Source organism: Quercus robur, chromosome 10, assembly GCF_932294415.1.
Source record: "Quercus robur chromosome 10, dhQueRobu3.1, whole genome shotgun sequence".
NCBI classification, from domain to species: domain Eukaryota; kingdom Viridiplantae; phylum Streptophyta; class Magnoliopsida; order Fagales; family Fagaceae; genus Quercus; species Quercus robur.
In genome coordinates, this window is record NC_065543.1 from 11,221,088 (window position 1) to 11,292,540 (window position 71,453).

At 34.4% G+C, this 71,453-nt stretch overlaps 7 protein-coding genes and 1 long non-coding RNA gene across 18 annotated transcripts in view; 7 read left to right on the forward strand and 1 right to left on the reverse strand.

The window, feature by feature from the left end:
* Positions 1–1,507: 1,507 nt before the first annotated feature.
* LOC126702351 (protein FAR1-RELATED SEQUENCE 5) lies at positions 1,508–10,423 on the reverse strand. 4 transcript variants are annotated; one of them, XM_050401044.1, is made up of 4 exons: positions 10,247–10,423; positions 8,968–9,411; positions 2,965–3,182; positions 1,508–1,954 (listed from the first exon to the last, which is right to left on the reverse strand). In XM_050401044.1, exons 2-3 carry the CDS (start codon positions 9,295–9,297, stop codon positions 2,979–2,981), a joined length of 534 nt encoding a protein of 177 aa, XP_050257001.1. In that variant the 5' UTR covers positions 9,298–9,411; positions 10,247–10,423; the 3' UTR covers positions 1,508–1,954; positions 2,965–2,978. The 4 variants fall into 4 exon arrangements, with proteins under 4 accessions (XP_050257001.1, XP_050257002.1, XP_050257000.1 ...); XM_050401045.1 differs by having other exon boundaries at positions 8,968–9,416; XM_050401043.1 differs by having other exon boundaries at positions 8,968–9,441.
* Positions 10,424–14,184: 3,761 nt separating this feature from the next.
* Positions 14,185–16,770, forward strand: LOC126703832 (acetyl-CoA-benzylalcohol acetyltransferase-like). The gene is made up of 2 exons (XM_050402901.1): positions 14,185–14,202; positions 15,454–16,770. The coding sequence occupies exons 1-2, from the start codon at positions 14,185–14,187 to the stop codon at positions 16,768–16,770; spliced, it is 1,335 nt and encodes a 444-aa protein (XP_050258858.1).
* Positions 16,771–17,667: 897 nt separating this feature from the next.
* Positions 17,668–19,166, forward strand: LOC126703511 (acetyl-CoA-benzylalcohol acetyltransferase-like). The gene has a single exon (XM_050402468.1). The coding sequence runs from the start codon at positions 17,797–17,799 to the stop codon at positions 19,108–19,110; it is 1,314 nt and encodes a 437-aa protein (XP_050258425.1). The 5' UTR covers positions 17,668–17,796; the 3' UTR covers positions 19,111–19,166.
* Positions 19,167–24,976: 5,810 nt separating this feature from the next.
* LOC126702877 (uncharacterized) lies at positions 24,977–26,786 on the forward strand. The gene is made up of 2 exons (XR_007647869.1): positions 24,977–25,226; positions 26,414–26,786. It is a non-coding gene; the product is annotated as an uncharacterized LOC126702877 (long non-coding RNA).
* A 5,440-nt stretch (positions 26,787–32,226) lies between these two features.
* LOC126702613 (protein FAR1-RELATED SEQUENCE 5-like) lies at positions 32,227–39,554 on the forward strand. Of its 2 annotated transcripts, none has more exons than XM_050401366.1 (6): positions 32,227–32,314; positions 32,874–33,636; positions 33,753–33,909; positions 34,712–35,109; positions 37,304–37,521; positions 39,243–39,554. In XM_050401366.1, the coding sequence occupies exons 2-5, from the start codon at positions 33,364–33,366 to the stop codon at positions 37,505–37,507; spliced, it is 1,032 nt and encodes a 343-aa protein (XP_050257323.1). In that variant the 5' UTR covers positions 32,227–32,314; positions 32,874–33,363; the 3' UTR covers positions 37,508–37,521; positions 39,243–39,554. The 2 variants fall into 2 exon arrangements, with proteins under 2 accessions (XP_050257323.1, XP_050257324.1); XM_050401367.1 differs by having other exon boundaries at positions 32,263–32,314; positions 33,232–33,636.
* A 3,567-nt stretch (positions 39,555–43,121) lies between these two features.
* On the forward strand, positions 43,122–43,730 carry LOC126703833 (uncharacterized). Its single transcript, XM_050402902.1, has one exon. The coding sequence runs from the start codon at positions 43,122–43,124 to the stop codon at positions 43,728–43,730; it is 609 nt and encodes a 202-aa protein (XP_050258859.1).
* Positions 43,731–55,430: 11,700 nt separating this feature from the next.
* On the forward strand, positions 55,431–66,276 carry LOC126701900 (protein FAR1-RELATED SEQUENCE 5-like). 7 transcript variants are annotated; one of them, XM_050400338.1, is made up of 5 exons: positions 61,107–61,586; positions 62,959–63,505; positions 64,730–64,934; positions 65,692–65,731; positions 65,824–66,276. In XM_050400338.1, exons 2-3 carry the CDS (start codon positions 62,966–62,968, stop codon positions 64,931–64,933), a joined length of 744 nt encoding a protein of 247 aa, XP_050256295.1. In that variant the 5' UTR covers positions 61,107–61,586; positions 62,959–62,965; the 3' UTR covers position 64,934; positions 65,692–65,731; positions 65,824–66,276. The 7 variants fall into 7 exon arrangements, with proteins under 7 accessions (XP_050256297.1, XP_050256298.1, XP_050256296.1 ...); XM_050400337.1 differs by having other exon boundaries at positions 65,692–66,276; XM_050400336.1 differs by lacking the exon at positions 65,692–65,731 and having other exon boundaries at positions 61,108–61,586.
* A 3,358-nt stretch (positions 66,277–69,634) lies between these two features.
* LOC126702671 (protein FAR1-RELATED SEQUENCE 5-like) overlaps positions 69,635–71,453 on the forward strand; it is a 3,761-nt gene continuing 1,942 nt past the window's right edge. Inside the window, exons 1-2 of the mRNA XM_050401481.1 lie at positions 69,635–69,824; positions 71,160–71,453. The exon at positions 71,160–71,453 is cut by the window's right edge and continues 268 nt beyond it. Coding sequence (XP_050257438.1) covers positions 71,164–71,453 — 290 coding nt within the window. The 5' untranslated portion in view covers positions 69,635–69,824; positions 71,160–71,163. The remainder of the gene's footprint in view (positions 69,825–71,159) is intronic.

The window sequence follows — 71,453 nt, forward strand, 5'->3', positions numbered from 1 at the left end:
TTTAATAATTACTCTCTCCTCCTCAGACTTATTACTGTCCTCGGATAAGGCCCAAGGCCCAATACGCTATTTTGGGCCCTAGTCCCTACAACTTCTTCAAAGGACAACTTTTTCATTAGATTATTCCTCATTTAAATACCTTCTAATTTATTTTAGATCTGTTATATTGTCCATTCATTTTTCGTGAATGGCCTTGTCATCTAAGTTGAAATAAATTGCATTGGCAGCCTTCTCATCCATTACTTCTTGTCATTGCCAGTTATCTTCTCATGCTTCTCTTTCCCATGTAGTGCCTCATGGAGGTCTTGTTGGATAATGAGATTCTTCATTTGCCTTTATTAAAGAGAGAAATTGCCATTGCCACAGAACTTTGTCCACCTTGTTCCTTGTTATCGAGATCAAAATCTTAGCCAAGCTCTGATATCGGTGCAACGACGCTCTCAAAATTCAAACAAATAACATTAAAAGAAAACAATAAACAAGTACACACACAAAGTTAAGGTTTGGTTTACTTAGTGTGGTACTTTATTTTTGTGTTTCAAATCTCACCTCTTCTTCCTCCTATGTACCTATCTAAAAAAAATCTACTCCACTCTACCACACATTCAAAACAGATTTTGTTGAATATTCCTTACATTCAATTTTTTATATGGCCTTTGAGTCTTCAGTAGTGATTAAACTAAAATCCATTGATGCTCACTTACACTTGTATTGCATCTCATCAGGCTAGTCAAACTACCAAGAACATAGATAAACACCAATAAAACTGTCATTCATCAGTCTCAATATTTCAGCATTCACAATTAACAAATGAATAATAAATCAATACCTTTATTGAGTTATTACCCCACACACACACACACAAAACCATCTACTGAGTTGTTTCATCAACAAAGTTATATACACACAGAGAGAGAGAGAGAGAGAGAGAGAGATATTTAAATGAAATAAATAAAAAGTATCGAGACTAATATAATTATTTGTAAATAATAGATGAACTAAAGTAACAAAAGTGGAGTTTTTGAACTGATTTAGCTAAAATTGCATTTAACCTGAGTAACAAAAGTGGAGTTTTTGAACTATTTTAGCTAAAATTGCATTCAACCTGATGCTATTGCTTATATGTTAGAATTCCAGTATAACATCCTGATAGTTATCATTACCAATGAGATCCCACTGATCCACTTCTGCGACCATTTTGTGTTCACTTATGCCCGTGCTAGAGGAAAAGGAAAGGATGACCTGGGGGTAGAAAATTTTTCACTTTTGGCACATTAAAATTTCAAATTTATCTCAAAAAAATTCAAATGTAATGAAATTGGAACGAGGGCATTAAATTCATTTCCTTGTGAAAGCTAATCTCCAAGTGATGCATCATTTTTGTTAGCCAAAAAAAGAAATTCATGGCTGTCTTCCACAAACAAATATGTTACATGTGGGCACATTGGTGGTGAGGTCAAGTACACAACTGAAACATGAAAAAGTAAATAAAAAAATAAATAAAAAATAATAATAAAAAACCTGAATTCCAATAGCATATCAAGAGTAAACATGTTACAATTGGTTTAGATTACATAAATCAAAATTATACATTTATAAAATACAACCAAAACACTACTTCAACAAATTGGATTATGAAATAATCCGCAAAAGAAGGGTGGAGAAAAAGAAAGAGGAATTCTATCTAAGCTTTCAGACACCTAGGACCTATGTAATCACAAGTATGCATCACTTACAAAGGTTGAGGAGCTCATCCTCTAGTATTTAAATTTTCCCTCAAACCCAGACACTCTTCTTCCTACTTGCTACACCGTTTAAAAAAAAAAAAAATTAAATATTACAACACACGCCTTTTATAGACATCGATCACCAAATCAATGGAGCTCCATTATCACTTGCATTATATATGACACAAAAAGTCATCTTGGTTTTCTGTTACTGTTTCTTCCTATTGCTGCACTCACATGGAAAATGAATATTAGATAATATCAACTTTATCCTCTATGATCACTTCACATTTTTTGTTCTACTGACACTTAAATTTCATATTGCTGAATGATATTGAAAAGTAATACAACTAAAGCTGTATCATCATACTTCCCAATTGAATGTATAAAACTATCACAATACACCATCATATTATTACACCAAAAATGTTACAACATATTCTTACCAGCATCACTTATCCATAATTTTGACAAAGATCTATTTCATTGATAGATGCTCCAAGTTAATACATCCAAGATTGACATCATTGCAGTACATCATTATTCAAAGAAACTATTCTATTTTGAGCTACTGTGTAATTATGGCACTGGTGCCTTCTCTTAACCACACAAAAGAGCAAAGAATTTGAAAGCTGCCAACATTGTGCAACATAAATATCTACGAAAATGACTTCCCAGATTATGTGAATAGGATTGGGTAAGTGTATTGTGCGGCTCTGTACTAAGTCCCATATCGGGTTTTAATAGGTCAAACTAGACTTTATAAGTGATTAAGAGAAACCCTAATTGCAACTTGACTAGCCCTTTTAGGGTATAATGCATATATGCCTAGTGCTCTACTCGAGTCATAAGATATGGTATCAGAACCAACTTGGTAGTGCCATGTGGCTGGGGGCACCATAATACAACATACGACTCAATGAGAACGTCATGAATTTAAGTGGAAAAGATTGTGATACCCTTAATTATGTGGATTAGATTGGGTAATTGTGTTGTGCAAGTGCGTGCTGAGTTTTACATCGGGTTTTTAATAGGTCGAATGCTATCTAAACAATGATGTGAAGGCTCAATTGTAACTTGACAAGTTCTTTTGGGGGTACAGCATGTGCTACTAATGCTTTCCTTGGGTTGTGATTCTTATACACAGCCAAAGAGATTATATAGGGAACACAAATATGAAAAGAAATGGCATGCATATTACATGCCTAGTTCAAAGTTATGATGCAGAAGTACTTACTCTAAATGCCAAGGCTATCTATGGCGAAGAAGATCTTGCTCTATGGACTCAAATTCTTTAAGATTGTCAACTACATTTTGAACTTTCTTGGATATCTGTTCACTATGCTCTTCAACCATTTTCATGAATGCATTTAGCTGTTCTTGGTATGTTGCACATAACCGTTTCTTATTCCGCAGCTCTGCAGTCAATTCCTGGATTTTTTTATCCTTTTCATCCTACAAAAATAGTGAAGAAAAATCACTTAAATAATCAATAATCAATACCATCACTAGTTTGGTAAAAGCACCCATGCAATACAATCATTTTATTGTCCAATTAAGGTGATTTCCCACTCAAAATTGCCACCTGTAATACTGTATGTATACTAGTATGTAGGTAACTGATATGCATGAATACATTTTTTTTATTAAGTATTCATCAAAATGGATATACGCATTCACACACAAAATGAGTAAATGACACTAAAGCTTTTGTACAATATATACATAAATGTCTGTAAACATTCATAAATGCCCAATGGTGTCAAAAATAAAAACTTAAAGGGATGATATTTAGCCTTCCTAAATAGGAAATCCCTAGGAGATACAGGAACTAAGGGGTGAATACAGAGATTTTAACGCATTCCCCAAATGTAGAAGTGATCTGTCCACTAGTCAAACAGTTCAAAAATTCAGTTCAAGAAGTTAGATGAATTAAAAAATAAATGTTAGTTTTTTATACCTTTTGCCAAGGGTAAGATAGAGGGATCGAACCCCTAACACAAACCCCACAGAGGGGACGGAATGTCATCAGGCATCAGGCAATTGGCAAATAATTATGGACAATATGCATAAAGCATGAGAAAATATCTGACATACATTTTATATATATATTGGTGAGTTTCAGATAGGAAAGAAAGGAGAAAAAAATTAATGTGGCCAACCCAATCTAATCTATTGAAGATCCATAGCTGACCCCATTTTGGGACTAAGACTTTGTTATTGTTGTTGTTGTGAGTTTCACACACCCCCAGTGAATTTTGAAATCATGACCTCACCCTTCATCCATTCTTATGCGAGAATTTGAGCTAGAGGTAACTGGTATATCTGATATCCATATACCACACTTGTTTTAAAGATATTTGGAATGAACTGTTCGCACACAACAAATCTTTCTCCATTTTATCATATATGTAACCAGGGTATCTCTATGCATTTGAGTATCAGACTCAGAAACTTGACCAATTCACACTTCCAACTGTGGTCCAGAAAAGGTATAAAAGTACTGAACAAGTGTGCCCTGTTAGTTTGAGGCTCAACAAGGTTTCTTGCCAGTCCAACACTGAAATGTGAAAGCATTAGTAGTAGTTTTACTAATTTTTCCTTGAAGTTCCCCCTGTATTGTAAAATATGCACAAGTGTGTGATATCCATCAGAATCATCCCAAATCCATATGGGAATGATTCTCTGCTAGGACACTTGTTTTTTTTTTTTTGAAAAGTGATTCTCTGCTAGGACACTTACATTTTGTCCTAGAGAATTACAATACTAGGCAAGTCTCAGGAGAAAGTCTATAATTGCAACAATGCCTCCAAAAAGCAAAATATTCCCTTTTGGTCATCTTTATTGATCATTTCAATGTAGGACATCCTAGAGCTTCGCATGAAAAGAGCTGGATTAGATACAGGAAACCTCTAATACCAAATCTGATGTTGGACATATTCCTAAAAGCAAGATCCTACACAAGTCTTTATAGAACAGCCAGTTGTGGTGCTTGAACAATGACTAGATAACACAAGGCTTCATTACAGAAGCAACTACATAATAGTTCTCACAAACGGCCAGTTGGGTTGCCTGCGCATAATACTACTATCCCCTTGATATTTTTTATAAGTAATAAATAGTTCATTAAAAATGGGTAAAGCTCTGGCACATGGAGAGTATACAAGAGCCCCACCAAAAAGTTAACATCTAAAATTACATAGACCAAGAAAATCAATAAAAGAAGTATACTCTATGTAGGGACACGATTTGCGTTAAACCGCAGTTGGTGTTGGGTTCGCACGTAAATGGGCCCATACAATATCATTTGTAGAGAGTGGGATCGAAAGGCTAAGTCGTGATTGCTCGGCGGTCGTTTTGTTTAGTTGTTCCTGCATGGTTTAGGGGTATTCACCCTTTGAGTCCTTTTTTCCGGAGAGAACGGACTCAAAGGGTGAATACCCCTAAACCATGCAGGAACAACTAAACAAAACGACCGCCGAGCAATCACGACTTAGCCTTTCGATCCCACTCTCTACAAATGATATTGTATGGGCCCATTTACGTGCGAACCCAACACCAACTGCGGTTTAACGCAAATCGTGTCCCTACACTCTAGATTCCCGATATTTCTTAATCATTTTAAGAAAAATCTCAAAAAGAAAAATCACAAATTAAGCACCGAGGTCTTAGGCAAAATGGAATAGCATTCCACACATCAAAATTCTAACATCTCTTAGATACTCCTCCCCAACATGCTAACAACTCCTTCACAGAACTTGGCATTACCAAATGAACTTCAAATAAGGCAAAAGCCAATGACCAAAGTTCTCTTGCTATGGCACAATGTGGAAAAAGATTATTGATTGTCACCCTAGAAGCCTTACACAAACAACATCAATCAACAATAGAAATGTCATGCCTACAAATCTACAGTTAATATTAACCATGAGCTGATGTCCAAAGTCCATATGAAAACTACCTTCCTTGGAGTCTTTGTCTTCCATATTGCTTTCCAACGAAAATACAATCCACAGATTCTCAATGTCCATTGATAAAGTGTGAACCTAAAGAACACTCACTCCTAACCAACCAACGTATCCTGGAAACTTTCTGAACCAGTACTCTAATTAAATCCTAAGGCTCTTTGCTGGAGATTAAGTCTTTCTTCTTACACACTCTTTGAATGAAGTGTGGTTTTTTCTCACTTTTCTTGTTCTTCCTTTTCTTTTTTTCTTGACTGTTGTTCTTTTGATTCTTGATTTGTGCCACCATAGTACATCCCAAATGTACTCGGTTTGGCAATCTTTCTATTTTTAATAATATTCTTACGTTATTTATCAAAAAATAAATAAAAATCCTAAGGCTCTGTCTTGGTGACCAACCAGTTTGACTCAGACCATCTAGTTCAAGAGTACATGGAAAATCATCTCATGGTCCTAACCCTCCATTGCTCATGCTAAAATAGTATTATTAGGCCTCCTTCAGTAATTAGCCCTCATTTGGACCAACACCTTTGCCAACCATGATAACATGGTTATATTTAAGAACTAACGGAGTGCAATGCATTATTTGCCTATAATAAACCACTCTATCCATGCGTAAAGCTAATGAAACCACTGACATGGACTGTTAAATAACTCCAATTAGGATTTCTCATTTTCATGTTTAGGCAAGGCCCAAATGACAAAGGGCCTCCAGTCAGAACAGGATTCCATAGTTGCACAGCGGAAATTCCAAATATATATTTGGGCCAAAACCTTTAGAAACAATTTGCCTTCTTTTAGTATAAAAAAATAAAATAAAAAAACTTTTTTTTTCTAGTAACTAAATTAATCGATATAAAGAACTACGGGGATAAAACATAGTTTGGTTTGCCAAACCATACAATTAAAACAGGAAAATCTAGCGGACTCACCCAAAAATGTTCCAGGGGAACATCCTTCAAGGGCTACTTTCTACCAAAATTTCTCAATAGTCAACCACTCTCCCCTTACCCATAAAATCCTTGTGCCTTTAAAGGAAATTAAAATATTGAGCAAAAAGACTTATGAAATGCAATCTAGCAATTCTTTCTTAGTACACCTTCCATCTTGATAAATAAGAATTTTGGAAGAATAGCTTTTAAATATTCCCCGTAGAAAACTCCAGTAAAGCTTGCTTGTTTATATGGATAACTCCATTTAAAAATCCACAATTGCTGATGGAAAAACAACATTAGATACCCCCCCCAAAAAAAAAAAAAAAAAAAATCAAGATTTGTGGTCAAATTTTTAAGTGGGGGATTTCTTGGAACCTCTCATAGGTTGCTTTAGTTATTATTGAGTCTTAGAATTACGCTTTCTGAGTTAGAAAATTGCTAGTTCAGTTTTAATTAGAGGCCCATGAGTTTTATTTTGTGTTCTGAGTCTTTTCCCTATTTTGTTTAGATGTTCTTGAGTACTTTTTCTTTGCTATTAGTGATCCTGATCTTTCTAACAATAGGTTATTTTTTCTAGGAAAGGGGTAGGAATAACCTATTTAAAGGCTTTAATGTGATCAATAACATTCATATTGAGATTGATTTTTATAAAATTAACAGCTTATCTTAAGCTTTGAGAGTGCAATTGCCTTCTCCTCTCCTACCTAATTGTAATTACTTAGGATAACCTAGGTGTCATTGCTGAGTGTTTTATCTTTCTTTATTTTACATTCTTTCCATTACCAAAACCCGTAAACATCAAATCGTACACAAGAACCCTTCAAGAACTCATCAATAAGTCTAATTTAGGGCTGAATTCCTAAAGATCCTACATCAAAATTGGTATCAAATCCCATCAAAGCTTCTGTCCCACGTCAGTTACTATATCTGCACTCGCTGAAAGTTTTGATTATTAACCTTGCCTAAGGCATTGTTCAAGCATCCACTCCCCCAAACAGTTCTATAGTAATTCACAAGTGCTCAAAGTGCTAAAGTAATCACCTAAAGCAGAGTCCACTAGGTCATGTCTACTATTCAGAATATATACATATATATATATATATATATATATCCAATTCTTTTTTTTTTTTTTGATAGGTAAGCAGAAAACTTTTATAAATGATAGAAAAAAGAGAAATACAAGAAGTTCATGATGATGAAAAAAAAAATGAGCAAACAGAACAATAAACAGAGGGTAATCAGGAAACTAAGCTAAGGGAGGACAAAAACTCAGAGAGAGAAGAACAATCAGTAAAACCCCGACAACGAGACCACTCCAAAAGACTACGATGGCATAAAAGCTTTAACTCATCCAACGTCTTCTCTTTGTCCTAAAAGGATCGACGATTTCGTTCCAACCACACAATCCACATTAAGCACCCTAGAACTAAGTTCCAAATGTCCGAGTTATGTTTTCCATGCCACTGATACCAGCAAGATAGCAAACCTGCCACCGATCCTGGCATAACCCAAAGAATACCAAAGGCTTGAAGCATAAAAGACCATAGGGAATGGCATAACCCAAAGAATACCAAAGGCTTCCAAATGTCCAATTCTTTGTTTCGGTTATATATAAATCATAGAATTTGTTAGCAAATTCATGCAACATACTTTTTGCATAAATGAGAAAGCTGAATATTTTGGGTCTTTAGGTTTTTGGAACTTACGCCAAATGTATTCTTTTTAGTCACATCTTGTCAATCTAGCATAAAAGTACTTTTTTTTTTTTTAGTACATGTATCATTGTATCAAATGAATTATACTTTGAATGGGTTTGCCAGTAATGGCTTTTCACAATGTAGATAATGTATTCTACAAAATCTACATAAGGTTGTTTATCTTGTTTTGGTGAAAATTCAAGCCATAGTAAATGAGCCCCACTTAATTTGGAGCCTTGCAATTATATAACATTCCAAATAAACTCCTCAAAGAATTCCATATTTAACATTCCAAATAAACTCCCCAAAGAATTCCATATCTATTCCAATTGAATACTCTTTGCCTTCTATATGCATATAAGTTTGCGTTCTCTCTCCAAGGCCTATATTTCCATTTAATGCTTCCAATTCTTCTTAAAAATAAGAACACAATAGATATATTGTGGGCTAAAAATTGTATAAGACCAAATATAAAGAATATGATCTAAAACATTAAGGGGACAAAACATAAATAGTCATTATAATGGATGTGGAGAAGTAAATAAACCCAAAGCAAAGATATAGATTTATTGAACAGGTAATGGAGTGACAAAATGGTAAAAATACTGCAGCAAAAAATTATATAAGAGATAAGAAAACTCACCATTGTTTGGCGAGCTTCACGTGGGGACACCACAAGTGGATGATTATGGTCCTTTACAAATTTTGTGATCACCCATTTTCCAGACTTATCATATTTTACATGAATCATTGCCTTACAACCTTCCCTTGTGCTTGGCCGTGGCTTTCTAACTGGCCCAAACTTACCACGAATGCTAACACAGTGGCCCTCCTTATTACATCCAAGCCGGCGAGCAAGAATCTTCCCATCTCTTTCAGAGCGACGGCAAGACATCACTCGCATAACGAATCCTAGCCGCCGTGCATACTCATCATAGAATATCTTGGCAGAATCTTCAGATTCAAATTCCATACCCTCATATGGTTCTAGAACTGTATCTCCTTCATATGCAGCCAACTCAGCTCCAGCAGAACTCTCCACTCTGGCCCCCTCATCAGAATCCACTGCCACACAACATTATTTGCCCTTTGCTTTCAAATATGAAAGTTTCATCATCTTGTAAAATAAGCTAAGTCATTCAAGAACAAAACAAAAGCAGTAGCATTCTAGTTCATCACCAACAAAACTGAGGATAGGATTACAATTTATGAGGTTTCAAATTTTATGCTCCTCATTCTTACAAAACAAGAACAAACAAACGAAACAATACCACAAACAGAAACCCAACCTTTGTTTTAAACCAAGTAGCCATATAATGAGTAACTGGTATTTCTTTTCTTGGGAGCAACCAACCAGAGCATATATAGGGCAAAATTTCATCTCTCTCTTTTCCTTTCAGCATTTAATTGATCAAACAGTTGGTGAGCACAAAAAAACATTGCAGACGCATAAATTTCAAATATCAAGGCAAACATGTATCCCAGCTGATTACTCAGTTGTGGTAACCAACACATCAAAAATCACATAAAAGTAGCAGTAAAAGCAACAAACAAACTATAAAAATAAAAATGAAAATAAATAAAAAAAAAACCCATAAATTTAGCATCTTTAGAACTGTATAAGCAGTAGCAAGCTAACATTTCTTCAATAGCAATACAAAAAATGGGCATAAAGCATGTGAATAATTACTCCCACAAAAAATCCGAACAGCCCAAATAAGCAAAACCCATTAAAATTAAAGCCTTTCACATTACAAATTCACAGTATTTACCAATGAACTTTTGAGTGGGTGATTCAGAGAGAGACAAATGGAGCAGAGAAATGGGAAAAGGAAATTAAGGGGTTGCATCAGATGGAGAAATAAGTAATGGGTATTCTTTGAAATTGTGAAATAGTAGTAGAAAAAGGGTGAGTGACTTACTTGGTTTAAAGAGTGTGAAAGACGAGGATCTTCGTGTGTTGTGAAAAGGGGGGCACAGACAAGAGCCACAGAGAGACAGAGACTGGCTGCCCCGTGAGTTTCCAACTTTGGAAGAGGTTGTTTGTTCAAAAACGAGGTTGGATATATGTTGGGGGGGATTTTCAGATTTTGGGCCTTTTTGTGAGTGGTGGTGCTAGTATGGACTTGGGTCTAAGGACATCTAAGGTTGGATAGCCACTTGTGTGCAGCCACGTGTCAAAATATTTTTCTTTTTTTTTAAATATACCTCAAATTTTATCATAATTCTATCGTGATAGTATCCGACTAATTATCAATTACTTTTATATTGACCTATCACTTGTTCTTAACTATTCATATTCACAGTCAACCACATCAAAGTTATGTCCACAGATCCTGTCGTTACAAATCATTCCCATTTGTCCTTATGTTGTAATTTAATTATCACCAAAAGACTTATACCTCAATTGGTATTTCTTGTTATTTTTTATTTTTTTTATTAAAAAAACTCACATTTCCAATTATCAATTATCAAAATAATCCTTCCATTTTTTTTTTCTTTATATCTAAAACATTTTTCATAATTTTTTTCAAATGTTGAGGTAACAAGTTTATAGAAGATAAAGTGATGTCATTAGCATGTTTATGTGAAAATAAATAATAATACACTGTGAAAAATATTGTAGGAAATATTCCGCATGTAATATTACAGGTTTTTTCCAACTTTGTACTACTTTTTAGTTTTTAGAGCAATGTTGGACGATATCACTTTTGTTAGGACCAATTTTGATACAAAGCATGGTTTAAGAACCTAATTAGAAGATCACCAATTAGAAATAAAACAAGACATTAGGGAATCAAAACCTGAAATAAAATTCTCAAATGAACAAATGGCCCAATAAATAATTGCTTTAAAATTAGAAAAACAAATATTTGCACTAGAAGAATGCATATAACTTCCACATCTTTACATTTATGTTTATGTTGTAATATAAATCAATTTTAATTATAAATATTAAAATGCTCCAACACAATGGAAAGAAATAATAAAAAAGAAAAACAATTGATGTATTAACAGCAAGAAGAAAAATATAAAAGAATTTAAGAACAATTAAAAGATCCCGCATGCCTTTTGGCACATGAAAAAACATATGGTGCAATATACCCACTAAAGCCAGACAAATTCAATTGAATCAGGAATTATTGGAATATTGCAAAAACAAAATCAAAGATTTATTAGACAAAGGATTAATTAGGAAAAGTTTTTTTCATATATATACAAGATAGAAATTCTACTCTATATATCCTAATTTAAGTATATATGTGTGTGAAGTTTCCTCCTGAAAACTTAAACTCTGGCCCTTACCTCCCTACAAGCACTTATAGTTATGGAGTAATCATTGCATCAAGGGTCCATGATGATAATTAGGAAAAGTTAATCACCATGGAGTTGTTCTGCTATTTATGTCCAAAAAAAAATTGAATTAGAAAGTGGTTAGTAATAAACTATAAGCCCCTAAATAAAGCTCTGAAATGGATTAGATGCCACATCTGCAATAGAAAGATTTATTATCAAGATTGCATAAAGCCACAATTTTTTTTTTCCAAATTTGATATGAAGTATGGATTTTGGCAAATTCAAATTGATGAAGATTATAAGTATAAGATTGCCTTTACAATTCCTTTTGGACATTTTAAATGGAATTTTATGCATTTTGGATAAAAAAATGCCCTTAGTGAATTCCAAAATATAATAAATGATATATTTACCCCATTTACAGAATTCTCAATTGCCTACATTGATGGTGTATATTAGTCTTTTTGGAATCAGTTAATCAACAGTGGAAACATTTAAATTCGTTTGTTCAAATCATAAAGAACAATGGGTTAGTTGTATCACCAACTAAAATAAAATTATTCCAAGACAAAATGAGATTCTTAGGACATAATATTTATCAGGGAACAATAACACCAATACAATTCAAAGCTTTTTAGGAAGTTTGAATTATGTATCAGATTGTTATAAGAATTTGGGGGAAATATGTAGACTTTTTTTCAAAGGTTAGAGAAAAATCATCCTCCTTAGTCCAGTCAACATAATGAGATTATTAGAAAACTCAAAAAACATGTCAAATCCCTTCCATTCTTAGGTCTTCCATCCCCATATTCTTCAAAATTGTTGAAACTGATAACTCTAGCTTGGCTATGGAGGTATTCTAAAACAAAAACAAAAACAAATAAAAACAGAATAAAAATTAAAAAAAAAAAAAAAAAAAAAAAAAAAGAGCAAGTATTATGTTTTCATTCAAGTGTCTAGAATGCTGCACAACAAAAACATAGTATAATCAAAAAATAAGTTTTTTCAATTTTTTTTTTTATCTTAAAATTTCAAGATGATCTTTTAAACCAAAAATTTTAGTTTGAGTTTATTGCAAAAGTGCAAAAGATGCTTTATTCAAAGATGTTGAAAATTTAGCTTCAAAACAATTTTTTGCAAGATGCATGGCAAGCAATTTTAAGTTCCTTTGAATTTGAAATTGAATACATAAAAGGAAAATCAAACTATATTCTTAATTTCTTAAACAGAAATTTTACAAGGAAAATAAGCTCTTTAAATAAGTCCTCTTAAAAAAAAGGCTAGCCCCAATAATTTGAAGACTAGCATGGATTCAAGAGTATCAATTTCTTTGAATTATTTTCAGTAAATGCATTGTTATCAGTTCAATTATCTCCGAACAATACATGAGTATCATTTATTTCAAGAATCAAAATCACTTTGTATCAGTTCTACAATTATTCTACATCAAGACAAATTTTTTTCTACAAAAGTATCACACCCATGACACACAAGAACCAACCTTATCTCATCGAATCGGAATTATTCAATTTGGTATCAGCTTTCCAATGGAAAAAGAATCAAAATTATTCAAGATTTTCATTATTTAATATTATAGAAGAATCAAAATTATTCAAGCTTTCTACTACTTGATATCAGCTTTGCAAAAATATCAGTCTTCTTTTTTTCTTTTTTCTTTTTTTTTTATGTGAATGAGAGGATAAGTATTATTGAAGCTTTTTTACTTTTTGAAGTCCCAGCCTCCCAGTATCAAAAACTATTAGAGCATCTCCAATGGTCTATGTAAACCCAAAATTCTCTTTATAATAGAGAGTGAAACCCAAAAAAAGCTCTCCAATGGACTCTCTATTTCTAGATTTTTTTTTTTTTGGCTCATGAACAGTAGCTCATCAAGTCTGATGAGCTACTGTTCACTCTTCAAATGCTTTTTTCTTATTATAATAATTAGGTGTTAAATAAAAAAATGTTGGAAGATGTATAGTTGTTAAAAAAAGAATAAATAATGAATGAAGAAATAATATTTAAATAAGATAGAGAATGAGATAGAGAATCTATTAGAAGTGTATTTGAAAAAGTGAGTAACTAAAAAGTAAAAGTCACTGTTCATTCTCCAAATAGTACAAAAATTTGAAGATTCTGTTGGAGATGCTCTTAAAAACTTTTCACTGTATTAGTATTTGCACATATTAGAAAATTGTCTTCTAACAGTTACTATGCTATATTAGTGCATTTTAGTGCATTATTCATCCATTATCGTGTAGTAACTGTTCACACAAAGAATACGAAATTATTTGTGATAGTTATTGTGTAGCACTGTTTACTACTATTCAGAACTATTTACTTTCATTGAATTATTCCGAATTTAATATTTTTTTTATTGGCTTTTTCACTTTTGTATGCCTCTCTCTCTCTCTCTCTCTCTCTCTCTCTCTCTCTCTATATATATATATATATATATGTGTGTGTGTGTGAAAATTATACATACTCTGGGAGCATTGATCCCTTGTCTCACATGAGGCCGGGGTGAGTCCCACATATAAGGCTCACCCCTCATGTGAGAGAAATGACCAATGCTCTAAGAGTATGTAATAATTAGGGGTGTACAATCAATTCATCAAAACCAACCCCACCTGACCTAAACCAACCCTCCGGATTGGTCGATTTTTAGGGTTGGGTGGGTTGGGTTGGGTTACAAAATTTTTTTTGATAGCAGGTCAGGTTGGGTTCGGGTCATAAAATTCCAAACCCAACCCGACCCGTCCATATATTTAAAATATATTATATAATTAATATTTCTTTTTAAATAACTAGCTCTTCTTCTAATCCTATATAAAAACCAATATTAATTCATATATTAATGTATAACTGAATTGGAATATTAGTTCATATATTAATGTGTATTTTGTTTATCAACTTTGTGACAGTTGTGATATATTTTTTTCTGATCAATTTAATAATAATATTAATAAAAAAATTGTCAAACTCATGGGTTGAATTTTTTTTTAACCCATTATGATGGGTTGGGTCAAAAAATCTCCTTAACCCGACCCATGCACACCCCTAGACTAATAATTTCTCCTATACATATGACATTCGTATTAATGTAGACTAAAAAAAAAAGATTGAATAATTAAGCTCCAAAATCCAAATAGACTTTGGATAAGTTCATAAAAGGCCAAATAAACTCTCTCAGTCCCTTATTAGCCCCCGAAGAACCCTTCCTTGTATAAGAAAAAATAATTTGTATCAAAAAATTATTTTTGTATTATATTCAAGAATTTGAATGCATGCTCGAGTTTAAAGTACTATTCAAGTAAGTTTTTAAGCTTTCAAAAATAGATTTTCATTATCAGTTTTTATATATTGTACCATTATTCTATTCTTGCAGTACACACTTCTTTCTTAATATCGATCCGTATTATTCTCTTCATCCACTCACTCATATTTCATGTCTTGGGTTGTACATGGTATCCGTATTGTTCTCTTCATCCATATATCAAGTTCTAGTTTTTTTTTCTTTGGTGGTGTTTATTAATTATTACACATCCTACAGTCTCACACACACATACTCAAACTGCACATAAATTGTGACTTGAAGGAATTGTGACTTCAAGTCATAACTTATGTGCAGTTTGAGTGTAATAGTTTCTTATTAAAAAAAAAGGGGGTTGGTTATATATAGTTGTAGTTGTTATGCACATGCATTTTGTATTTAAATACTTTTCTCAAAGCTCAGTTTAAGCAAGGAAGTCATTTTACTCATTCTGTTTCTTTCTTTATCTCTATTTCTTTCTTTAGCTCAGTTTAAGAAAAGAACTCTCTCTAAATTGAGGTGAGGATGAAAGTTCAAATCATATCAAGAAAGTTGATAAAACCAGCAACTCCAACTCCACCTCACCTTAAGAGTTTCAAATCATCATCCATAGACCAGCTTGCCCCTGAAGCATATGTGCCATTTATTGTTTACTACGATGCCAATGGGGACAAAAATGAAAATGATGGAAGGAGGAAGCGTTTGCAGAAATCACTTTCAGAAATCTTAACCCTCTATTACCCTTTGGCTGGTAGATATATCAAAGATAAGCAACTAGTTGACTGTAATGATGAGGGGGTGGAATACTTGGAAGCCCAAGTAAGTGGCAAGCTTGCTCAACTTCTCCAAGGAGAACTCAAACCCGAGCTGTTGAATCCTCTTGTTCCGAATGCAATGCCATCTGCAACTACTCCTTTAGCATTTGTTCAAGTCAACATGTTTGATTGCAGTGGCCTAGCCATTGTGCTGCTCTTTGCGCATTTCATAGCCGATGGGATTTCAGCGACTACGTTTTTCAATGCATGGGCTACATCATGCAAATCAGCACGGATCAATGAAGTGATTCACCCAAGATTCGACCTGGCTTCTTTCTTCCCACCAAAAGAGAATGTTGTACCTGCAAAGCCCCCTAAGAATAATCCTGGAGCTCCAATCATCACGAGAAGGTTTGTGTTCAATGGTGCTGCAATAACAAGCCTAAAAGCCATTGCCAAAGGTAGTGCTTGTGATTCTGATCAATTATTAACAAAACGCAAACCTTCACGGGTAATGGTAGTGACAGCATTAATATGGAAGGCTCTCATTGCTGTGGCACAAGCTAAACATGGGCACTTAAGGGCCTCTATTTTGTGTCATTCATTGAACCTGCGCAGAAGGACAGCTCTGCCAATACCAGATAACTCTTTTGGAAATTTCTACATGGTGGCCAATGCTCGGTTTGGTGGAGATAGAGAAAGCGATGTGGAGTTGCATGAATTGGTGGGTTCACTTCATGATTCAATAAGGAATGTGCTTGATGACTGTAAGAAACCACAAAATGGGGATGATTTGATTTCCATGATGACTAACTCCTTGAGAGTGGTTGATGAAGAACTTGAAAGAGGTGAGACCGATATATTTATGTTCACTAGCTGGTGCCGATTCTGTGTGTATGAAGCGGATTTTGGTTGGGGAAAGCCTACTTGGTTGAGCAGTATAGCCGTTCCTATGGAAATGGTTGGTCTGCATGACACCAAAGATGGTGATGGAATTGAGGCATGGATGAGTTTGCACGAAAATGCTATGCTTCTATTTCAGAATTATCCACAGATTAAAGCCTTTACCTCCCAAATCTAGCTGCGTGCTCAATTTAGTGCTTACTTTTAATATGTTCGACTAAGTAAGAATAAATTTCAAGTAATGTTTTTATTACATTCCTTATGGTCTAAATATATGTATGTTAGGTGAGAGAATGGCATAAACATTTCAGTAACTAATTAGTATGAATTTGTGCTCAGTAAGATTTTTCTTATGGTCCGAGTTTAAGCATGTTGGAATTTGGATTCTCTTAGGGTATATAACTCTGGAAGATTGACCTTAATTATTTGGTTATCTTTTTTTAACAATGACGGCTTGTCTGGTTCAAATATAAATATATTGCATTTAATTTATTTCATTATGAGTTAAGTCCTTTTGAATATGAACCACTATTAGTTTTTTTAAAACATTCTCTCTCTATATATGTTAAAACTATCTTCTTCATCTTCTCTTGATACACCGAATTTTTTACACCCAGACCTTTGTATTTATGGGGGTTAGTGAGATGCATGATTGTGAGTGAAAAAATCTTTTTTCATTTTTTTTTTTGGTGCCAGCATTGCTCAAAAGAAATCATTTCACCCAGTATGTTACACACACGGTGTGTTTTTACCCACCGTGTGTAACACACTGGAGCTTTTTTCCAAAAGAAAACTACTTTTAGTCTTTCCACTCAACGCAAAACACAAGCCAAAGGACTAGTCCACCGAATTTTTCACACCCGGACCTTTGTATTTATGGGGGCCTAGTGAGATGCATGATTGTGAGTGAAAAAATCTTTTTTCTTTCTTTTTTTTTTTTTTTTTTTTTTTTTTTTGGTGCCAGCACTGCTCAAAAGAAATTATTTCACCCAGTGTGTTACACACATAGTGTGTTTTTACCCACCGTGTGTAACACACTGGAGCTTTTTTCCAAAAGAAAACTACTTTTAGTCTTTCCACTCGACGCAAAACACAAGCCAAAGGACTAGTCCATTGAATTCTTCATCAACGAAGAATAGAAATAATAAAGCTGCAAAATTATTCTTATGCGTTGATGAGAGACGTTTCACAGTTGAGGTGAGAAATGAAGGTCCAAATTGTATCAAGAAAGTTGGTAAAGCCATCAACTCCAACCCCACCTCACCTTAGGAGTTTCAAAACATCATCGATAGACCAACTTGCTCCTCAAGCATATGTGCCCATCATTTTGTACTACCATGCCAGCAATGGAGACGAAATTGATGGAAAGAGGAAGCGTTTGGAGAAATCACTTTCAGAAATCTTAACCCTCTATTACCCTTTAGCTGGGAGATACATCAATGATAATAAAGTAGTTGACTGTAATGATGACGGGGTGGAATACTTGGAAGCCCAAGTAAGTAGTCAGCTTGCTCAACTTCTCCAAGAAGAAGTGATCAAACTTGAGCTGTTGAATAATCTTGCTCCCTTTGCAATGGTATCAGCAAATACTCCTTTAGCACTTGTTCAAGTCAACATGTTTGAGTGCGGTGGTCTAGCCATTGGGTTTCTCTTTTCGCATATTATAGCTGATGGAATTGCAGCCACTACATTCCTCAATGCATGGGCAACAGCATGTTGTATAGCAGGGATCAATGGAGTGATTCGCCCGAGTTTCGATCTGGCTTCTTTTTTCCCACCAAAAGAGAATATAGCTGTTGTGCGCCCCAAGAATCTTGGAGCTCTAATCATCACCAGAAGGTTTGTGTTCAATGGGGCAGCAATCACAAGCCTAAAAGCCATTGCCAAAGGTGGTGCTTGTGATTCAGAATCATTAACAAAACAACAACCTTCACGGGTAATGGTGGTGACTGCATTAATATGGAAGGCTCTCATTGCTGTGGAACAAGCTAAACATGGGCACTTGAGGTCCTCTATTCTGTGTCATTCATTGAGCCTGCGCAGAAGGACGGCTCTGCCAATACCAGATAACTCATTTGGGAACCTCTACATGATGGCCAAAGCTCGATTTGATGGAGAGTGTGGAGACAGTGAGAGCAAGATGGAGTTGCATGAATTGGTGGGCTTACTTGATGATTCACTAAGGAATGCTCTTGCTGACAGCAAGAAACCGCAAAGCGGGGATGATTTGGTTTCCATGATCACCAACTCCTCAAGAGAGATCGGTGAAGAACTTGAAATAGGTGAGACTGATGTCTTTATTTTCAGTAGCTGGTGTCGGTTCCCTCTGTATGAAGCGGATTTTGGTTGGGGAAAACCTATTTGGGTGAGCAATAGACCCAAACCTGTGGAAATAGTTAATCTAATGGACACAAAAGATGGTGATGGAATTGAGGCATGGGTGCACCTGAATGAAAAAGACATGCTTCGGTTTCAAACTCATCCGGACATTACAGCCTTCACCTCCCACCAAATCTAGCTGAATCTCTCAATTTGATTTCTGTAAGAATAAATTTCAGGATATGTTTTTGTTAAGTTTCTTATGGTCTGAGTATATGTATGTTAGGTGAGAGAAAGGACCTAGCATTTCAGTATGTTGGGTTCTTAATTAGTATAAATTTGTGCCTAGTATTTATGCATGTTGGAATTCAATTTTCAAAGGGAAAATAACTCTGCCAGATTGACCATAATTAGCTATTTATGTTTAGTTGTTTTAAACTAAGATGGCTCCTGTGATTCAGATAGAAATCAATTATTGTATTTGATTTTTATTTTCACGCCCATGACTTTTGTATTGATTGAGGGCTGGTGAGATAGAATGATTCTGAGTGAGAAATTTTATTCCTTTTTTGGGGTTCAAGCACTGCTCAAAAGTAAACTACTTTTAGGACTAGTCCATTGAATTCTTCATCAATGAAGAATAGAAATTGAGCTGCAAAATTATTCCATTCTTGTAGTCACATTATGATTAATGCTAGCTCTTCTGAGCCTTGAAATATTTTTCTCTAACCTGCATTTGTGCAAAAACTTGAAAAATTAAAAATAGTCACCTGCTCTTCAAGAAAATGCTATATGAATTTTTTTTTTTTTTTTATACGGCTTTAACTCAAACAATTTTCAGTATTCCCAATCTCATACAATCAAACACCTCTTTTCTCCATATCAATTTCATCAACAGATCTGAGTAGTGATTCAAAAAAAATTAGGCATGTGATTTGAAGTCTCAATCCAAAATTAACAAGTTATTTGAAAATTATTGTGTAGGTATAATTAGAACAGTTCAAGATGGATAAAGTGGGTTGTTAAAAAATAATCGTTTTGCAAGAACAAAAATGTGGTAAAAGATTATAAATATATATAAAGTTTGGTGGGCATTGACCATTGAATCTACCAAACTTTTCCTCATGCTTTTTTTTAGAAGTTTTAAAATTCAAACCCAATTGACTAGTATAGAAAAGTATAAAGGTTACTACAAATTTTATTAGAAAATGTTTACAATTTAACAATATATGTAAATGTTAGATTTCAGCAACCTAATAAATGATTTTTTTTTTTAAAAAAAACTAAAAATAAATATTGGAATTATTTTTGAAAAACATTAAAGATATTGCAAATTTTATCACAAAAAATTTTACAAACTGATATGACAAAATATAATTGGTGACACGCTCCGTTTGTTTTGACATAAAATATTTTTAGAAAAATATTTTCCAATTTTACCGTGTTGTTTTGCAGTAAAATATTTTCAGTCAACCAAATCAGCTAGGCAAATTTATGTAAAATATTTTACACTCAAAATTTTGATAAAATATTTTTCATTTGTTCTCAAGCTCTCACCTTGATACTCTCTCTCCCTAATACGTCAGTCCCTTTCACGCTTTCTCCCTTCTCATTCTCAAGTTCTCCCTCTCTACAAACCAAAGCCACCAAGTTACTCTCTAGTTCGCCAGCGCCACTTGTCTTTGGCAACTCTCATCGCCTACTCCCCCTCTACCATCGTCGGCTCTACACCTCCACCCACCAATTCTTGGTTTAACCACTCAAATCCACCGATTCTTTTTTTGGTCCGGCCATACACTGGCTCTAGCTCCACCAATTCTTTTATCCTCCATCATTCCAAATCTACCTCCACCTTTGTCAACTCACCCACTGGTTCTCAAATCTGAATTTTTTTACCACTGCATGGGTTTATTGATTTGGGCTTTTTGGCTGGTTTATGGTTTTGGTGGGTGGATGGGTTTTTGAGTTGCGATGGGTGGCTGGGTTTTTGGGTGACTGGTATGGTTTGTGGGTCCATTGATGGCTGAGTTGTTGGGTGGCCTTAATGGAAGGCTCAGGATGGAGGTAATTTGCAGGCTAGCATTAGTGAGGTAAAGAATATAATAAGTTGACATGCATAAGAAACAATACTGCAAACTAGCATCTTGAGTTTTAAAAGCTCGATTTCCATCTAAATATCGACGCTCAAAGACTTGAGTTCCACTTGCTAATGTGGAAGTTTAATGCCACATGGATCTCGAATCTTATAAACTTGAGTTTTAAAAAGCAAAATCGAGTCTTTAAGACTCAATTTTACGTCAGCATAAATATAAAACACATAGACCTCACACTACCTACAACGAGTCCTCAGTCCTCATTGTCTCATTGTACACTCACCCATAACAGTCCTCACTCCCTCTAACACTCCTCACACTCCTCACTGCCTCACTCACCCATAACACCCACACTTCTCATACCACATTGCCTCTCTCTGTTACTACTCCTCCCTCTCAACAAATTTACATCTTAGGTAAATGTTTGGATTTTATTGTCAATGCGGTTGGGTATTATTTGTTGTTGGGTGTGGGTTAAAGACTTTGACTATTTATTTGGTAGATACTTAACATAAATTAGTTAAGATACCATGATATTGTGAATATAACCTCCACATAATAACCTCCACATCTTGTAAGGTGATTGACATCTCACCATGTGGAAGATAGAACGTATGGGTCTCCAGCCGCCATCGCTCAACTAAGGCCGATATTAGATCATGATCTATCTCTTTGGATGGGGCCCTATACAATCCTTCTAAACCCACCAACTTGATAATACCAACCACCCGATTGTCCAACATCAATATTTTTGCTATCTCCTTAGAGCAACCACGACAATCAAGTGGCCTCGGGTCCTGCAAAATCGATAAAAATTCAAGCGATTGTTAGAACTAGATATACAATTTTGAAATAACTTACTAAAAGTCAAGGAGAACATAAAAATTAAAGTAATTGTTAGAACTAGATATTTCACCTCGTCATTCCAAATATTGGTCGATCGATGATCTGGTTGTTGCATCAACACTAAGCATCTATAGGACCAAGGCGCATGATCTCTGGTTCCTCACCGATCCGAGGATCCATACTGCAAAGAGTGCTAGTGTGAGATCATATAAACACATCGTAACATTTATGCTTGGAACTATAATAGAGGGCTAAAAGAATTTCAAAATATATCATATTTTCATGGAGGGAGGAAGCATGCTATCTATCCAATCAGTCTGCAGTTTTCACTACCACTTAAAAAAGAACATATAGTCTTGATCAGATATCATAACTCATTATGTGATGGCTTTAGTATTGTTATATATTATATTTCAATAACACAAAACATTACATAACAGAAGTGGCTCTCACATTTAACAATTTAAAATTCAGTCGGCTGGCTAATTGACAAAGTTTAATTTATTTCTTTGGTCATAAGAATAAAATGTAGATAAGTTGTCATGTGTCAGTTTATTTGAAAAATTCATTCCCATAATGATTGGTGGTGTTTCATCAGTAGGGCTATCATGGTGATGGTTGTGCAGACCCTTAGAAGGCCAGACAATGTAAAGATGGATAGAGTGATGGTGGCAATTGCAATAGTTGGTAGTGAAAGGGCCAGTAGTGAAAGAAATTGTTACTCATTTTGTCGTTATGCCATTAGTGGCAACAGCAATGATAATGTAGAAAAAGGTTTAGAAAAGGTGGGCATCATGTTAGCTTTTTTGGATGTACTGCCAGCTGCAAAGGCAGCACTAATAGCAGCTAAAATGGTGCTGTGGTAAAGGTGGTAGGTGCAGTGTAGTAGAGTAAATGGTGGTGACAGCAATTGCAGTGGTGATGGTGGCATTGATGGTACTAGAAAGGTACTAAGCTTCATCACCTAGTTATTCTGGAATCACTACCAAACTTTATGAAAAAATTCCTATGTAATATTGTTCATCAAAAATTCAACATGTCCCACAATGTTCTTATGGAGATTTTAAGTAGAGGTTCCAAGGTTACAATTAATGAAAAAAAAATGGGTACAAACCAAATAAAATCCATTAGAAGAACAAAGAAAATGGGTCCAACTATAAATGAACATAGAAATGAAAAAACATACCTTAAAAATTGAAACTTGGGTGCTTTATGGAAAAAATCTGAACTTTCTTTGGTGGGATGTTGAAAGGAGACAAACAAGGAGGGATTTTGACAAAAGGGTAGGGACAAAAGGGATTTTGACAAAAGGGTAAAATTAACGGGATTTTGACTGAAGGTTTTTTGGCCACCGATGAGAGGAGCATCTCCGGTAGAGTGAAGGTTTGGGTGTCTAAATGAGTGGCCGCCGATAAGGGGATCATCTCCAGTAAAGTGAGGGTTTCGATGTCTAAAGGAGGAGAGTGTGAGAGTGAGTGATTTGGGTGTTTAAGTGAGTTTTTTGAAACCGTGTTTGAAAGTGTGAAAGTGACCAGTGAGATTTTTGAAAGCACGTTTGAGTGATTTTGATCATTCAAAAATTGAGTTTTTGTAACTCGAGTTTATAATCGAGTATAATAAACTCGACCTCTACATAGTAAAAGTGGTTTCCCGTGGCAAATTTGTTCATGTAACTATATGAAAAATTCCGAACTTGAGGATTAATAGCTCGAGTTCTACCATTGATCTCGAGTTTTAAACACTCGAGATGCTAGTTTCCCAAATAGTTTTGAAATGTGACAACTAACCAAATTCTTAGAGATTTAAGGTTAATTGGAAAAAAAAAAATCGCTCAAGATGGGTAAAAGATTTTCAGATAGAGTGGGGTTTCACAATACAAAGCGGTCTTTTTCTAAAAGGCATAATAAGCCATTGGCACAACCAATTAACTTAGATTGATGGATAGCACAACTCCTTAGTGGGAGGTCAAATTGTTGAAATTGTTTGAATGAATTATTGGTATCGTCAATTACTTTGTAGTGCTCTATGTGGGGTGTAAAATCATAGTGCCTAACAATCAATTTATTGAGTGTACCTGAAAGTGAATGGGTGAGTTGGGAATTGATAAAGGAAGAGCTTGTATGGATCTGATAGTGGTTTGGGTGGTTGGTGGAGTGGCAGTGAGTTGGTTTTTGCCAAATCATGTGGTGGTTATGGGATTGTAAAATTCTTTCATTTTGCTGAGATATATATATATATATATATATATATATATTGTATTTTCAAGAATGCAAACCAAACACTATAAAATGAAAATATTTTTAGTAAAACTTTGCATGTAAAATATTTTATCTTTGTAAATATTTTACATTGAAACAAACGGAGTGACAACATAATAAATAAATGTTTGATTTACTTTTTTGTGATCGGTGACACATAGAAAATTTTGTAATATTTTTAGTATTACTTTTTTTGTGATTTTTTTTGCTAAGTATTTCTTTCTTCTTTTTTTGTGATTGTGTCATTCCATTAGTAAGATTTATAGATTTATATAACAAAATATATCGAATCCATAATATCACTCCCCTCTTTTCCATGAAGTGGTTGTTTTACATGAAAATATTGGTCCATTCATGTCTTTTCTTTGCCTCTCTCTCCTTATATGCTTCTTTTTCAATTATAAGGATTTGAAAGTCACATGGAGAAGAACAGGTACGACCAAAATTGGAGAAAAAAGGGACTGAGAGTCCACGTGTCATGAATCATGATTGGCTCCCTATTTCTTCTTTCCATTTCTCAATTATTAGAACAATCAAGATCATCACTTCCAAATAAGCACGAAAAAGTTGATTCCACTTATAATTGTGTTGTCTACTTTTTGTTGTGTTGCTCCCCCAATTTAAAGTTATTGTACAACAATAGTACAATATGTCTATGTGGAGAAAGTATATGATGTTTCAAGAATTCCAAATCAGCACACAGCTGGTATTTCTAAGCCCAATAAGAAATTGACACCTGGCATAAAAAAAAAGACACATCAGTTCATTAAGCCATTTAAATAAAATGACTAAATTATCCTTGAAAAAATTTCAAACACCAGCCATTTTACTCTCTGCAAAAACAAAAACCAAATACTTTTACTCTTTTCAAAATCAAATCTCATTCTCTCCCTCCCCAGTCCTCACGCCACCATAGCACTTGCTCTCTCTCAAACCCTAACTCTGACAACCACTGCCCAGCTGCAGCGTCTCTAGTGGCACAACACTATCGAACATTGCAAATTTCGATGAAACCAGCCTTTGTCTCATCAAAAAACCTCAAAATCTTCTTTTTCTAGCAAAACCATCCTACATCGAAAGCTTTCTTGCTCCTTCCAACACCCAACAGTCACAAGAAGGTTTTTTTCTCTCTCTTTTTCTTTTCTGTATTTTCCCATCTTTTTTGTATGCTTTTTTGTTCCCAAAATTATAGATTTAAAAAAAAAAAAAAAAAAAAAAAAAAAAAAAAAAAAAAAAACAAAAACAAAAACAAAACAAAACAAAACAAACAAACAAAAGAAACTCCAAATAAATGTTTGTGTAGAAAGGAAATTTGTACCTGTTTGATAAAATGTCTCAATGAAGATGGAGGCACTCATTTTTTCTTAAACTATTATCAATCAATAGAATATACAATATACAATAATGGGTTAATCTTTTTTTCTTTTCTTTTCTTTTTTTCTTTTTTAAATGTTCTTTTGAATCAAATTAAAGTTTGGGTTTTTTTTCCACTTTTTTTTTGTTATAGTTTCATATGTAGAAACATAAAACTTCTTTCTTTGTTTGAGAAAATCTTGCACCTGTCAATTTGGGGATAGTTGAATGTATTTTTCTAAAAAAAATTAATTATTTGCTGATACAGTGGTTGCAATTTTGGTCTTGAACAAGTTAATTTTGTGTGTAAAGGTTGTTAACCCCAATCCCATACTTTGTATTGCTTTAGCCTTTAGTTGTGTTTACTAATGAAGGTACTTTGAAGTTGTGCTGCATACTTGTCCCAAAAAACCCTAAGACTAAAATTACCCCAAATTGAAAACATTGAATTTGGCCTCTCCCTCAATTCTAGATCATGTGGAGAAAGGGTTTTGTGTGTTCTCAAGTAATTTTTCTTCCTAAATTTTTTCTTAGGTCTCTTGCTTCACACCCCTCACTGATTCCCACAAATTAATTTTTCTACATGATTTACAAATCACTAAATTAAATTCTAAATCTATAACTACATCTTCTTACCCAACTATTATTTTATTCTTCATTTCAACATACATGTGCGTATGGCAATCTGAACTGAGGCAGTAAGTACAAAGAGTGACCTGACCATACCTCAAATTTTTTTACTTTTAATTCCTTACAAGATTTGCTAAATAGTTATACTTTCTTAAATATTAGTTTGCTATTTTTATGGTTCTTAGCACATTGCCTGCTTTGTCTTTTTCTTTGTACTTTTTAATCATAATTGCAGTGAAGTTTATTTACCTATCCAAAAAAAAGAAAAAAATCCAGTATTGTTGTTGGCTATACTAATGATTAATGTTTTGTTTCTTGTTAGATTATTACAAAGGTCATCAACTATGTAAGATTTTTCATTAAAGCGATGAAGATGTCAAATATGAAGCAATGGAATAAATTGAAGCTTTGAAGTACCAATCAATGATGGAAAAATACAAAGTAGTTGTGAAGAAGTTGAAGTAGATATCAATAGGGTCATGGCTATTTTTTGTAGTTTGTTTTGGTGTATGCTAGCAAAACAAAAGCAGCCTATATGCTGTTACCTTGATGTAACTTTTGAATATTGATGCCAATAATAGTGATGTATCATAAAATGTATCTTTATGTTAGCTTTTGTTTTACTAGACAATTGTAGATTAATGTTACCTTTTGTTGAGTTTATGAAGTTCAATGAAAATTTAGCTTTATGCTAACTTTGATAATCATTGGGTACCAAAGACAGACAACACCAATGGTCTGACACCACTAATTAAGGTAGGAAAACAACACTATTGCATTTTATATAATCTAAAAGCAAACAACAGCGACACACTGTATATAATCTAAATTACAGAACCATGTCTAGGAAAAAAAAAAATCTTACTCAAGCTTTGACAGAATAAGTAAGCGTTTGGGCAGGGCTGAAAGTTGCGTTTCAGCCTTGCGTTTTCATGCCTTTTTTTTTTTTTTTTTTTTTTTTTGCTCTGCAGTGAACAGTAAAATCACTGTGCAGGGGACAAAAAACACTATTCGTGCACTGTTCACGCACTATTCATGTGCTGTTCATGGGTCCCACGACACTATTCACACATTTAAAAATTATTTTGCTACAGTGTTTTCAGTTTTTAGTTTTCAGTTTCAACAACAATAAGCTCAATCCAAACAGACCCTAAGTATTTCATTTTGCAATGACATATTTTCAAGTTTGACAGAATAGGTATTCCCATAAGAGTTTCTCATGTTATTGATGTAGCAACAGAGTCAAGTATATCACTGAAATATGCAATCTGTAAAAATGCAGCTTTATTCAGGATAAACAGATGAGAATTATCACCTAAAGTTGCAGAATTATATTAAGGACAAAAAAAAATTACAGAATTACTTGTGGGTACATAATCTATATCACCTAAAGCTCCAAAATTATCACCACCAAATGTATGTGGATTACATAAAATAGATTATTGTTAATGCCTAGTTATACGTTCTCAAATTGTCCAAGGTTTGTTCTTTTTCTTGGCCTACATACTTTGAATTTGAATCTCCAGCACTTGCAGTAGCAACTATTATAATGTAGCCTACATTATAACACACAAAACAATATATACATAAGCATCAAAATATTTATCCCCCTAAAAAATAAAAATAACTTAGAGCACAAAGCTAACCTTGCCTCATTAAGATTCCTGAACATGAATTAACCCATTAAGATTCCTGAACCTTCCCCCATGGTGAATCTCAAAATTTAAATCATCTTCCTCAATGTTGTTGTTGTCTCTGTTCTATATTAAATATTAGCTTTAGTAAAAAAAAAAAAAAAAAGCTTTCTCATAGGCTTTTGATAAATTACCACCAAGAGTAAATAAGGATAATAAGCTTCAGAAAATCATAACCATCAACTAATAAGTAATAACAATCAAGTATTTGAAAGAAACCCCATTAGTTTGGTCCATTTCTTTACTGTCTTTAACAAAAGCAATTCATTATTCACTCCAAATCATCAAAGATCAATTTAATGGTATACTACAACTAACATATGCAAACAACTTGTGCTTATCAACAATGCAATTAGAACAATTAAAGAGAAACAACATTGCCCCAAAAACTAACATTATGTAAATCTAGCATAGATGTTAAGAAGAACACTAGAGCCCACTTCAAGAGCTTTTATCTGAATATTATAGTCCAAATATTATAATGAATTCATACACTTCAAATGAACTTCTTCAAGACCACTATATCATCAAACTTAATCATCGTGTAAATCTAACCATTTTAGAAGGCAACACCATCACAACGTAGAATCCAATCATTGTCTCCCATACTATAAGCAACCTTTGCACCTTGGCATAAACAAAAAACAAAAAAAAATTGCTCAAGTAATTATCATATTTCATTACCACCAAAAACTATTGATTTATGTTCTCCCCAAAAACTACATATGAAACAACAACAACAACAACAACAACAACAACAAAAAAGTGGAAAAAAAACCTGAGCTTTAATCTGATTCAAAAGAACATTTTTTAAAAAAGAAAAAAGAAAAAAAGATTAACCCATTACTGTATATTGTCTATTCCATTGATTGATGATAGTTTAAGAACAAAGGAGTGCATCCATCTTTATTGAGACATTTTATCAAACAGGTACAAATTTCCTTTCTACACAAACATTCATTTGGAGTTTCTTTTGTTTTATTTTTATTTTTTTTCAAATCTGCAATTTTAGGAACAAAAAAGATGTGAAAATATAGAAAAGAGAGAGAGAAAGAGAGAGAGAGAGAGAGAGGAAAAAAAAAAAAAACTTCTTATGACTATTAGGTGTTGGAAGGAGCAAGAAAGCTTCCGACGTAGGATGGTTTTATTAGAAAAAGAAGATTTTGAGGTTTTCTGATGAGACAAAGGCTAGTCTTGTCGGAACTTGCAATGTTCGGTAGTGTTGTGGCGCTGGAGATGCTGTAGCTGGGTAGTGGCTGTCGGGGTTGGGGTTTGAGAGAGAGAAGGGACTATGGTGGCATGAGGACTGGGGGGAGAGAGAGAGAGAGAATGAGATTTGATTTTGAAAAGAGGAAAAGTATTTGGTTTTTGTTTTTGTTTGGCGGGTGTTTGAAATTTTTCCAGGGATAATTTAGTCATTTTAGTTTAAATGGCTCAGTTTACTAATGTGTCTTTTTAGTCCGGGTGTCAATTTCTTATTGGACTTAGAAACACCAATTGTATGCTGATTTGGAGTTCCTAAAACATCATATACTTTCTCGTCTATGTGATTATGTCTATATACACAAAAGTTTTACAACTATTAGAGTGGTAAGCTGTAAATGATAGCCATAAAAATAATGGCAATAGTAAACTTATATAAAAATTAATAATAATGCATCGCATAAATATTTAATTTAATGAAATTTGATATGTTTGTAGCATTGCTGCTTTCTTTATTCTCACAATCATTGAAAATTGTGTGATATTGTAGTTGTTGCTTTCTAACAACAATAAAAATGAAAGTTCAAATAGTGTAAAAACACCCTTGAACGTTTAGACCCCCAATTTGCAAATTAACCAATTCAAGATTTATGTCAAACAACTAGTGTGCGAAAAATAAACAAAAGCTATAAAACAGAATTGGAAAAACAATCTAAGCCAAATTAGAATCACAACCCACACCAGATAATAAAAGGCAAAGATAAAAGGGAAGGAAGATGCAAACATAAAGACAACACGCAATGTGTTATCGAAGAGGAAACCGAAGCCCTCGGCGTAAAACCTCTCCGCCGCCCTCCAAGCGGTCAATAATCCACTAGAAAATGTAGTTGGGATACATGAACAACAATAGACCCTCCAAGCCTAATCTACCCGATGTACCTAAACCCTCCAAACTTCTTGCTCCAACGAGGTTACGCCGAACCTTTTTCTTTTCTAACTTACCGGATTCCGCTATAATCCATAACATCCGTTATCCTTGACATCTTCCAATGCTTCCCAAAGCTCCAAAAACACTCAACACTCTGAATGGGTGTGGATAGTGTTTGGATAGAAATCTCATCTCAATAGGTATGACAATGAGAGAGGGAATGAGAAGAGACTACAAAGATTTCTCTCTAAGAATGAGTAGCTCTCTCTAATTGGGTGGGTGTTTTGAAGAAACCTCTCTTAGGGTTTTTCTTTCTGAATAGCCATACATATTTTGTGGGAATGAGGAGTATTTATACTGGTGTGAGAATGGAATACGAAGAGTCAGTTTTTCCAAAACAGGGTTGGCTGGCGACTTGACCTCGCGACTTAACTGAGTCACGAGTTCAAGCCGCGAGCTAACTAAATGGCCAGTCTGGATTTTTGTCCTGTAGTGCTCCAGCTAGCATGACTATTCAACTTCTGGCATGCTTGGCACGTGTGCTGCATCTGGCGGCTTACAGCCACGAGTCACCCGCGAGATCCAGCCGCAAGTCCCTGCTTCACTGCACAGTCTTGAGCATTTCTTCACACTCTCTCACACACTACCCTTACATGATTCCCACCTAAATACAGGGTTTCTAAGTGCCGTATTATAAGCAAATTTGTTACGGAATAAAGCCAACACATGGTTGATTAAATTCGACCTTACAAAAATTAAGAAAAACCTCAAAATTTTACTAATAAATGAAAATATTACTGTATCTAGTGTCCAAATAAATTCTAAAGCCACCATGATTACCCCCAAGGAGTTCTATGCCACTTTCCCTTTTGAGGATATTTTTATTCTCCAACTATTACCTATTAGAATGCTATAGCATGGTTTTTAACTTAAGGCATGATTAGCCACGTAAGACATGTCTAGAAAAGAGAGAGTTGTGCGTTGTGTCGCCTAGCTCTCTATCCAAAGTTCAAGATGGTGCATAAAGTTATTGAACATTAGAATCTCTTTATGCATTACAATGTCACTTATTAGATTATTAGCAAAGGAATTGGCCTTTCTATGGGTCTTACAAGTTGCTGTTGCGGATAATTAGCGTAGGTTGTCCTAGAAGGTGATGCTAAAGTCTATGTTGATGGTATGAATGGAATGAGAGAGTCAATTGACTAGTCCATTAGCACTATTATTTATAATTCATTTGAACTTGGACTTATTTTCTCTAGTTTTAAGTTTAGTTGAGCGTAAGGAAAAAGCTAAATTCTGTAGCCCACATTATTGCCAAGCTTGCCGTTATGCTTAAAAGTCATTGTTGTTGTAATAAGCATGAAGCCCCTAAAGCCATCCAGGATACTTGCAAGGTTGATCGCATTATTGTAAGAGCTTCTATTTGATTTAATCACATCATCATTTTATATGAACCAAAATCCATCAATTTAAACAATTTTTTTTGTTAGGGGATAAAATCAATCACTTTATATTTTATAGAAATTGATAGTGATCATGTTAAATTTATTAGAAACTAAAAAATTGATTATTTTTTTAGGGCGTTTAACTTTTACTTATTTGCTAAAAGATTTTTTTTGGTCGCAATTGGCAAATAATCTAACTTTTAGTTTTTTTTAAAAATAAACTAGCCTTTAGTCATATATTTTAGTGTGCATTTGAGATTAGATAATATGTCAGCATTTATTTTTTTCCTTTTTTTTCACAGTGGGTCCTATGAAAAGGAGCTATTTTTTTGGTAGCTTGTTTTTCATCTGGTTTTGTTTATGGGTTTCACTATCATGTTTTTTTATCAAAAAGTCAATACAATTAACTGAATGTTGATCTCACATTATTATTTCTCTCAAATTACTTATTAGGATCCCATGACACTTTTTTTCTCAACCTACTTTTTGTAAAAAAAATTAATCAACTTATTTTATTTAGTTTTAAGCTTTTATCTATCTTACTTGCAATAAAAAATTTTAAAAAAAAAATTAATAAGTTATTTTTAAATAGACACTTTTTTTTTTTTTTTAAGAAGATTTCTAAATAGACATTTAATATTACCAAAAATTATATCTTTTATTAAACACCATACAAATACGTTATTGAAAATAAGCTACTGCCAAAAACGACAATTTTATAACCTTTTTTTTTAGATGAATTTTATAACCAAAATTTACTGTTGAAGTGGTGTTGAGAGGAAAAAAAAAAAAAAAAAAAAAGGCCACGTGGCATTCATGAGGAACTGCGTTGCAGTCCTTATTTATTTTACAGTCTTTTTAACTGGAAAGCAAAAGTGGATCCTCTTTGAAGCCAAATCACATTCACACCCAAACATATACAAAGCAAAGCAAAAACCTCAAAATTTCCAGTAAGTCTAATTTCTCCACTACTTTTAAAACACATCTTTTACTCTCTTAAAATTCTATTATTTACAAAACTGTTCCTTCCTGTTTATTTATTTATTTATTTTTTTATTTAAGTGATTTAGAATTCTGAGATTTAATGTTAGCCGTTGATCACAACTCACTTCATAGGCTGTTTTTCTCTGCGGTTTGTAATTCTGATTTGGGTACTTAGCCAAAATGATGAATAAGGTTTTTCTCACTTTTTTTTGGGTAGTATCTTTGAAGTACTAAATTCAACAATGGCAGAAAAATGAAATTTGTTAGTAGAAAACAAATGGGTTTTGTCAAATTATGAATATGGATCTAATGAGGCTTTTTTTTTGTATATATATATATATATATATTTTTTTTTTTTTTTTTTTTGAAATTTTTGGGTCTTACTTGAATATTTTTATAGTAATTTTTCTAATTTATTTGGAAGTTTGTCAGTGGTCTATTTGATTGTTAAGAAAATGAAGGGACAGTGAACAAAAGTGAAATGAAAAGCATGACCTTAATGGGTGTGTTTGGTTCCATTTTCAGATGTGAAAATAGGTTTGGAGGAGAATTTATTTGTCTAAAGGCAAAGGGTGTAGGCTTACCTGTGAATTGGACTATTGGAGGATAGTTTTTACTCCAATCCAACAAAGAGTTTAGTGTGGCAATTGTTGTCGTTTAACTAAGCTTTATGTGGTAAATGGATATGGTGATTTGTTACATAGAGGGGTGCTTTTTGGAGGAAAGTAGTGGCATGTAAGTGCAGTATTGATTGGGGGGATGGGTGTTCAAAGGTGGTCCGAGGATGATATGGAGTCTGTTTATGTTTGTTCAGGTTGGAATTATTTTGCTAGGTTTGTGTCTTTTTCGGCCAATGCTCATTTTTGGCTTGATTGTGGTGTAGGGATGGGGTTCTGAAGGATGTGTTTCCCAACTCTGTTTAGCATTGCAAAGGATAAGGGGATTACTAATGCGGACTATTTGAGTTGGAGTGATAGTTCCGTGGTTAGGGATGTTACTTTTATGAGATTCTTATATGATTTGGGAATTGGAAGGGATGCTCACTTTTATGGTACTTCTCTACTCAATAAGAATGAAGAGGAATGTGGAAGATAAGTTGTATAAACGGCCTACTAAAAGTAGTTTATTTGAGGTTAAGTCTTTTTATAGAGTTCTTACCAATGGAGGTTTCCAGACTTTTCCCTGGAAGAGTATATGGAGCGTCAAAATTCCACTCAAGACTACCTTTTTTACTTGGACTGCTGTTATGGGTAGGGTCCTCACGATTGATGATCTTTGCCATCATATGGTTTGTGTGATTGAGTGGTGTTATATGCATAAGAAGGTTTGGGAGACTGTCTATCATTTGTTTATCCACTGTGATTATGTTAGTGAGCTGTGGTCCCTTGTTTTCTATCTCTACAGGGTATAGTTTCAATGGGTTATGCCTCAAGGATCATTGATGTGTTGGCCTGCTGGAAGGGATGGTTCACTAGAAGGGGTTTTGGTGATGCGTGGTGTGCAGTACCTTTTTGCCTGATGTGGTTGATTTGGAAGAAGTGTAACTGTAAAGCATTTGAAGGTGTTGAGAGGCCTTTGACGTAGTTGAATTTGTTCTGTTTAAGGGCTTTGTATTAGTGGATTGCTGTGTTACCAACCCATTCCTTATTTACTTTCCTTGCATTCATTGATAGCTGTTCTTTTTCTTGATTTTGTTGCTCTCTTACACTACATTTCTTGTGTGCTGAGGATCTTGTTAAATAATTTTTTTCTTATTCATCAAAAAAGGTTGGAAGTTTATTGTGAAAAACATTTTGTAAAAAAAAAAAGTGAAGGGAATTATTATTTTTTCATTCAAGTGAGAGCATAAAATTGACATGCTATAATATGCTTGTAGTTTATCATGGCATTTGAAAAGATCATAACATGCCAGACCGAAAATCCAAACTAGAAAGGGTGAAAAGAACTACATAAAACATAAAACTCAACTTAATTGTAAGTTTTTACATTTTCTAGACAAAGATCAGTTGAACTTCCATTGTAGAACTACATAACAAAAATGCAAAGGATGTCTAATTTCATTACCTTTTTCCTCTTCTCACTTGAGCTATGTATGCTACTTTGGACTTAACAAACATTCAATATCTGCATTGACTATATGTCTCTGTGTATTAATTTTTTCTTTGGATCAATTTCTAGAAACTTATTGCTAGATTAATTGAGATTTATGAGTTCCATCATTTGATCTGGTTCATCATTTTCTCAAGTTATTGTATATTTGTATGTCATAGGTTCTTTGCATAAGTAGGAAAGTTAGTTAGGGTTGAGGGCGTGGTTGGCGGGTGCCGTAATTTATGGTGTTAACCTGCTTTGTGGTGCAACAGTGGATATGGAAGTGGATGATGGAAATGGGAGATTAGAAACTTCTGCTGCAGGGGAACAAAGTACATGTGATGTTGACACAAATCAAGAACCATATGTGGGTATGGATTTTGAATCAGAAGAAGCTGCCAGAGCATTCTATAATAAGTATGCCAAACAAGAAGGATTTTTAACACGTGTATTATCATCCCGGAAGTCTGAGCGTGATAGGTCAATCATCTCCCGTGGACTTGGATGTAGAGGGGGTTCTGTTAACCGAAAGCAAGATGGGCAGCGAGAGGTTTGCACAGCAATGATTCTGTTGAAGAGAGAGAAGTCAGGGAGATGGGTGGTTAGGAAATTTGTGAGGGATCACAATCATCCATTGGTGGTTCAATTGCAAAAGAGTCATCGAATAATTGTAAGCTTGTCTTGCTTTAAAATAATTGCACCTGTTTACCCTTTGTATTGGATCACTTGGCAGAAAAAATTGCTCCTCTAATTTTTCTTGGATAATTCTGAAATTGTATTTAGCATAAGATTATTTAGTCCTTGTAAAGCTTATTTGAACTTATAAATCTGATTGTGATCCGTACATGACATGGAAATTAATTTCATTCTTGAAAATGTTATGGCTCTATCTTTTAACCTGCAAGTGAATCCCAAGTTGTAGACTTGTAACACAGTTGGCTAGGGATTATGACTTATGAAGTGGAGGTTATTGGTTCAATCTCCCCTTCCCCTCCTCCTCCCCTGAGGCCAAAACAAACTTAAATTATAATAATTATAAATAAATAACCTGCTCCTGTAATTTTTCTTGGGTAATTCCAAAATTGTATTTAGCATATGATTATTTAGTCCTTTTAATGCTTTTTTTTTTTTTTGATAAGTTAGTCGTTTTAAAGGTTATTCGAAGTTATAAATTTTGATCTGTAGCATGACATGGAAGCTCATCATTAATTTCATTCTTGAAAATGTTATGGCTTTATCTTTAACCCACAAACAAATCGCAAGTTGTAGACTTGTGGCACAATTAGCTAGTGATTATGACTTATGAAGCGGAGGTTATTGGTTCAATATTCCCTTCCCCTCCTCCTCCCCTAAGGCTAAAACTTAAAGAATAATAATTAAAAATCATTGACTAGCAGGGAATTATGTTTTTATCATAGGAACAATAGTATATGAGAGAGAATTTGGGATCTTAACTGGGGTTTTGTACTGTTTTTGTTAGAGACTAATTTCTTAAAATGAAAGAAGTTGCAATCCTTAGTTTTATTCAGGAGAACTATTATTCCACAGTTATTTCTTTGATTTCTAGTGCCCTTTAAGGTTATATGACTCAAAAAGATGTTGCCTGCTGTTGCCACTGTTTTGCATAAGGGAATATAATAGTTTCTCCTTCTTGGTAAACACCAAGTGTCCTACGAAATTTTGAGAAACCCATAGTTGTATCATGACTTGCAATAGAGGTCAAACCTTGGTGCGATGACAAGTGCCTTCCACCGAAAGTGACACATCACGGGTTTGAGTGTAAGAATCAACTTCTGCAAAAAACGAAAGAGGGGGGAGGGGGGGCAGTGGGGGGGTGTTGGTCTAAGGCAGCCTACCAGCCACCTCTCCCAAACCCTACAAAAAATGGGAGCTTTGTGCACTAGGTATGACTTTTATGATTGACAACATCTTTTATTATGTGTGTTATCGGTCAAAAATTGAATGTAGGAAACATGCAGCCTTGAATGTCTATGGTAACTGCCGTAAAGCAAATCTCATAGTCCAATGGTTCTTCAATAGGGTTTCCTTATGGGTATCAAGAATTGTCATTTTTGGTTATTCCAACCAACCACCCCCCCCCCCCCCTCTCTCTTCCCCACCCTTCCCCCTCTCCCTTTCTCTTCTTCCTCCCCTTCTTTTCAGCAACTCAAAAAAGGCAAATGCACCATCTATGTGAGGTTGATTTGAAGTGTTTGCAATTGAATTTTTATGTTATTTTTTTTTAGAAAGATATACTTTTATATGCAGCAATGGGATATGCAAAATTTAATTTAATTTAACCTATATTTATCCTGACCACTTATGGATCTGTTACATTTACATTCTTTTCATCATGTAGGAATGTATTTTCTGTCCAATTTGGGTGCATTTGGTCATCTTTATCTTCTATGGCGACCTTTTTTCTGATACATGCTGATGTCAATGAAAACTGTTATGTTCTTAATTATATTCATTAATAATTTTCAGCCATATCTGTCATGAAATAGGTAAGTTTCACCTTTTTTTTTTAATATTATACATGCTGACATCAATGAAAACATGCACAACTGAAACTCTGAAGAGATACATGGCCCTTCCACAAAAGACCCAGCTCATTGCTTTCGTCTTATCTTTGCATTTATTTTTCCCAAAAGATTTCAAGTATCTATGATCAACCTTGCTTAAAACCAATGACTGATGTATTTATCCAAAAAAAAAAAAACCAATGACTTTGATGTGATTTTTCATTTAATTTTGGAGATTATCTTCTACTTGCATGGTTAATATGATATGTACTGTACTTTTTTTTCCTTGTACATTTTCATCTCACTAATATGTTTTTATTATTGTTTTCTATTTTCTAGGATGAGAAGGACAGGAAGATTCAGGAATTAACTGCAGAACTGCGAGTTAAGAAGCGATTAAGTTCAGCATATCGAGAACAGCTACTTAAACTAATGAAAGATGTTGAAGACCATAATGAGCACCTAAGAACAAAAGTAGAATTAGTTTTTGACAATTTAAGGGAGTTTGAAGCTAAAAGGAAAGAAGTTTCTGACCGTAAATAACTTCAGCATATAGTGTGAGTACCATCTCTCAGATTGTTAGTTGTATTTTCACTTATGTGGCCTCAGTTTGGTTTGCATCAAGCTAATTTTTTTTCCCAAATTATAAAAATGGGTGTATGTATTGGTAAAGAATCCATTTATAAAGAGTTACTAGATTTTGTGTTGGTCATCAACCTACCGCTACTCCCTTCTTTCCCCCAGTCTTGGGACAGGATGTGTAGAAAATATAGGACACAAAGCACTAACACAGGTGAAATTTCGTCCATTATGCGCTGTAGTTGAAAATGTTGAACTATTAAGAAGTTTCATAAAATGAGCGTAGCTTGAGAAAATCCAGATGGATGTGTGAAACAGTAGGAAGGATAAGTCAAGGAATCATTTCTATAAAGGTAGGGATGACTTCTAATGAGGAAAGGAAGAGCTGTTTAAGATGGTTTGAGCATGTACATTGCAGACCAAACTAATAAATTAGTAGAAGAGCAAAATTTTAATTCAAGTTGATGGAGTTAAAAAGTGGTAGAGAGATGCATGAAATAACATGGGCAGAAGTAATGAAGAATGATATGTTAAGTAGGGAGGTGAAAGAGTATGATTTTGGATAGGATAAAATGATGAAAAGAATGGCTGTTTGGTTGATGAGAATCCATAACATCAACTCCAATCTAATTTGGATTAAGGCCTGATTGAATACAAAACTGGGTGCATGTGAATATCCCTGGGAAATTGAATGACTACTGTTTTTTACATGGTATATAAATTACAAAATAAAAGATTGTAATGGAGCATTGAAAAATAGGATTCATCACCAAAAGTGATGGCTTTGGATCAGTTCTAGACATTTGAAATGTCACTACATCATTCAATCACCTTCGTTCACAATGATTGCTGCTTTTTCCTATCATGGTTCCTTTCATATGATGGAATTTGACCAAATAAATTGCTAAATTTAAAGGGAAATAGAGGGATTTTTTTTCTTCTGCATTTTAGAAGGGGCTTGGTCTGAGCCATACATTGTCCATGAAATATTACCATTATATATCACCTGGCATGTAATTAGAAAATGAAGTAGTTTACATTTTACCCCCCTAAACTATACCCCTTTTTACAATTATCCCCTAAACTATGAGAATGCATACTATACCCCCCTAAACTGTGAGCTATTTTACACTTACCCTATAAACTATAAGAATGTACACTTACTTTTCTAAACTATTACCCATGGGATGGTATGTAAAGTGTTCTGCAAGTAATAGTTTAGGAGGGTAAAGTGTGCATTCTCATAATTTAAGGGGGTAAGTGTAAAAGGGCTATAATTTAAGGGGGGTAAAGTGTAATTTTCCCTAAAAAATGTTCTAGCTTATGTGATATTTGCAGTTAAGATGTATTTTTTTTCCTAAATGTTTAGTTGACTTCTCTCAAAGACTTGGGAATAAATTGTCTTCATTTATTTTAGGTAATGGAAAGGGATTAGGCTTATTAGTTTACTAATTTACTTCACTTTGTTATTTCTTTCCCTTTTTTCTCCTTTGCTCTGTTGGTTATTTTTTCCTACTTTCACTGAAAAAACTTGGCAATTGGTCTTCTGTGTGCCATACAACTTATCTGTTCCTTTTTAGGACTGGGATGAGTAGACCATCTTGACCTTAGTGTCATGAAAGTAACCTTGAGTCAGTCATCATGCGTCTTCATTTCTCTATCTGATCAAATTTCTAACTCTTGTCATATGGATGTGCAGGAGTCACCAACATAGAGCTGCATAGCTAATTGTATCTATGTACTAAGCAAGCATCTACAGGGCTCCTATAGAGATAGTGGCAGAATTTTTGTTGACATAAGAGCTCACAGTGGTGTTTCTAGATTGTTTATTTTCAAGTAGGAAAAGGTAGCTAATTGTAAGCCTTCGTAGTTAATGCATAGGCGTATTTGTAAAGAGACCTATACAGCGGCAAATTTCATCAATCTTGTTAACATGTAAAAGTGGAATTGATCATTACAATAATATACATATATAAATGTTTGGTGATAGAAGTGAAAGACCTTGACAGAATATGGTAGTCGTGGTTGGAAAAGAATATATCTCTTTTGACTTTGCTGCTTTTATGGTTAAAGTTATTCTCTGTTTGGTTCACTAGTGCTTTGTTTAGTGGTGGATTGCATTATCAGTCATCTCAGAATTCAACATGGTGATAAGAGGGACTGAGGGAGAGGCTCATTGACTTTTTCTATCAAATTTTTGGCTTTTCATTTAGGACCCTGATACCAATCAATAATGATGATCAACATACAAAGGTAATCCAATTATCTGAACTTTAATTTGGGATTAATTGTTAATTTCTTGAGTTTAGTTTACCTCTAGTACTTTTTTAACTGGGGGTATCCTTTTATTTTAAATATACAATAGCAAATAGTAATGAGTTTTAATCTCTACCTTTTATTCAGTTAGTGAGTGATGTGATAATTTCTCATTAAAACAAAAGAAAACTCTAATTAAAAAAGTACTAGAAATAAACCAAACTCTAATTTCTTGAATTGAATCAAAGGTTGCAGTGAGACTGGTTGTGGGTCACCTTCTCCCATGCTAGGAAAAGAAGAGTTAGATTGTTACAAAGATTGACATTACTCTTTCTTTTTCTTTTATCTATATCTATATATTACTAAAAAATGAAGCGTAGCGTTTAATGCTGCTGCTCTCACATTGCGTCACATCAGCTACTACGTTATTCTTTTTTTTTTTTCTTCTCTTTTTTAAAATACAATTTGTCCTACAATTTTAAAATGGTTTTTACAATTTTCAGCCTTATAAATGCAGCCCACTACTTATTTATTTACTTCCACTATCACCTTATAATAAATCCAGCCCACTACTTATTTATTTACTTTTACTATCACCCTATAATAAATCTGTATAATTAATCCAGCCCACCTCTTTTTTTTTTCTTTTTTTTTTTCTTTTTGAGAAACAAACACACACACACACACTAGAGAGAGGGAAAATGGTTCTAACACAAAGACACACCACAACTCCACTCAAAAGTCATAGTAACTTTTATGGGAGTGTGGGGCAAGTTATACTACACACAACACACTCTCTTAAGCAATATGGAACAATTACCTATTCTTTTTTTTTGAGAAACAAACACACACACACACACAAGAGAGAGGGAAAGGGGTTCTAACACAAAGACACACCTCTTATTTATTTAGTTCCACTATCAAACACAACCCAAAGCCTTTTCAGTTTAGCTTTAGGGTTTTGTATGAGCCTTTTCAGCTTAAAGGAAGAAAAACAAAAAACAAAAAACCAAAACGTTGAAGCCTTTCAAGCTTTAGTGTTTTTTTTTTTTTTTTTTCCAATTTTCTTATAATTGTTTTTAACATTTATTTTTTAAATATTTACACTTCTCCAACTTTTCTCTCTCCCTTACCATTTCATCTCCCCACTACTTCTTCAATCTTTCTCCCTCCCTTACTTTTTCATCTACCCACTATCCTCTACATTAATATCATTCTTCCTCTTTCCTTTCATCTTTCTTTATTTTTGTCTCTTCTTATTCACACCCTCTTACTATAAATTTGTCACTATCTCTTCTATTCTATATATAGTTTTCTCTCACAAAAAAAAAAAAAAAAAAAAGTTTCCCTCTCTCTCTCTCTATAAAATTTTGGGTGGATTTTTTTATTTTTCTTACCTCTCTACTTTAGGTTGATAATTTTTTATATTCTTTAAAACTCTATTTTGGGTTAATGCGATTTAGTTTTGTTTTTTAAAATTGTGATTTAGTTTTGTTTTTTAAATTGTTGTTGTTGTTGTTGTTGTTTTTTTTTTTTTTTTTTTTTTTTTTTCTTTAATTGTTAAATGTTATTTTATTGCGTTCTAAAGAATTAAATATAGCATATAAAAATATAATATTATTCTATTACATAGCATGATTTGGATAATTTGATATTTATTCTATTACATAGCATGATTTTTTATAGTGCTCAATTTAAATGTTAAACTATGAGACTTTACTAATTTTTGTTTATTTTCTAATCCTTTGTGGTGGACAAAGTACTCTTAATAGTTGTATTAAAAGTACTCTATAATGCCATTTATTTAAAGAAAAGTAAAGGTTAGCCAAACGAAAATAATCGGATAGGTGACAAATTTTAACTTTTGCAATTTTATTTTTATTATTATTATTTTATAACAATGCATGTATAGAAATTTAATTCTTAGATTTTGCTAATAATTTTTTATTTGATAATATGTTTTGGGCGGCCGAAATTATAATTTCTACAAAGAAAATAACCTTAATAGATTATCAAAAACAAAATTTTATCATAATATTGGTTCAATTAATCATTGTTAAGTTTTATTAATTTTTTTAGTTTACGTTTTTTTTGATGTTTTGGACTATTTTTATATTACATTTATGATTGTTCCTATAACAAATAAAAATATAATTACGAAATACATTACTTATTATTAGATTAGTTTAAATTGTAAAAAAAAAATTAATAAAACCACCATAAAAATAATTATTACCCACAACGCGCAAGTTCGCGACTATTTTTTTTAATTTTTAGAGTTTAGATGATTTTTTAGATGACATGCACCTTTTAGATAAAGATTGAAATCCAAATAAAGAAATAAATCAGATTTGCCGCATGTCATCACCGGGAGATCTTATTTATTTCTTTTTTTGGATGAAGATTTGCCGCATGTCATCCAAATAAAGATTGAATCAAAGCTTGTAGTGAGACTTGCCGCATGTAATTTTTTAATAAGTTTGGCCCTCTCCCATTGACATAAATCCTAGGTATAGATCTTTAGGTATATTACATTAGATTTCCCAGTTTAATTAATTATATTAATCAATAAAGCAAAAATAATTTTTTCTAAGGATAATTAAATTCAATATGATTGCATTAAAGAAATTTATTCTTTTATTCTTTTATTTTTATCAAAAATAGAAAAGAAATGTATTTAAGTTTTACCCTTATCCTTCAATATTTTTATCACTTCAGTAGGTTCCACGAGAAAATGGAAGAAACTTGCTAGGGAGGTGGGTCAGTGTGTGGTGTCACCTTCACCAATGATTGTGGATAGGAGACCTATGCTCGATGATATTGATAGGAGTGCTAGTAAAAAACAATGTTTGAGTGGCAGCAACTATTTGAATAAAGAAAATTGTGAGGTGGTAGCTGGGTCCCAGGGCCACCAAGCATTATGAGTTGCCTTAGCTGGAACTGTTGTGGGCTTGGGAACCCACAGACAGAAGATGAGCTGGTTGCATTGGTACGCAACAAAGATCCCAAGTTGGTGTTTTTGATGGAAACTAAGGTGGAAAAAGTGGTTTTAGATCGTATTGGCCGTAAGATTCAGTTTAGTAATTTGTTTGTGGTCCCTCGTCACAATACAGGGGGAGGGTTGGCTTTGTATTGGCCAACAGACATGAATGTGGATGTTCAAACTTTCTCAGCCCACCATATTGATGCTATCATTGATCTTGGAGCGAATGACGCTTGGCGGTTCACAGGTTTCTACGAAGACCCTGATACCGCCAACCGGGAAAGCTCCTAGTCACTACTGAGACAACTAAGCCATTGGTTCAATTTGCCTTGGGTTTGCATGGGGGATTTTAATGAGATTTTGTTTGTTGAGGAGAAACAGGGATGGTTACTTAGATTGAAAAGACAAATGCAGGGGTTTAGGGATGCTCTCGACTACTGTAGATTGAGGGATTTGGGCTTCAATGGGTTCCCATTTACTTGGTGTAATAGAAGGGCGGGTGGACAGAATGTATGGATTCGGTTGGATAGAGGGGTGGCTTCAGTTGAGTGGATTTTGAGGTTCCCTTCATCTCGGATACATCACTTGGATGCTTTTCACTCTGATCATAAACCACTACTGCTTTGTTCGGATTCTGAGTTTAAAAGTTTCTATAAAAAAGGTAGGCCTTTCTGCTTTGAAGCTATGTGGTTGAAAGATAATTCTTGTGAGGGTGTAATTCGGGATTCCTGGGACTCTAGGCAGCAATCTGTTTCAGTATGGGGCTTCACAAGAAAAATAATGGCTTGCCAAGAAAACCTCAAAGTTTGGAATCGAACCACATTTGGTCATGTTCGGTCTGCTTTAAAGAGGAAGATGGCCGAATTGAAGGAAGCTGAAGAAGGGGATTGTTACAGAACTAACCCAGGCTGTATTCAGTTGCTTAGAAAGGAAATTGGTAGCCTTTAATCGAGGGAAGAATGCATGTGGAAGCAAAGGGCTCAAAATTCTTGGCTTAAAGAAGGTGATCGTAATATTGCTTACTTTCATTGTAGAGTTAATCAACAAAATAAGAGGAATTTGATTCTGGGTTTGGAAGATGACAATGGGGTGTGGGTTGAGGATGAAACCGAAATGGGTAGAGTGGTAGAGAGGTATTTTAAGAATATCTTTTCCACCTCAAACCCGTATGGATTTGATAGCATTTTAAATGGAATTCTGTGCACTGTGGATGTTGATTTGGATCCATGTGTGAGGGGTGAGTTTCAAGCTTTTGAGGTGAAGCAAGCTCTCAACCAAATGGATCCAAATACTACCCCTGGCCCTAATGGTATGTCACCCATTTTCTACAAATCCTTTTGGCATATTGTTGGTGAGGATGTAACTGCAGTTGTCCTCCAAGCCTTGAATTCAGGTATTGTCCCAGAATCCCTTAATTCCACATTTATCTCTTTGATTCCCAAAGTTAAAAACCCTAAGAAAGTTTCGGAATTTAGACCCATAAGTCTATGCAATGTTGTTTATAAATTAATTGCTAAAGTGGTGGCTAACTAGTTGAAAAAGTTGCTGGCTAAAATGATTCCAGATTCTCAAAGTGCATTCTTATCAGGGAGGATAATTACTGACAATATTCTAGTGGCTTTCGAAATCCTTCACTTTCTAAAAATGAAGACTCAAGGGAAATTGGGGTATATGGCACTTAAATTGAATATGAGTAAAGCTTATGACAGGGTGGAATGGGTTTTTTTGGAAAGGATAATGTGCCACCTGGGTATTGAGGAAAGGTTGATCAAAATTATTGTGGCTTGTGTGCAATTTGTTTCTTATGCAGTTCTCCTCAATGGGCAGCCGATGGGCAACATTAAACCCACAAGGGGGCTTCGCCAAGGGGACCCCTTGTCTCCATACCTGTTCCTATTGTGTGCCATGGGATTGCAAAGCTTGATTCATCAGGCTAAAGTGGATGGGCATATTCAAGTGGTGGCTATCTGTAGGAATGGTCCTAAAGTCTCTCATTTATTCTTCGTAGATGATAGTGTGCTGTTTTGTAGAGCTACGGAGGCTGAATGTAATAAGATATTGGAGGTGTATGAGAGAGGGTCTGGTCAAAAGATAAATAGAGAAAAAACAAATATCTTTTTCGGTTCGAACACTCCTTTGTCATTGCAAGATCGGATTCAGCATCTCCTAGGTGTCCCGGCAATCCATTAGTATGAAAAGTATTTGGGGTTACCAATTTTAGTAGGTCGAGCAAAAAAACAAAGCTTTATATTCCTAAAAGAGAGGGTGTAGAAGAAACTGCAGGGGTGGAAAGAGAAGTTATTGTCTCAAGCGAGAAGGGAAATCCTCATCAAGACTGTTATTCAAGCTATCCCAACCTACACCATGAGTTGTTTTAAACTTCCCAAGGGGTTGGTTAGGGAGCTAGAAAGCCTTATTCGGAAATTTTGGTGGGGTTATAGCGGTGATTTAAGAAAGGTGCATTGGGTATGTTGGGAAAAGCTTTGTGAAGCAAAGGAGGTGGGTGGCATGGGCTTCAAAGAAATTGAAAAGTTCAATGATGCACTCTTAGCAAAACAAGTTTGGAGGATGATAAATAATTCGTGGTCGCTTTGCTTTCGAGTGTTTAAAGCTAGATTTTTTCCAAACTGCTCAATATTGGAAGCGAAAGATTCTATAGCTGGGTCCTATACTTGGAAAAGTATTCTTAGTGTGAGAGATGTTATCTGAAAATGTATGGTTTGGAGAATTGGGAATGGCCAATCAGTTCGTGTTAAGGAAGATAAAGGGCTGCCTAAAAGAGAGAGTAGTTCCATCATTTTCCCTCTACCTACTGTATTGCCTAAGATAAGGGTTAGTTCCCTCATTGAAGCTGATTAGAGAAAGTGGAAAACAAAGGTGATTCAAGAGTTGTTTTTGCCTAGTGAGGCATCAATAATTCTAGGAATTCCACTGAGTTTGAGGAACATAGAGGACCGGGTTATCTGGGCCTACACTCCTTCAGGGGTTTATTCCACAAGTAGCGCCTATAAGCTACTATCTGGTAAAGACTTGCCAAGCAGCTCTAACCGTGAGCCTCAAAGACATTTTTGGAAAGCAATATAGGAGCTGCGAGTACTGCACAAAATAAAACAATTTGTGTGGAGGGCATGCCACAATGCTTTCCCCACAAAGTGTAACTTGTTTCGGCGGAATATCATAAATTCGGAGGTGTGTAAGTTGTGTAACAAAGGTCATGAGGATGTGTTACACGCTTTGTGGAAATGTCGGGTAGTGGAAGGTGTATGGAGCTGTCACAGTTGGGCCCAACAAGCTATGAACCCCCCTCCTCTAACTTTTTGTGATTTATTTGATCGTTTCTTGTAGGTGACAGATGACTTCAGGAAGGAAATATTTGCAATAACGGCTTGGTGTCTATGGAATCGAAGGAATGCCCTTCATTTTGGGCGTCAAGTGCAACCTATTGCCAACATTAGCTCGCTGGCTAGTAATCTACTACAAGAGTTCTTGGCGGCCCAGGAAGATGAAGCTCAATCAGTGCATTCGTCTGTTATCCAACACCAATGGAGACCTCTGGAGCACAACCACTTCAAAATAAACTTCGACGTTGCTGTTTTCAAGCCTCTTAACTTGGCAGGTATCGAGGTTGTCATCCGAGATTGGCGTGGAGAAGTAATGACAAATCTGTCGATGCCGATTGCTCTAGCCTCGACAATTGCGGATTTGGAAGCCCTTGCGTGTCACTGTGCTGTGATGTTTGCTGTTGAAAAGGACCTGCAGAATGTTAACTTCAAAGAAGACTCAGCTTCAGTGATCAATGCTATCTCCCAAGAAAGCCCAGTGCTAAATTCATATGGAGATATTGTGGACGACATCCGTTCCTTAGTTTCTATTTTTCAGTCATTTAAATTTGTCTTTGTTCATCGGTCTTGTAATGTGGTTGCCAATGCGTTAGCTAAGAAGGCCAAATGTTTAGTGGGGTCTCAAGAATGGTCGGGTGACCTACCTACAGATATTTCCCAGCTAGTTGGCTTTGATGTCCCTTGAACCATTTTATTTAACCTAATAAAGTCCCAGTCTGGTTTGTTGGTTTCTATAAAAAAAAAAAGGTTTTACCCTTATCCTAAATATAAGTATACTTTTATTTAGTTTATTTTTCAAAATAAATAAATAAATAAATGAAAATAATTATCCCATGATCCTATAAGGATATGGTGATAAATGAACCAAAACATTTATGAACCATTAGAATTAGGCTTGGAAAAAATGTTTATTCATGGCTGTTTATTTAGTAGAGGAGTCAAGCTCAAGCTCAAGTTTAGGCTCAATTAGTAAGTGAGCTACACTCAAATATTATAATGTATTCATGAAGAAACTTGTGTGTATAAAATTGAATCTAAATATATATATATAATATTACTTAGATATAATATCGTGAGTATGAAATTGGATCTAAATATATATAATATTCAATATTGGATCGTGTAAATTTATAAATAAGTTCCTAAGATATCAAATTAGTATTGGTAATTTATTTATCATATAAATAGTTTATTTTGTATTAATTTTTTTTTTCAGATTACAAGGTTAATAAATCAAATTTTATAGGTTCGTAAAAAAAATTTAAAAAGTTATTATATTTAAGTAATTCAAATAATACAATTTCAATTGTAATTTATTTATTAATTATAAAAATAGATTTGTGAAGAGATAGAAAATTTTAATGGTGGTGTTTACTAGCTATGGAATAAAATATATTTATTAACCAGCTCATCAACAAATTTGAGTTTTTTTGAAAATCAAATAAACTAATAAATTTGAACATATAAACTCCACTCATATTGAGAAAAAAAGGGTAAAATATAATTGATACTCTTAAAGTTTGGGTTAATGACAGTTAGTTTCAAAAAATTTCAAAACTGATCAACTTTGTCTTTAAACCCAAGGCGCAAATGTACTTTTAGTCCCTACATTTTGACCCTATTTTTATTTTGGTGTTTATATTTTCATTTCACCACTTTTAATCTCTAAACCAATTAATGCGTGTTATTTTCGTCCTTACTGTCAGTCAATAGACGAAAATATTTGAGATAGCTAATGGAGGAATTAAAATATTATTAAAAATCATCTATGGCTCTCATCACCCATGCCACATGGGTTTCTCGCCCCTTTATTTCACACGTAACCATCACTTCAACCACCTATGGTGCGTGTGAACCCCCAAATTAGTCCACCTTCTCTTTCTATGAACCCTCAGTCAGACCACCTCTCTCTCGAACTAAGATAGCCATCAAACCACCATAGCAAACAACATCAACCATCTCCTACAACCCAAAAATGCAAATACCCAAACCCAACCCAATGTGCAAATAAACAAACCCATCTAAGATTTTCTTGTGGTGAATCCATCTCAGTTTCTAAAGCCAAACCCAACTCCAATCTAATTGCCAAACACATAGAGATTCCTAAAGTGAAACCCAACCCCATTTTTCTTGAAATAGTAGAGAAAAGAAAAGCAGTGAGACCTCTATCTTTGTGAACTAAAACCAAACACATAGGTATTAGCTCTCTGTTTGTCTATGTCTTTATATATAGCTTTATATTATGCATAGGGGCCACAATGTTGCTTTGTATGTTGATTGTTTGGTTTTTTACTTTATTTTGTTTAGTGACTTTTGACTGTTTGTTGGTCCCTGTCTAAGTATGTGTTTGTTTGTGGCTTTCAATGTGGTCCCTGTTTTCCCCTATTAAAGATAGTGATATTTGCCTAACATTATTATATTTCAAAATGGTTGATTCTATGTTTGATGTATACTGTCAAATATGTGTGGGAAAAGCATATTGGTGATGAATTGGTGATACTGAATTAGTGGGCCAAAATGCTAAGTCATTATGAAAGTGAGTTTATGATATATAATGTTAACATGTGTTTGTTTGTGGATTACTATGCATATGTGGATTACTATGAATATGTCTGTTTTTTTATGACATTATTGTTTAATATGTTTTTGTTTGTGCTTTCCAATGTGGTCCATCTATTCCCCTGTTGAAGATAATGTGCATTTCTAATATTTTTATAATTCAAAACAACTGAGATGGATTGTGGAATGATGAGTGCTGATTTGTTAAATAATGTTATATAATGTATGCTGATTTGTTAAATAATGTTATATAATGTGTGCTATTTTGTTAACTAATGAGTACTGTTTTGGAATGTAGTCAGTATTATTTAAATGGTTTATATGTGTTTTGCATGCAACATGGATGACCTATTTAGTTTGTTTGCACATCATGGTGGGTATTTTACTGATAACCCTAAAAAATATATGGGAGGTAAAGTGGATGTAATGGAAAATTATGACCCTAATAGGTGGTCCAAGACAGAGATTGAGGGTATATGCAGGGACTTTGGATACATCTCTATAAGCAGGCTTTGGTATAAAATTCCTGGTAAGGATCAAGAGAAAGCTAATTTCCATTTGATAGTTGATGATCATGATGCCATGTTCATGACAGATTTAGTGATGGGCCATGAAAAAATTCATGTGTTTGTAGAGCACCTAGTGGATGATCCTATACTAGTGGATGAAGGTGAGGATATTGGGGAAGATATGCAGCCATTGGTAGTGAAGCAAAACCTTTTAGGTTATTATGATGATGATGGCAATGATGATAATGGTAGTGAAGATGCTGACAATGATGAGAATGGAGTTTATGGCTTTTATGGTAGTAATGATATGTATGTTAGTGATAAAAACCATAACAATGATAATGAGAATCCCATTGAACTAGACGCTAAACAAGCCTACTTTAAGAGAGAAGGTAAAACACCAACTATTAAGGAGGTTGATGATGATGATATTGTTGAGGTTGATGCTGCAAAGGTGTATTCTAGGAGAGTAGGTAAGGAATATTTGACTTAGCACCCATCTAAGGACAAGGTTATAGTTGATAGCAGTGACAGTGGAGGAGGTGATAATGGGGGAAGTGGCCTAGAGGATGAAGATATTGTGAATCCTAATGAGAAGGAGTTTGTTGAGGACAGTAATGATAGTTGAAATGGTAATGATGATGATGAGGATGTTGTTGAACCAGTACAAATGGGTGCTGGTGTAATGAACTCTGATTATAAGAGTGAGGAATTGCACAATCTTAAGGAATCATCATCTGGTGATGATATTGGGGATGATAGTAATGATAACTCTATGGATGAACTGAAAACACCTATGGAAAAGGGAAGGGGATAGAAACTTGAGCAAAAGAGGATAAAAACCTAAGCAAAAGAGGACCTTCCTAGTGTTTAAGCCAGTTACTAAGGCCGAACATATCAGATTTGAGAAAGATATGTTGTTCACAATACCTAAACAATCTAAAGAAGCTACAACTAATTATGCAATTCATGGTGGCTGAGGGATTAGATTTGCAAAAAGTGATTTGTAGAAGGTAAGAGCAATTTGCTAGGAAAACGACAAGTTTGTAACCTATCTAACAAAGGTGCCAAGAGAGAAGAACTACCAACTAAGAATACTGAATTTAGATCACACATGCTCTAGGAGTTATAAGAATCCAAGGTGCACTTCTTCATACATTGGGAAGAAGTTGATGAAGAAGCTGAAAAGACAACCTAACATGAAACTAAGAGACATCCAAGATATTGTACGTAAGAAGTTTACACTAAATATAAGTGCAGGAAAAGCTAATAGGGCTAGGGAGAAGGCAAAAGAATATGTTGATGGGGCTTACACATAGCAATTCAATCAGCTTTGAGAGTATTATGAGAAATTGAGGAGGGCTAGCCCTGGCAGTAGCATACTTATGAAGGTACATACCTTCAATGAAGGTGATTTGGCTGCTGAGATAGACTTGGTCTATGGGGTTCCTTATTTTGAAAAGTTGTACATATGCTTGGAGGGTTGCAAGAAATGGTTTTTGGCTGGATGCAAACCAATCATTGGTTTGGATGCCTGCCATTTGAAAACTAAGTCAGGTGGGCAATTAATTACAACAGTTACTAGAGATCCTAATGAAGAGTGCTCCCTACTTGCATACGCTGTAGTGGAGGCTAAAACTAGAGACTCCTAGACTTGGTTCATAAATTTGCTACTTATAGGCATAGGTCAGAACATAAGATGAATATTTATATCGGACCAGCAGAAAGTATGTAGCTTTATTACTATATTGTAGTATAGTGTTACAAACACCACATACTGTAATTTATATGCATTACCATATTGAATGTATAGAGTTACTTACATCACATATTTTCTTGTTATACTAACAGGGGTTGGTGCAAACTTTCATTGACAATTAGCCACAATATGAGCATAGGATCTACTGTATACACCTCTACAACAATTTTAGGAAGAACCATCCTGGTGTTCTGATTAGAGACTTGTTTTGGAAAGCAGCCAAAGCTACTTATAAAGCTAAGTTTGATAGGGTGATGGATGAACTGAAGAAAATTGATGAAAATGCACACAATTGGCTACAAGCTCATTCGACCACCATATGGGCCAGACACATGTTCAGTAAGGATGGGTTGACTGATACAATATTGAACAACATGTGTGAGAGTTTTAACAACAGGATACTGAAGTTCAGATCTAAGCCTATAATTAATCTGAAATGAATCTTGTGCTTTCAATAACTGTTAGTTAAATACATTGTTTGATTAACAGTTTATGTGTGATTGCAGTTGGAGTCCATCAGGTCACATCTTATAACCAGGTTTCAAGAGAACAGACAAATGATCATGAAAGTGCAATCAGAGATATGCCCCAAAATGCTTAAGAGGTTGCATAAGGAAAAAATTGCATGCAGTAGGTTGCTTGCTTGTTGGGTAGGTCATACACAGTTTGAGGTTAAAAATGGACTGCAAAACTTCACTATGAACTTGGCCAAAGCACACTGTAGTTGCAGGAAATGGGACATAACTGGCATACCATGTGCCCATGCAATTTCCTGCATATTTTTCAACGGGCGAGATGCTAAGCAATATGTGTACAAGTGTTTCCATGTCTCCACATACAAGGCCTGTTATGAGCCAATAATTACATCTATCAATGGGCAAAATATGTGGAGGTTTAGTGATGTCCAACCTGTTCAGCCTCCTATTAAAAGAAGAGTACCTGGCAGGCCTAAGAAGAAGAGAGCAAGAGAGCCTAATAAACTAGCAGGTAGGAGAGCTTGTATCTCCAAGTAGTGTAAGGCTTGTGGTAAATTAGGATACAATAAAAGAAGTTGCAAGGGTGAGATTGGAGGAGACTCTTCACTACGAGGCATCGCAAACAAAACCAGTGCAGCCAATAAGGTAACATTCTTGTTTGTAGACCAGCAAATCCAAAAACTCTTCCAACATCAATCAGCTAACAAGACAAGCTCAGCCACACCATTTGCATCATTCCAGTCTAGCATGCACAGCTGCAGTCCAGGTGCACCATCTCAGCCATGGACAAACTCTGCCAGGCCATTTGCACCATACTAGACCAGCATACACAGCTCATCCAGCTTAAGGGCACCATACTAGTACACCATGCACAGCTCTGCCACACCTTTCCACCACCCCAGTCTAGCATGCACAACTCTAGTCCAAGTGCACACCAAACTAGAATGAGCCAATCTAGCCCAAGTGCACCACCTCAGGGCCCCACAAGATCATCCAATCCAGTTCAGGCTAGTAGAAGCTCATTCTTTCAAGTTTATGCAAATCAGTCCAACTCCAATCCAATTGCACCACCCAACTTACGCAGCAGTCCAACTCCAAGACTGAGGAGGAAAATGATGGTCACATCAGAGACCCTGAATGCTTCCAAGAATGCATTTGGATTCATGGAGGCTATCAAGTTTGCTGGGAGTCAGTCATCAATGCATGGTCCAAAGAAATGAATAGCTTGTTGTTTTCTGTTTTTGATGAATGACTTGTGTTTTGTATAATTATAGTCAAGCCCGTCACTGTTGTAGTTAAAAAATGCCCTGTTGTTTGGGTTAAGATTGGCAGTTGAACAATGCCCTTTTGTTGATCTAAACATACTTCTTTTGTCTTGCTTTAGTAATGATAACTATGAAGATGTTTGGGTTAAGATTGGCAATATGTTAATTAAGATGTTAAGTTTGTTATTTCCTTCAGTCTTGTTTTATATGTGTATACTAGTGCCTGACTTGGAAATATGTTACTTGCTTGACTTGGAATATGTTATCTGTTAATACCAATTTTCTTTGGTGCTTTGACTTGGAACTATGTTACATGGTTCAACAAGGACAATTCTCTATAGCTTTTTGTTTCTTCATTCATAGTTCAATTAAATATTCAATTCTCATATTCTTGGATGTTGTTGTACTTATTTATAACACAACTAATGCCCCAAATAATGTCATAACAAGTAGCACAGCAGCAACAACACACAACATCCTACTATTTCAAATTTCCAATTCTAGAAAAATGATTATGAAACCATTACACTATCACACTACTAGTCCACACATCCACACATTTAAGGAGAAATGTATTCATTTATTTCACAACAGAAATAATACAAATAAGCAGCAAGTGTGTCATTGCAAATAAATAATCCTACCAAAATTGAGCACACTGCTAGTCCTATATACATTAACACCGCAACCCTACAAACACTACCAACCACAGTAAACCACACAAGTTATTTCCACCCCCTACCTAATCAACACAGAACTACACATATCACCACTAACAATGCCATAGCCACAATTAAAAACTTATCTCTGCTCTTGCAGTCTGCTACCTCAACCTCAAGTGTGATGATCATTTGCCTTTGCTATGGGATAAACACCTTACCACAATCACATATCTAATCATCACGCCATTGGAAGAACCTACACTTTCGCCTTACTTGAAATGCAAATAATGCTTTGAAAAATGAAAATCCAGAAACTATTGCAGTAACAAATTGAAACAACATACTGTAATTAATGTACTAAAACCCACTCAAACAATTTACTAAAATTGACATACCTAGTAATTTGGACAACCATAGAACCTTTTGCCAAGATTGTTGCTGTCCACGACACAACCAGGATAGGTTTTTTGTTATAGTAGCACCTCGTTGGTGCTCTCTTCCTCACACTGGAACTTGTTGAAAAGCTTGCTTCCATTTTGGTCTGGGGCTTCGAAGATTTTTTTTATCGTGGTTTGGGGAGATGAGGCTTAGCTATGTGGGTGGAGGTCCAAGCTTGAATTTTGGGAATTTAGGGTTTCTAGTATTGATTTGGGGGATTTTATGCAGTAGTGATGGTCACGTGTGAAATAAAGGGGCAGGAAACCCATGTGGCATGGGTGATGAGTGTCACGGTGAATTTTTAATAATATTTTAATTCCTCCTTTAGCCACCTCAGATTTTCTGTCTATTGACTAACGAAAAGGACAAAAGTAACACGTGTTAATTGGTTTATGAACTAAAAATTGTGAAATGAAAATGTATAGACCAGAATAGAAATAAGGTCAAAATGTAGGAACTAAAAATGTATTTATGTCTAAACCCAATTAGGTCCCGAAACTATTAATCATTTTCTCTTTTTTCTCACCGTGATTAGGGACTAAATCGATTATTTTTGAGAAGCTCAAACCTGTCTAAAGGACGAAATGGGAAATTAGTCATAATTTCCCAACTATCTAGTTAGTAGTTAAGGTTTCAAAACTATTTTTTTTTCTAGCATCTCGAGTCTTTGAGGCTCGATTTTGGCCTATAAATCGAGCTTCAGAAACTCGATTTTCATGCTCAAATTACATCCGATGTGGCATATTTTTCTATGTGGCAATTACATAGAAATCGAGTCTCTAAGACTCGATTTATAACCCTTATAAATAAGATGAAATCAGACCAGAAAATCAGACCAGAACATCATAGCACAACCAGAGAAAAAAAAAAACCCAGAAACAGAAAAGAGAGAGAAGATTGAGATCGGAGAGAAAAAAAACCAACAGAACATTGGAGAAGATGGAGATTGGAGAAAAAAAATCACCAGAATTCAGGCCGCGCGAGCCCAGGCCGGCATGCGAGCCCAGGCCGCGCGCGACCCAGGCCGTCGCGCCAGTGAGGTGAGCTCTCTCTCCCTCTAATTTGAGGCTCTTGTGTTTGGGATTTTTGATCTGAGTCTCTTGTGTTTGGGATTTCTGAAATTTGTTTGCTGTCTCTCCCTCTGATCTGAGTCTCGTGTTTGGGATTTTTGAAATTTGTTTATGGGTATTTTGGCTAGTGCATGATACTTCAAATTTTTTTAAAAATTTTTTTGGTTATAAATCGAGCCTTAGAGGCTCGATTTCTAGGTGGTTATCACGTGGCAAAGAAATGCCACATCAGATGTGATTAGACCATAAAAATCGAGTCTTTGAGACTCAATTTATAGGCTAAAATCGAGCCTCAAAGACTCGAGATGCTAATAAAAAGAATAGTTTTGAAACCTTAACTACTAACTAAATAGTTAGAAAAATTAAATTAGTTAACTAGATTCTTCCTATCTAAATGTCAACTATATTTTACCATAAAATTAAACAAACAATGTTAAATATTTAATTTAATAATACTATTTATAGCTTACATACGAACCACGACAACGATAAATATTCCTTTTTATTGGCAAATATATATCGTTCAACGTCAACCACTTGTCTTGTCTCCTTCATTTTTTTGAAAAAAAAAAAAAAAGAAGTAATAATAATAATAATAATAAAATGTTTGTACTTCCTTAACCAGAGCAACTGAAAACTGCCTCTCTACGAAGTACTAACTAGGACTCCTAGGAGTTTGGTCGAGGAGGAGGAGAAGCTAAAGTGACGTCAAGCCTAGAACTTCAAGTTAGTGCTTTTCTTTCTTTATTTTCTTATCACAATATTCTTCTTTCCCTTCATGATTTTTTTTTCTTCCTTTCTATATATGATTTCTACACATAAACTATTTAGTTTCCATTGTTTTTCCTCCATTCAAATAACTAATTCCTTATTTAAAAAATCGAAAATTGTTCATTATTTCTTTGTTTCAATTACATTCCCAATTGAGTAAAGTTTTTAACTTTTTTTTTTTTTGGTTAAGTTTTTAACTTTATGTCTTGGTTGTGGTGGTTTGTTTTGTTGTTCTATTTCCTCAACCCCCTCTGTTTGGTTTCTGAGAAAGGTGAGGAAGAGAAAAGAAGTGAGCTTTTGAAGCTTGGGATTTGTTTTCTTCTGGTTAAAGCGATTTTTAGGTGACCCAGTTGATATAAATGTAATAAGATTTGACAAATAACAGTGGAATGTAAAATAAGGCCCTGTTTGGTCACAATGAAAAAATTGAGGAAACGTTGAAGGTGTCAAAGTTTGGATTTGTATTGGTAATTTGGTATGTTGGAACATAAAAGGTCAACTGAATTCAGTCAAATATAGTTGTTTGAGGCTTAGTTCTGTTAGATTTTTATCCTGTTTCTTTGTATTGAGAGACAGTGGGAAAGGGAAAGGTTTTATGTTTCTTTCCCCTTTTCTTTTCTCTCTTGGTGTCCAAATGGGAATTTGATGTTGAAATTATTGCAAATTTGTTACTTTTTGATAGATTTTTCTAATTTATTAGGACTGGACATGTACCATTGTATATGTTGGTTGGTTCATCTTGACTGAGTAATGTAATATCTATTCTAGGTCTATACTGAATGTTTGATTAGCTAAACATTTTTTGGGATCCTTTATTTAGGGTAAAGTACACTTCTTCTTGCCTGAATACTTGTGCTCACAGGCAGCTACTTGCAGAGTTGCTCAGTTGGAAAAAGCAATTTTAAATTTTAAAAACTAGTGTGAATGAGAGCTCTAGCTCAATTAGTAGCTCCTCCCCTTGTAAAAATGGAAAATTATTAGGAATTCCCAAAATTCAGTGGCACGGTCCTCTCTCCTCTCACATTCAAAGTAAGTCCTAGCATCAATTTGAGAGGAAGGAGCACCACGTCACCCTACTTTGGAAGTGCCTAATAATTACTTTGTAAAAGTAAGGTGGAGTGCGAGGTCGTGGATTCAAGATCCACTGGTTTGTGTGTAATCACCAATCAAATAATAATAATAATAATGATGATGATGATGATGATGAAGAAAACTGTTTGGCTGTATGCTGCGTGAACTGCTAATGCCTATTAGACTCAGTTGAAATGGGAACAACAATATCCTACATGTTAGTAGGATATTAGTGCTCACTGCTCAGTGTTATGTCAAGTACCATTGAAACATGTACAAATAATGTACATATTTATGTAAATATGTATGTGTGTGTCTAATCAAAGGCCAATTGCCTTCTGGGTCTGTCTAGATGCCTCAACTATAACTACTTTTGCCTTGGATGTTCAGCAAATGATAAACTTATCCTATTGTCTTGCAGTGGATACAGAGCCCCTTGCAGAAGACAAAAATGTAATAGCAGACAGTTCTATAGGAGGTGAATCAGGTATATATGAAGTTGATGCTAATCAAGAACCATATGAGGGTATGCTGTTTGAATCTGAAGAAGCTGCCAAAGCATTTTATGATGAATATGCTAAGCGGTTAGGATTTTTAACACGAATTGTATCATCCCGAAAGTCAGAGCGTGATGGATCTATCATCTCTCGACGCCTTGCATGTAATAAAGAGGGATTTAATGTCAACAGTCAAAGGAGAGGGCAGGTCCGAATTAGAAAGCGAGAGAGCAAAAGGGAAGGTTGCATGGCAATGTTTTTGGTGAAGAGGGAGAAGCCTGGGAGATGGGTTGTCACAAAATTTGTGAGGGATCATAATCATCCTCTAGTTATTTCCTCAGAAAAGGGTCGACCAACTCCAGTAAGTTTCCTTAAAGTTGGTTATATAATTGCTTTTAGCCTTTTATTTACATGCTCTCTCATTCCTCGTCTCATTTTTTGAGAGTGTGTGTGTGTGTATTGCTATGATCTTTCAACTTGAAGACAGTAACCCACAAAATTGAACAGAAAGATCTTTTGGGATTTTTGTTTGTTATCTGAACAATGCAATTTTTTTTTTAACTATATTCATTTGTAAGCATCCCAGTATTGGGAAAAAAATGAAGGAAAAAGAAACCAGGGCGTTGGACCATAGGTTATAATTGCTTGTTAGTTTTGATAATTTTTCATTGAGCCTAACTTCATAAAAAGTTTTTGGGATCTTTATAAGTAATAGTTGTTAGGGATGCTAGCTTTTTACTCCTTTAACCTCTTTTGATTTTCAATGAAGAATGGAAAGAACAATATTTGGTCTTTGGTCTTCTTGTGTTTTGTGGTGAAACATTCCCTTATGATTGTGTGTACAGAAGATGGCAGTTCAATGGCTCCAATTTGTTTAATTCAAGTTTTAAGTGCAATATGATGTAAAATAAAGGTACATTATTTGATGGAACATCCTATTTAAAATTTAAATAAAATAAAATAAAAAATAAATATTAATAAATAAAAAAAGAAGAAAGAAAAGATTTTATAAGGTAACCTATTTGGTATTTGTCCATTGTGTTACATCTTGGTCAATATTGAAATCATTGGCTAGAATGATGTAAAATCTGTTGGCATTTCACTACTCTGTCTTTAATACTTCCTTCACTGAATAATTGGAAGCAATCTCAATTTTCCTGATCCTTCTAGTGTGTTCTTTTAGCCCATCATGAGTTGTGTCTGTTATAGCAATTGCATAAGTTTTAGTTTTCGTTCCTTTTTGTTGCAATGAAATTAACATTATTTTGATGAGAAATTTGTTTGGATCATTGTGGAGGGACGAGATGTTCCAAACTCCAAAATTGAGAGAATTTTTCATTTGGATAATATTTTATCTGAAGTGGTTTTAAAATTGGATTAGAGGTCATTAGTTGAAGTTAGCATAATAAAATCAACTTCAATTGGCTTCAATAAAAAATAAAGAAAATAAAATCAGCTGCCAGTCTCTTGCATGTCCTTAAGATGCTTTAGGGTCTTGTTTCTTTGCCAGGCAATTAAAAAGGAACCTGAATTTGCAGGTGAGAGAGGTGCTTTGTAAAATTAAGCTTTGATTATAAACCAGACAATAGATATTGTTGATTGTGCTTTTACTTTCTGCTCTATATTTTTGCTTGTCCTGTGTCTTGGTGATTGCATCTAATTCTTCTGCTCATTTCCTTATATTTGTACTTGCTTGACTTTAGATCTTAATTGATTTAACTTGTATATGAAACATTTCTTTCTTTCATCAATCTTTTGTCTTAGAGCATAACTTTGCAGTAGAAATGGTAAGAACAATATTTGGTCTGATTTTGGATGTGACTCTTAATAAGAAAGTATATAGCCAGCACAGCACTGTTTGAGCTTTTTGATTGATGTTTGTGTGTAGTCTTATAATGTATATGATTCATTAGATACTGGGTTAAATGTTCTGGAGGCCAATTCTTGGCATTCATCTACTATCTTGGTTTTGAATGATCCGAATGGTATATGAATTTTGATGTCATGTCATAGGATACTTACAAAAAAAATGTCACGTCATAGGATGAGAAAGATAGGAGAATTCGAGAGCTATCTTCTGAGCTGCATCGTGCGAATCAGCATTTGGCATCCTGTCGAGAACAGCTGCGTACATTTATGACATATGTTGAAGAACACACTGAATGCCTATCAAGAACAGTTGAAGATGTAGTTCACAGGATCAGGGAAGTTGAATCTGAAGACCAAAAGCCTAGTCAATACTCTTAGGATCTGACATTTTATTATAAAACCTCTATATATAATCTGTTCATATTATTGCAAAAAGAACAAAAACTTGCTGTTGTTAATAGAGGCAAGAATCAGCTAACTTCTTACGACTGTATAACCAACTTCATTGCAGCACGTTAACCACTGATTTGCTATGACTGCGCTTCTGTGCTCTAGTGTATGTAGATAATTTATAGGCTTCTACAATAGTTTTTAGAAGATGCATTTTTGTATTTTGTTTTGACCTTTACATTTCAATCTCTAAATACAGATCAATTAAGTACTACTTATTTACACTATTTCAAACCGAATTATTACATTTTTGTTGGTGTACAGCTACACCAAAAGCTTCTTCATGACAAAGTAGTCGTGATATTTTCCTGCATAAATGATGAATAACAGAATAAGCCACTGGGATGAGGTACTTGTTGGCAATGCTCATAACCTAAAAGCAGCATTCTTACTAGGAGGATCATCTTGGGCTAGGGGTAGGCAAAATGCAAAGTAACATTTGCCCATGGCAATGAGGAGAAAAAGCCATATCCACAAAGAGAGAGAGAGAGAGAGAGAGAGAGAGAGAGATGTCTCAATGAATGTACCAATTGTAAATATACCCAGAGATAAGCGTGAGAGATGCAAGTGGGATATTATCAACTTGAGGCTCAACCAACATGTAACTTTGCAAGTGAGGTTCAGTGAGCATTCTTGAATTATTCTTTTGAAAGCAATATTATAAGAAATTGATTGTCATAATTCTAATCATCGAGTATATACTATGAAGTGGGATTCAGTTAAATCAATTTAACAGAAGAAATTTATTATAGTCAAAAAAGGGGAATCTTGTCTCCACCACTAAACTTAATGATAAAAATAATCATTATCAAATAGATACCGTATATTCAAACATATATATATATATATATATAAAGTAGAAGCTACCAAGAAAAAAACCCCTCTACTATCTCCAAAAAAATAAAATATTTTAATAATTAGTTGTTCTAAAATCACATAATTTGTCATAACTTTTGTCACAATTTGTTGAAATTGTTAACTATGAGTGATGGAGGATCATTTTCACTCAAAAAAAAGAAAAAAATCACTTTTCCTTTGTCACTCGCAAAAATAACAAAAATTATGACATAAAAGTTGTATACCAACCTTAGAATTCCCTTTTATTATTTTGGATGATAAACCTTTAGTATGTTTTTTCCAATATTACTTTTTACTTCTTTACTCTTTTATTAAGTAAATCATACTTACTACTGCACACCCTTGGTGCAGTGATCATTTCACAACAATAAATGCTTGTAGGATGTGGGGGGCAAGGGCCGAGATTCAAGTTTTCAGGAGGGAATTTCACACACATATACACTTAGATTAGATTAGAGTAGAAATTCTATCTTGTAAAAAAAAAAAAAAAAAAAAAAGTAAATCATACTTAAATCTAAATATATTCTAGTTAGATATTAAAATCTTAAATTGGATTAGTTAAGATAAATATCAACCACTTGGCTATAAAATTTCAACCCTTCTAAAACATCATTTATTACAATTTGTTGAAGTGATCAACATTAAATAATAAATAATCACTTGTTCATAGATCCACCATTTATTCTACATCATTCACAATCGATAACATCGGAATTGCGGCAACACCCCAGACACAAAAATTGTGTCCCTAGATTTTCTCAAATCATTCTGAGTGACTGAAGTCTGAAACCTTAAAATTAAACGTACATAGGATTCTGATTATTTGTGCAGGTTCCCATTTATTCATTATTAACTGTACTTAAGTTGTTTTTTGAGGTTGTGCAAGTACTTAACCGACCCTACAAATAGTCATCGCAGAAGGACCAAAATATGTCAACCCCTTTTCTGTGATGCTTCCACTTCCACTCTGCTTCAACTTGGAGCTCAACACTGAAAAGTACCTTGCCAAATTCAAACCCCCACTGAGCTAGCGCACCAAATCTATCTACTCCTGTGGTTTCCAATATTTTCATTCTCATTTTCTACTTCTTACTGTTACTGAAAGTGTTTGCTACACTTGGAAGATGGATTTAGAAGTTGGAACCTCACATTCTTGATCTTTTACATCGAAATGTGGCGCCTTTTGCCTTGAAGAAATCAAACTCAGTGGTATGCTTTTGTCACTTTTTAGAATATAGTAAACATATAATTCCTTGTAGAAATTTGTAATGGAAGGTTTGGTTGTGAACCCAATTTTAATATTTAGACTAAGATACATAAATGTAAAGATGGAAAGATTGGAAAAGAACCCACTTCGTGGATCCGCATGAATCTTACTTGAGTTGAAAATTTTTGGGAAAACATTGAAATCTTCATTGTTTAGAATGGGAAAGCTGGTCTGTAGTTAAAGAAATTCTGAATTTTGATTGAAATTGGGTCATGTGAGTAATATTAGATAATGTAAATAGATTATGGATTTTTTACTTGATTGAGTCAACGTGTGGAGTGAGCTGAATGTACTGGTATTTGTTAACACGGATATAAGTGTTGTTTTGGCACATACATTGCGTATATAGGTACAAAAAATCCCCAAAAGTTTGCATATTTACTATAATGTAAATAGGCTGTCTGTAGACATATGTGAACAAGGCATATAGAGAACATGATAATAGTTCAAAAAACTACTTGTTGATACATTGTTTAACAAAAAGGATAATATCTTTTTTGGATTGATATGATAGGATTGGAAACTTGTGGCATCCACTCTATGATAATCGCTCTTGACCATTAAACCAAGGCACCAATTGGTTTCTTTTTTATGTAGGCGAGATTTGAACTCAAACCCCTTATTTGATAACAAAAGACTTTGCCAGTTGAGTTAACTAGAATCGACAAGAATAACTTTGTCAGTCAAAGGCCATTGTTACTTAGTAAAAGTGAACACTTATTTAAGTGTCAGAATAGACATCATTAACCATAATTTTGATGACACTTCTGACATGGCAAGTCTTGTGAGGGAGGAATGTCCAATATATCTTAGTAACATGCATTAGGCATGAAGACAGCAAAGACCTTGGACCCATCAGCTTTCATTGTCTTCATACATAAAGACATCGATTAGGCACCCTTCATCTAGTGAGAAATGACTCCCATTTAGCTCAGCTAGTGTGACATAAAGTATCTCGAATATACTTACATTAATACGCACTTGATTTCCATATTCTACATTAAACATGTCAAAAGGTTGGATAGTTTTCTAAGAAGATGTATAACTAGAAATCATCTGATAAGGTTTTTCCTTGCATTTGATCACCCATATAAGAGAAGGTAGCTGTCTTGTTACCATTATTTTATTTCTATGTGTATCTGATTTCATAAAATTTGAGGGCTATCAATAATTTTACTTTAATCTTTAACTTGTCTCATATTCTGGAGGGTGCAGTGGAAGTATTAACTACTGCATCTTCTTTTCTGCTGCAATTGTTTTAGGATTTTTCTCTTTGATGTTGCTTAATTCCATAAACTTTTCAATTTCTGGTAGGTTGATAATGGCAAGCCCCTCTGGTCATGGATATAAATCAAACAGAAATTACAGGCAGTGGCTAACTGAAACTTTTGATGGTCATGAAACAGCAGATGATGAGTTATCAGATAATCTGGATGGAAATGATAACATAATTCAACCATCTCTTCAGGCTTTTTCTTTAACTTCAGAACCTTTAGAACCATTTATTGGCATGGAGTTTGAATCAGCCGAGGATGCTAGAGAATTTTATGAGATGTATGGTAGGCGTATGGGATTTACCATACGAAATAATCGTACACGCCGTTCACTTAAAGATAATTCAATAATTGGTCGGGAATTTGTTTGCTCAAAAGAAGGTTTTCGTTTAAAAAAGTATGAAAATAGAGAAAAAAGAGCTCTTCCATCACGTCCAGCCACTAGAGAGGGATGCAATGCAATGATGAGGATAGCTGCAAAGGATGGGGGAAAGTGGGCTGTATATGGTTTTGTGCAAGAACATAATCATGAGCTGAATCCTAGCAAAATTCCACCTCGAAGATCACATAGATTAGCATTCAGTGAGGTATGCTTGCGGGTTATGTCTATAGAAGAGTTTGCTTATTGTTTTTGTCTATATTGTTTCCCATGAGTTCTTGAGAAATGAAATTCTAATTTCATCACTATATCACATATTTGACATCTAAAACTGGGTAGAATGGAATTAAATGGACCAGAAAATGTTTGTGTATTGAAAGATTTAAATGCAAAGAATGTTTAGGTCATGGGAATGACTGGGGATGAGTGGTAATGCAAAATGAAAATGAAGGAATCTCTACATTATGAAATCTAGGAGCAGTATGAAGGATGTGTTCAAAAAGCAAGTAATAATGGCTTGGCCATATGCATGAAGAGTAGTGGCTACTCAAGTGAGATGATATATGTGTGCTATCACAAATGGGTAGATGTTTGCACATTTGTCTAGCACCATTACAGGCATATATTAGAGTCACCCATCCAACAAAGGCTTCTTTAAGTGCAAATAATTGGTCTTGAGTACCCATAGTCTCCTTGGGAGTTAGAAATACTCCTTTTAAGGTGGGCTTGGGGCTTACAGCTATAAGGCTTTTATCTACTCCCCTCCTTCTCCTTAGCAAACATCAACAACAACAAAAATAAAAAATAAAAAGTACTTATAATCTCCATCCCACCCTTCCAATGGTATGCATGCACCGTTCCTATGGTTATATATTGCATGTTGCTAACTTTTGCTTCATGATGGTGGGAGGTTTTGTTTGCCTGCATGTTGTTATCCCCTTATTCAGCAATTCATATGATTCTTAAGGTCATTTTATGTTTAGTGGGCATGGAATAATATCCATCCGGATGATATTTTATGATGCCCGTGGTTCAAAGCTGATTTGATCTTAGATTCTAGTTGCCTAAACAATTGATTGCTTAAAAGTTATGACATGAACAATAAAAGGGAAGAAAATGATTTGGGGAAATTGCTATTTTTGGTATAAACTGGTGACTATCTTCTCCCTTCATGCGTGCTTCTGGTTGGATACTCAGGAACCATTTACTACCCATTTTCTTCTTGGTTCATAAGTTGGTTGGATTTGGTCACAGATTAGACCAAGTTCAAGATGTGCTTGGTTGGACTAATCAAGTTGTGAGCTCAACCCCCAATAAATATTTTGTCATGCACCTTTTTGTTCATGTCTCCTATCTTGAATTAGTAATTCCTGTAGTTTTCTATAAGCTTGAGTTCCACAGGGTCTACTATATCTAATTTCTCTCTTTGCAGGATGAGAAAGATTTAAAAATCCGGGAACTAACCACAGAGCTTCATCGTGAGAAAAAGAAATCTGCAGCTTATCAGCAGCAACTACAGTTGGTTTTGAAATATGTTGAGGAGTATACTCAGAGGCTGTCATTAAAAATTGAAGTGGTTGAAAACAATATGACAGAACTTGAATCTGAGGAGCAAGACAGTGCACAATCTGACTAGAGTAATATTTGAACCATATCTATTGTTAAACATGACCTGCATATACTTTCTCTTATTAAATGGATAAGTTCCTTTGACAACTTCAGATTCTCTTTAAATAGATCTTTCTGCCTCTAGGGCTGGCTGGCTAGCGGCTACATTCTAGTAAGGTCTGCGGAAGTTATTTTATAATGCTTTCCAGGCAAGCTTATGATTCACCTATGAACCTTTTTCTTAATAGTAAACTTTATAGAGCAGTTATTGTATGTTCTTGTAAGCATTCTAATAGTAGATGTGCTTCCATTACTCAATGCATTTTTTGTGCAAGATCTTGGTGCCACCCTAATGTTGCAGATTGTTTTTGTTCTTGAGGTTCGGGCATCAATAACATTTAAAAAATATAAAGCTTAAGAAGACTTCCCCTTGGTCCCCCTATCAAATGCTCCAGAAAAGTACATGTCCAAGCATTATGTTTTTACAATAGCTTCAATGGTTCGGATAAGGCTGTGTTGAGTTTTAAGCTGAAAAGAGATCCCGTATTTATCTGAATTCTGAGATTAAAATTATCAGATTGAGTAATTTTTTGAGATTTGTATTGTCCCATTTTTCTTTTAATAATTTGTGTAGAGTGATGGACACACATCTTATTAAGTTTCAGACTTCTAGACATTGAATTTCTGGAATGACCAGTAGCAATCATTTTGGCAACTGGCACCAGTTGTTTTCTTGAAGTTGCTTGTATGAATCACAAGGTTGCTTTTTTATATTCCTTCTTGCAGTCAACTGCATGATTCATATATATGCAAATTTTAATTTCAGGTAGATTCTTGTTTCCTGTTCAGTATGTTTTCATTTGGGTATTGGATAATTTTTACACCAGATATATTTCAGGCAAGTACTTATCTGTGCAGACTGCTGAATTGCTGATGCATACTATGGCGAGCATGATTAGATCTTCGTACTAATGGGATCCCAGTTCTAAGAATATATGTTAAATGCATATTGATGCACTCCTTCACATCCTTTCTAGCTTCCACAGGTAGTAGCTTCTCAGCTATGGATGCATTGTCATTGCGGTACCAGCTGATGGCTCTAATCCAAGACTCTTGAGATGACTTAGGTGTGATGTGCCAGAATAGAACAATGGAAGGCATTTTGTACATTTTCATCCATGCGGGTGCATGACTTCCGCTTTCTCTTTTCTTATTCATTTTCTTTTTCCATTGTTTGCTTTCTCCACACCTGCAATAGAAGAACATAAACTCGATGAACAGCAGAGTCTGCTGGTTGTGGATCCCCTGAGCATTTGCGTCGAGAAACTTGTGTTTCTGTAATTCTTGAGTTGTATACTTCATTTTACCTCATTGTTTTGTGCCAAATAAATACGGCTCTAAGCAGAGGAGAGTTCTTAGATGGCCAAAAAAAGGGGGGTTTACCTTGATAGCTTTTCTATTTGATTAATTTGCATTTGAATTAGGTGCCCTGATTAGATCTTTTAAAATAAATTTGGCTGCAAATGCATGGTCAAAGACATTTTTAGAAATGGTTCTTTCGTAAATAGAAACAAACATTTCTATTTACGAAAGGCGGACTTGCCTTGCTACTTTATTATTTATTCCCCTGTCGATTCTTTCTACAGTCTAATGTCAAGCCCTCCTAATTCCTAACAAACATTTCTTTCATCTAAGAACTGCAGAGGTCCAAAAAGTCCAAACCAACCATTACAAAGCATATTTGAGCATAAAAAATTCAAAAGGTTAGCTTTCGTTTGCTCTACCTAATGTTTTTCCACAACTGACTGGAAATTCAAGAAACTCCTTATTCAATCAGTGGATGAGATGCTACATAAAATCAATAAAAGTGACAGCCACACGGCTTAGTATATAATCATATTAAAATAGTCATTAAAATATTAATAATTTTGAAATGGGCTTAATGCTTTTTAAACCCAACTGAAGAAAAAAATCAATAAAAGTGACGCCACACAGATTAGAAAGAAATTATATACAAAAAAAGTAGTAATCATATTGAAATGTATCTAATTTCTTTAAACACAATTGAAGAAATCTTCAATGATATAGGTGAAGCATGTATTTTAATAATTATAAATCATGTAATTTAAAAATATACATATATGTTTGAGCAAAAGGGGAAAAGCATTTTTCCCCCTTATCTTTGAGGTAGTTCACAAATTTTCTTCTAAACTTTAAAACCAACCAATTTTTTCCTAAAGTTTTGGAAATGAGCAAATGCCCTCTTACTGTTGTACTCTTAGATAAATCCTAACAAAATTTGTTGATTCCTAAAATATTTCATTGTGCAATGTCTAAAATACCCCCAATTAGTATATTAAAATCCTAAAATTAGCCCTTTCTTCTTTTCACCACAACCACCACCACAAATGGACCACAACTGCATTTACGACCCCTCACCCTCCTCTACCTCTTTCAAACAAAAACTCAAGTCCTCCCTATGTTGCTTCCACAAGCACCACCATCATGAATCCTTGAATCTCGACACAAACAATAAGCAGTCGAGGTTGTTCCATGGCACACACTCTCACATTGGTAATTGCGTTTAAGTTGACTTTAAGGACTTTATTTAGATCGGGTGAGACTCAAACCAAAACAGTGCATTATGGGGTGGTGAAGAGTAACAAAAATACAATAGAAAGTGAAACAAACAAGACCACATATCATTGATGTTTGGTTGTTTACTACTTCTAGACTACTAATCTAATACAAAGTAAAAAGAAATCATGGGGATATTTTCAAATTTCAAACTTAGAAATCACACACAAACAATCATAATGGACGATACATGGAAAATGCGTCATTTTGAATGCTTGAAAGTTGAGGAATTGTGGTTGTATGTGCGACGGTGGTGGTGGTGGTGAAAAGACGGAAAAACATATTTTTAGAGATTTTAATCAAGGTGGTCGATACCGTACCGATACGTATATCGATATCGAAACGCCAACATTTCGTACCGGTTTAAATACCGGTCATACCGGCCGATTTTGGGCATTACTGGTTGGTACAGAAAAAAAACCTCTTTTTTTTTTTTTTTTAGTTTTGTAATTTTTGAATTTTTGTAAAGGCAAAATGGTAACTTATTTGCATTAACTTATTAGTATTATTTGTAATCTTAGTATGCAATGAACAAAAATAAGTTTTCTATTTTTTATATTGTTTTTTTTTTTCTTTTAATTGATGCTAAAGTCTAAAACCATGAATAATTTGTTTTGAATTGAGGTAATGTTTTATGATAAATTGTTATATTTATTATATAACACACACACAGATATATATATATATATACATATATATTTATAAATATAAAAAATAACAGTAAATTCAAAACGGTACACCGGTATTGACTAATACCAAAATATATCGTTCCACTAGTCAAATCGGTACAGCCTCCGGTATGAGATTGACTTCCTTGATTTTAATATTACGTTAGGGTATTTTAGACATTACACAATAAAATATTTCAAGGATCAAAAGATTTTATTAAGGTTTAACTGAATTTGGGTGTTTGCTTATTTCCAAAACTTAAGAGAAAAATTGCTCGGTTTTTAAGCTTAGGGGGGAAATTATGAACTACACCAATTATATAGGTTTCCCCAATTTTATTTTTGTTAAAAATGTTAGTTGATATTTTTTATTTTATCTTATTTTTTACAGTATATTACAAAATATACCCCTAAAGTTTAAGTATGTTTGGATTTTACTCCCTGAAATTTTAAAATTTGAATTTAACCTCTAAAATTTTATTCTATTTGTATCAGCAGCCCCTCTATGACTCTATCCATATATTTTCCATAGTTCCACGTAAACTTGCCATGTGAGTTTAATTTGTTCATTAAAATGATGCCAAATTATTTTGTAACCTAAAAAAATTAAAAAAAATTGAACATGGCATGGCATAATAAAAAGGCTTCACATCATTTTATTTGATCATTTAACAGAAAATTTATATTAATGATGTGTTTGGATACCGTTTATTTTGCTAAAACTGAAAAACTATTACTGAAAGTATAGTAGATAAAGGTAAAAGTTAGTTGAAATAGTATATTAAGGCGCATGAATAGTGCAAAAAAGTGCAGTGGAGCCCATAAATAGTAGCAAAAATAAACTGAATAGTGAAATAATTTTAATTTTTCATTCTAACCCAAACGCACACTAAGAATCTGTTTGGGATTCACTTATTTTACTGAAACTGAAATTTTTTTTGCTGAAAGTACTGTAGATAAATCTAAAAATTAACTAAAATAGTATAGTAGAATTCATAAATAATTAAAAAAAAAAAAAATGTAATAAGATTTATAAATAATAACAAAAATAAACTAAATTATAAAATAAATTGACTTTTTAAACATGAGCCAAACTCGTGCCAAGTAACTTCATGCTGTAAATTCAAACACTCTCAAAACGTAGTCAGCAATTTAACCTATTTTTAATTTTCTCTTGCTTGCTTGGCGAAAGACAAAAAAAAAAACACACACACGCGCGCGCACAAACAGAGGAATTTTAATAATGTCAACGCACTTTATTGGCGATTGGACCACACACGCAATAAAACGACGGATCACATCAGCTAGCCTATCACTATCACACACGCGCACACACACAGACACAAAACCAACAACCTTCGTGTCCGTACACTCACTTTCTCCACTGTGGACCCCAGCTCGGACCTGGCCCCACCACTTCTCTCTCTCTCTCTCTCTGTGTGCAAAAACAAACGAAACCAAACTCCCCAACATAGAAGAAGAAGAAGAAGCAGATCGAGCAAGACAAGAACAGAACACAGAAAGACAGAAGTCAGAAGAACAACCTCAAAACTCCTCTACTTCTTTCCACCATGCACGCTTCAATCTCGATCTAGGACTTGCCCTTTCCACTCGGTGAGTTCATCAACTCAAATACCAGTTTTTGTTTTCTTCTTCTTCTTTGAATGGCACACTCTTTTTTCTTTTCCTTAATGAGCTGACTTTCTAATCTTGCCCAAGATATGTATTAGTTATTTCTTATACCCAAAAGAAAATCACCATTTTTTTTGGGGCTAAATTTTCCTATCCATTGGAATATTTAGGCAAAACATAATTTGAGTTGAGAAAAGTTACTTTTTGATACCGGGGTTTATTGTAACTATCCACCATGAACTATAGGATTATTTGTAATGTCCATCCTAAACTATAAATTTTTGTGATCAATATATATTCAATACCCAGATTGGAGATCAGTTTACCAGTCAAAATTAGTGTTGAAATTACCAAATTAGTGGGCTGGTTTATGTGGTAGTGTGCACTAATGTATCAAAATTAATTTGTAATGTTCACTCAAGTGGACCTTTCTAAATTTTGCATTTTAATACTGATATTAGATATTGGGGTGGGCATTGCAAGTTAATCTTGAATTAAGGTGTTGATATTGCAAAAATAATTGTGGGTTAGGGTGGAAATTGTAAATGAGTCAATGACCATGTAGGTTAGTGTCAATACTCAATAGCTACATTGAATCCTTAATACCAGAATCGCTTAGCTTCCAATTAGCCCTGAAATGACCACCTTTAAGTCTTATAAGATTTTGAGACGATTTTAGTAGTTCTGTTTGTCCCACTAGTAGAGGTCTACTCATGATTGAAACCTTATTTTGTCATATAATTCAGGTAATTGAAAAATTGATAGTTGTTTCAGCGTTAATAAGTTTTGCATATTTTCAATAATAACTAAATCAAAATCTTATCATTTATGACTTTATTCTCTCTAAAAGATCAATGAATACAAATCATCCTCAATAACTTTCCTGATGTCTTTTACATTCTAATTTGAAGTATTACTTGTGAATTGTCAATGTGTTTTTCATTGTTTCCTTGTCCTATATAAGTTTCTATCCTTTGGTTCTCTTCTTGCATGCTTAATATGTTACCATGACCATTTTACTGTTAATAAATTTTTGTGTGCAATGAAAGATCATTGAAACATTGCATCATCAAAAAATTACCTTGACGCCTTTGTCATCCCCTAACTTCATTATCATTACAGATGCTGTTGGAGCAGAAAGAACTGAGCATTGATTTTTAAAGACATTTTTTTTTTTCAAAAAAAATGAGGATCAAGAAATTAACTGTAGTAAAAGTGTAGCTAGGTTTACATGTTGAATGCAATTTTTCTCTAGATTTTTTTTGTGTGGGCAGCTTGATATTACATTTAGAATGACCCTTTTGATTTCTACTGTAGGAGGATGATGGATAATGAACCTCATCAGGGATTTGACTTAGATGACAGTGACCTAGATTTGCAAGCTGAAACATATGAGAAGCATATAAGGATAGAAGATGGGCTTCCAAACAACTTAAACTTGTGTGTAGGTGAAGATGACAGGGTGTCAGATCAATCTGTTGGAGATTTACCTATGAATGCAGAAGCTTTAGAACCATACATAGGCATGGAGTTCAATTCAAGAGATGAAGCTAGAGAATTTTATGTTACCTATGGTAGGCGCACTGGTTTCACTGTACGTATACACCATAA

Coding starts and splice junctions, on each gene's coding strand:
- LOC126702613 (XM_050401366.1), top strand. CDS start 33,364: ATGATTTGGGAATTGGAAGGGATGCTCACTTTTATGGTACTTCTCTAC. Junction 33,910..34,711: donor TAACTGTAAAGCATTTGAAG/GTGTTGAGAGGC, acceptor GTGGTGCAACAG/TGGATATGGAAGTGGATGAT. Junction 35,110..37,303: donor AAAAGAGTCATCGAATAATT/GTAAGCTTGTCT, acceptor TCTATTTTCTAG/GATGAGAAGGACAGGAAGAT.
- LOC126703511 (XM_050402468.1), top strand. CDS start 17,797: ATGAAGGTCCAAATTGTATCAAGAAAGTTGGTAAAGCCATCAACTCCA.
- LOC126702351 (XM_050401042.1), bottom strand. Junction 3,183..8,967: donor GTGAAGCTCGCCAAACAATG/GTGAGTTTTCTT, acceptor CTATTTTTGTAG/GATGAAAAGGATAAAAAAAT.
- LOC126703833 (XM_050402902.1), top strand. CDS start 43,122: ATGGGGGATTTTAATGAGATTTTGTTTGTTGAGGAGAAACAGGGATGG.
- LOC126701900 (XM_050400337.1), top strand. CDS start 62,966: ATGGCAAGCCCCTCTGGTCATGGATATAAATCAAACAGAAATTACAGG. Junction 63,506..64,729: donor ATAGATTAGCATTCAGTGAG/GTATGCTTGCGG, acceptor CTCTCTTTGCAG/GATGAGAAAGATTTAAAAAT.